The 67,848-nt window shown below is 59.7% G+C and overlaps 3 protein-coding genes across 5 annotated transcripts in view; 1 reads left to right on the top strand and 2 right to left on the bottom strand.

Annotated features, from left to right (window-relative positions):
* The first annotated feature begins 14,889 nt into the window (after nt 1-14,889).
* Nucleotides 14,890-50,132, top strand: ADORA1 (adenosine A1 receptor). Of its 3 annotated transcripts, none has more exons than XM_056110594.1 (4): nt 14,890-15,212; nt 16,022-16,419; nt 49,170-49,470; nt 49,566-50,132. In XM_056110594.1, exons 2-4 carry the CDS (start codon nt 16,079-16,081, stop codon nt 50,061-50,063), a joined length of 1,140 nt encoding a protein of 379 aa, XP_055966569.1. In that variant the 5' UTR covers nt 14,890-15,212; nt 16,022-16,078; the 3' UTR covers nt 50,064-50,132. The 3 variants fall into 3 exon arrangements, with proteins under 3 accessions (XP_055966569.1, XP_055966567.1, XP_055966570.1); XM_056110592.1 differs by lacking the exon at nt 14,890-15,212 and adding an exon at nt 15,342-15,692; XM_056110595.1 differs by lacking the exon at nt 14,890-15,212 and adding an exon at nt 15,357-15,692 and having other exon boundaries at nt 49,170-49,938.
* A 1,606-nt stretch (nt 50,133-51,738) lies between these two features.
* MYBPH (myosin binding protein H) lies at nt 51,739-58,549 on the bottom strand. The gene is made up of 11 exons (XM_056110522.1): nt 58,420-58,549; nt 58,225-58,308; nt 58,000-58,134; nt 57,324-57,491; nt 55,108-55,196; nt 54,668-54,863; nt 54,428-54,567; nt 53,504-53,663; nt 52,345-52,481; nt 52,051-52,237; nt 51,739-51,794 (listed from the first exon to the last, which is right to left on the bottom strand). The coding sequence occupies exons 1-11, from the start codon at nt 58,547-58,549 to the stop codon at nt 51,778-51,780; spliced, it is 1,443 nt and encodes a 480-aa protein (XP_055966497.1). The 3' UTR covers nt 51,739-51,777.
* A 2,584-nt stretch (nt 58,550-61,133) lies between these two features.
* Nucleotides 61,134-67,848, bottom strand: part of CHI3L1 (chitinase 3 like 1) — a 7,964-nt gene continuing 1,249 nt past the window's right edge. Inside the window, exons 3-10 of the mRNA XM_056110739.1 lie at nt 67,630-67,831; nt 66,280-66,339; nt 64,062-64,212; nt 63,507-63,634; nt 62,648-62,771; nt 62,227-62,409; nt 61,690-61,803; nt 61,134-61,544 (exon numbers count right to left, since the gene is read on the bottom strand). Coding sequence (XP_055966714.1) covers nt 61,404-61,544; nt 61,690-61,803; nt 62,227-62,409; nt 62,648-62,771; nt 63,507-63,634; nt 64,062-64,212; nt 66,280-66,339; nt 67,630-67,831 — 1,103 coding nt within the window. The 3' untranslated portion in view covers nt 61,134-61,403. The remainder of the gene's footprint in view (nt 61,545-61,689; nt 61,804-62,226; nt 62,410-62,647; nt 62,772-63,506; nt 63,635-64,061; nt 64,213-66,279; nt 66,340-67,629; nt 67,832-67,848) is intronic.

Here is a 67,848-nt window from a genome sequence, read left to right as displayed (position 1 = left end):
AGCCTTCGCAGGCCCTCTGGTTTTATCACCTCTTTTCTCTGCAGGACAAACAGCTCCACTTGCTCTACTGGCCTCTCTCTGGGAGTGGGGGTCTCGTCCCTCCCTGGTATCATGGGGAGAGGCAGCCTGATGTGTGTTTTCTCCACTTAAATCTGCTTCTTGCCCTATGCCAGGAATTATTTTAAGTGCTTTTCCATGTAATTCATCCATGAGTAGGCAGAAGGCTCCCAAGGCCTCTGGGTAGACGTGAAGGAAGAACCAGGAGTAAGGGGGTCAAACAACATGCCAGGCAGCAGAAAGAAAGCACAGCGGGTAAGGTGTTTGCCTTGCATGAGGCCAACTAGGTCTGATCTCCGGCATCCCATATGGACCCCCAAGCACAGCCGGGAGCGATTCCTGAATGCAGAGCCAGGGGTAAGCCCTGAGCATCACTGGGTGTGCCCTCCTTCCCCAGTAAAACCAAACTGAGCAACCTGCTATGTCTGCAGATGCCTGAACGCACCCTCCCTGCCTCAGTCCTGGCTCTATGCTCCACGCAGCCTCATGCCCTCCCAGCCGCCCTCTGCCTTTCCTGGCATTCACAGCTTTTCTCCAGCGCCACAGGCCTCAGGTGAATCTGGGAGAATGGAGACAGTCTTTGATCCTGAAACACTGAATGTCGTAGCATGCCCTCCAGTGATGTCCAGAAAACAAATAAAAGAGGGAGCAGATGCTCTCCGTTATTCCCACATTAGAGTGTCTGAGGCTAATCGGCCTTAGCAGCCGTGCCCCTCTCCCCCTAACCGCTTTGTGGCCTCAGCTTATCTGTTTGTTTTTGCTCTACCTGGTGTTGCTCAGGGCTTTCTCCTGGTTCTGTGCCCTGGCATCACTCCTGGCAGCGCTTGGAGGACCATGTGGGGTACTGGGGGTCAACCCGGGTCGGCTGCATCCAAGGCATATGGTATTGTGGCTCCCGCCCACGGCCTCGTGTCTTCCTCCTCAGTAAGTGCTGCCATCACGTCCTAACTCATGTGTCTCCTCCCGGCTTGGCCCCACTCCTGTCACCACCCTCACTGACCCAGGATCGTCTCTCTAAGGCCCCCATGAGAGCGTGCCCTTGTTCTGCTGAACCTCAAGTGCCCCCAGGTGTAGCCCCCCCATTCACCCCAACCTTTCATGCTTCTCCTTGTCCTTGAGAATATGGTCAAGACCTCTTGCCTTCGCTCCTCCTGAGCTCTACGTGAAGCCACCCTGAGTGACGATGTGAGTGTGCGCTCATGCGTGTGTATGCATGTGTGTATGCGTGTGTGTGCATGTACATGTACACACCTGTGTGTGCATGTGTACGCATGTGTGTATGCGTGTGTGCGTGTGTGTGCACATGTATGTACAGGTGCATGTGTGTGCAAGTGTATACACATGTGCTTGTGTGTGTATGCACGTGTACACGTGTATGTAAATGTGTGCATGTGTGTGTGTATGTGTATGCATGTGTGTGTGCATGTGTGCATGTTTGGGTCTTTTTTTCTTTTTTGGGTCACACTCGGAGATGCACAGGGGTTCCTCCTGGCTCTGCACTCAGGAGTTACTCTTGGCAGTGCTCAGGGGACCATATGGGATGCTGGGAATCGAACCCAGTCAGCCACGTCCAAGGCAAATGCCCTACCCGCTGTGCTATCTCTCTGGCCCCCACATGTGCATGTTTTTAGACCCCTTTCTTCCTAGAAGGCCACTTCCTTTGCTCTGCCTGATAAGTTCCTGTGTCATGGACACCATGCTCAGGCATGCCTTGCTTGGGAAGCCTTCAGGGACTTGCTGGCCCCCACCTCAAAATCCAGGAGCCCTGTCATGGTCTAAAGGTCTGCTCACAGCCCCCTGCCCTGCCTCTCTCTGAAGGCTTCCAGGCGTTCAGAGCTCCTGTACACATCGGTAAGTCCCAGCAAGAGGGGCCGCTCCCAGGACTGTTTCCAAGCCAGAAACTAAAAGACAAGCTCTCTGGGTGGTTCCGCGGTTGCAGGAGACGAACCTTCACTCCCAACTCCCTCTCCTCTCTCCCCCGCCTCGGCTCTTCTCCCATATCTTCTTTCTCTGTTATTCATTTCCCTTTTTTCCCTTCTTCCCATTCTGCTCTTTGAATTGGACACAAACCATATATTTCACAAACAATATTAGAGCAATATTAATAGGAGAAACAATGACACCGGTGCAGTCACAAGGTTTCCACCGACAAATCAGATTGCTTTCATTTGTTCAACTTTCCTGGCCATCCTCATCTGCCTACTTCATCTGGCACAGTTGTCATCATAATGTAGTTTTAATTTGGTAGTGTACTTTTTAACTTAATATCAGAAGCATTTTCCATGAGCTGTAGACAGTCTTCATAATTAACATTTTAATGGCTGCATAATATTCCCCTGTCGAGTTTGACTTAACTGTTTCCTTTCTGCTGGGCAGTTCCAGTCAGTGCCCAGTGTAGGGGTGGGGGCTAGAGCGCTTTGCTGTCTTGGTCTTTCTTGCTCCTTCCAGTTTAAGTTCCTACCACTTTCTCCTCTTCACTCTTCATGTCTCCTACTTCCTTGATCACAGAAGCAGGAATGGATGCCACAGGAAGCAGTAATGGACTCCCAAGTGGACATAGTAATAATTGTTATAGGATCCAGGATTTGAGTGGGGAAATAAAACAAGTGAAAATTTGTGATCAAGTGCTCCTGAGGACACTTCGGCTATGTTTGACTTCTTAAAACAGTATCGGCAGTCTCCTGCCCCCCACAGTATCAGTGGGCTAGAGCGATAACACAGTGGGTACGGAGCTTATTTTGCAAATGGTTGACCAGGTTTGATCTTCAGTATCCCATATGGTCTCCTGAGTTCCTCCAGGAATGATCCCTGAGCACTGTAACCCCTGAGCACTGCCGGGTGTGCTCCCCACCAAAAGAAATTAAAGAATCAGTGATGAGAGTTCTTGTTGATCAGGTTGGGATAGGCCCTGGCAGACACTGTTGGAATCAGCGTGTTAGAGCTGGAGCAGAGTTCTGTGAAGGGGGGGGGGGGGGGCGGTGACTTGAATGTGTGTAGATGGGAGGATGGTAGAGCAAAGGATGCCCTGTCCATGCGGGGAAGTTTCTGGATCATTCAGATAGTCAGGCACAGAGATGTGCAACTCACACAAGACTTTTAGGTAATGAATTTACTTGAAGAATAGTTCATTCCTACTCTACACTCAAAAAGCACACACATACACACACATACACACACAGTGTCACATATTTTCCATGGCTAAACTATGACGATGAGGGGCCAGAGCTATAGTACGAGGCACTTGTCTTCTATTTCACCGATCCGGGTTCAACCACTGGCATCCCATACGGTGGTCCCACTGAACACTCCAGGAGTAATTCCTGAGTGCAGAGCCAGGAGTAATCCCTGAGTGTGGCCCTGAAACAAAACCAAGTAACAACAAACGTTGAGCTGGTGTGTGATCTCTTCTGTGTTTAAGGAAGGCAGTGGGAGTTGGGGGACTGATTCGAGGAAATTTGAGGGGCCCAGAAAATAACTAAGTGGCAGAGCACATACTTGGCAGCCATGTTGCTCTGGATTCAATTTCCAGCTCTGCAAACCAAACAGACTTAAAGGGATCTTGTGCCTGAGTGGCAGAAGGTTCATTTATTTAATCTGTACAGTGAGTTTCCATATTGCTTGAATAATGAAGACATTTATTTTGGGGTGCCCTCCCAGGCAGCATTCAGGGTGACCAGGAGACGTTCCTGAGGGATTCTCAGCCAACCAGGCTGGTGATCCGATGCCGGGGTTTGATGATTTGGTGCCGCTCGTGCCTGTGGCCACGCTGGCCATGCCCAGGGGGCCGCAGACAGGACTGGCTGCATGCAGGGCATGTGCCTTTCCCCTGGCCCTATCTCTCCCAGATAAAAAGGATTTAAACAGGCAACTACTGTCTCCCTGTTCTCAGTGCCCTGCGGGCTCCGGGAACAAAGAACTGAGGTGTGAGGAGAGAGCCCCAGCATCTGGTGGGGAGGTGGCTCCGGCTAAGTTCACACCGGAAGCAGGGATTTCCCCGCCTGGGCCAGGGGCCGAGGAACAGCAACAGGCCTGGGCTGGCAGGAGAGGAGGTGGCCTGGCCAGTCCTGCCCACGCTCCAGAGGCAGGTGGAAGTTGGGGTGTTGGAAGCACAGCCTCTTGCACTGGGTCCTGGATGGAGGGCGACAGATGGGACCACGTGGCCTCCTCCCGCAGACCCAGAGTGACAGGTGGATGCTCTGGGTCCAGAGTGTGAATGCTGGCGATTCATGAGCGCAGCGAGCAGGCGGGTGCCCAGCACAGAGCCAGGGACAGCTGGGCGGCACATGGGCGGGGGAGTGAGCAGGGGTGTCTGGGAGGGCTCAGGGGGCTGCCTGGGCCCAGCCGCATGGCAGGGCACCCTTGCACCCAGAGCAGAGGGAGAGGAAGGGGAGGAGGGGAGTCACCCTTTCCCCTGGGCCGGACCAGGCAGGAGTATGGCCAGAGGCTGACCGAGGGCAAGGAGGGAGTCGGCCGAGTGGGCACTGGGCGGGCAGCGACTCCCACCCTGCCTTGCGCCCTCCTCCCCCCGCCCCAGCTGTCCTCTGCCCAGCCCTAAACCCAAGGCATTTGGGCCACTCCAGCAGCTGTGCCAGTCCCTTGGCTGGGTCAGGGCCCAGCCAGGGAAGGGCAGCAGCTGCCACCGCGTCCCTCACAGACAAAGCAGGGGCACAAGGAAGGGCTGGCGGGGGCGTCTGGAGCACAGGCCAGCACTTGCCACCCTTCTGCCCGGCGGCACCCCCACCTGATGTGCCCCCTGCTCTGTCTGAAAGGACTGGAGGTGGGAAGGCGGACGGACTCTGGAAACCAGTCCCAAGTGGACACACAGCCCACTGGGAAGGGCTTCTCCAGCCCCTCTACAGGCCAGCAAACGGATTCTTCAGGGTTCTTACTGTGCTCCGGGCCAGCCTTGGGGATGGAAGTGAGAACTGACGCTGAGTTGACCACACGGTAGATAGACTCAACCTCGGAGGCTGAGCGGCCGGAAGTCTGGCCTGGCCTGGCCTCGGTCAGAGCTCAAAGCGATGCAGGACCTGGAGGGATTCTTGAGTGCAGCGGGCAGGCAGGCTGCCCAGCACAGAGCCAGGGACAGCTGGGCAGCAAATGGGTGGGGGAGGGAGCAAGGGTGTGTGGGGGGGCGACAGAGGGCTGCCTGGGTCCAGCCACATGGCAGGGCACCCCTTCCCCAGGGCAGAGGGAGAGGGAAAGGATGAGGGGAGGAAAAGGGGAGGGGAGGGGAGAGGAGGGGAGGGGAGGGGAGGGGAGGGGAGGGGAAGGGAGGGGAGGGAAGGGAAGGGAAGGGAAGGGAAGGGAAGGGAAGGGAAGGGAAGGGAAGGGAAGGGAAGGGAAGGGAAGGGAAGGGAAGGGAAGGGTCCCAGAACATGGACCCTGCCCACAGCACCCCAGATGGTCTCTGAGTAGCTGCATGAGACTGAGCCTGGAAAGGGGGAGGGAGCACTTGAGGAGGACCAAGGCTCTCCTTTCTCGGGGAGTGGGGGGCGGGCAGGGTTGCTGGGCGCACCGGGAATCTGCAGATTTCAGCACAGTCCGCCCCGCTTTTACTCTGTCCCTCAAGCTAGTCAACATCTCCCTGAAACCAGCGTTCGCGCACCCTCACGTCGCGGCGCCCAGGGTCCCAGCAGCCAAGCGGGGGAGTGAGAAACGGGGGTGGGGGTTAGTGAGCAGAAGTGTCGGGACGCGCCCCTCCCAGCTCCCGGCCCCACGTGCAGGAGTGCGGCCGGCCGGCAGGGGGCGCCCGCGCCTCAGACAAGGGCGGGGAGCGGGGCTGCTCCCTCGGCTCAGCCCAGCGGACCTCGCCAGCCTCAGTGGGCTGCTCTGTGAAATGGGAAGCCGGCTTGTCTAACGTCACCCGCAGTGCTCTACGAGTTCTCACCAAAGGCAGACTGCTGGACTTCCTTTTTTTTTTTTTTTCTGTTTCCTGGAACCCGACCATTCTGAATTCTCAGCCTTATTATAGGCCTCTCAAGCTCCCTCTGCTCGGGAGTATTTTCAGCCCTGGATGAAGATGGTCCAAGTCTTGGGCCAGGGCCGGTGTCCAGTAAAGGGGAGGGTCCCTCTTCATCTCTACCCATTCTAGTGTGTGCGCAGAGCAGTGACGGTTAGCTGGAAGAACTCTAGTAACCTCCTGCTTGTTCCTCTGGCCTGGATTCTGGGACTTTGGGGTGCAGGGAAATATTGATGGGGGCTAAGCTGGGGTTCAGGACAGAAGGGTGGGGTTGGGGCTGGAGAGATAGTACAGCTGGGAGGGAGCTTGCCTTGCACACAGCCCACCTGGGTTCAATCCCCGGCACGCCAGATGGCCCCTTGAGCACTACCAGGAGTGATTCCTGAGAACAGAGTCAGGAGTAACTTCTAAGCATCACTGGGTGTGGGACCCCTCCAAAAAAAAAAGTTGGGCAGATGAGAAGGAAATGGGCCAGTGTTTAAAGTTCTTCTTGGGGGACAGACAGCAAGAAAGCTTGGATGCATGCTTTGTATGAGGCCTGAGTTTGAGTCTCAGCATTGCATGGCCCCCCAAACACTGCCAGGAGTGACCCCAAAAGCATCATTAGGTGTGGCCCCAAACCAAAGCAATTAAATAAAAAGAAAAAGGATGAAAGAAAGAGAAATAGAAAGGATGAAAGAAGGAAGGTAGGGAGGAAGGAAGGAAGGGAGGAAGGAAGGAAGGGAGGAAGGAAGGGAGGGAGGAAGGAAGGAAGGGAGGGAGGGAGGGAGGGAGGGAGGAAGGAAGGGAGGGAGGAAGGGAGGGAGGGAGGGAGGGAGGAAGGGAGGAAGGGAGGGAGGGAGGAAGGAAGGAAGGAAGGGAGGGAGGGAGGGAGGAAGGGAGGGAGGGAGGGAGGAAGGAAGGAAGGAAGGAAGGAAGGAAGGAAGGAAGGGAGGAAGGAAGGGAGGGAGGAAGGAAGGGAGGAAGGGAGGGAGGAAGGGAGGGAGGGAGGGAGGAAGGAAGGGAGGAAGGGAGGGAGGGAGGGAGGGAGGGAGGAAGGAAGGGAGGAAGGAAGGAAGGGAGGAAGGAAGGAAGGAAGGAAGAAAGGGAGGAAGGAAGGGAGGGAGGAAGGAAGGGAGGAAGGGAGGGAGGAAGGGAGGGAGGGAGGAAGGTAGGAAGGGAGGGAGGGAGGGAGGGAGGGAGGGAGGAAGGAAGGAAGGAAGGAAGGAAGGAAGGAAGGAAGGAAGGGAGGGAAGGAGAGAAAAAGGAAGCCGACCCCCTGTCCCTCTGGATTCTCGGCCAGTTCAGATTCCTCAGCGTGCAATGAGTTCCCGTTCAGGGGTCCATCCTCAGCAGGGCCAGGGCGGGGGCTTTCAGTGAGAGGGACTGACGGGTCCCAGGGTCACTGGAGGAGAGGCACCATCCTAGTGCCTCTTATTGCTTAGTGCCTCTCAGCTTCTCTCTTATTGCTTCTGTCCATTTTATTGCTTTTCAAATTCTGTGTCTTTGTTTGGTGCCATATACTGGCTTATTTGGTGCTGGGGCTGGGAACCAGGGCCTCCTCCATGCAAAGTACATCCTACCGGCCAGCTGCCTCCACGACCTCCCATTCCAGGGGCCGGAGAGATAGAGCAGCAGGTCAGGCACTTGCCTTGCATGTTGCCGATCTGGGTTCGGTCCCTGACATCCCATGTGGTTCCCAGGTCACCGCTAGGAATGATTCCTGAGCAGCGCAGAGCAGGAGTAAGTCCTGAGCATTGCTGGGTGTGGCCCCCAAACTAGGAAAAAAAAAACCAACCAACTCATGTCTTACTTCCGTGGTGGATTCTTAGGAAGGAATACTTGGGAAGTGGTTCCAAGCCAGGGTTGGGAACTGGGGTGGGGGGCAAGAACTCAGGCTTCCTGTGACACAGCCAGGCCCCCTTCTCTCTGTGCCTTGGCATTTCCCGCTGTTAAGATGATCCTCTAACAGGTCAATCAGACATGTGACACACATGAAAGAGCAGGCCTGAATTTCCCCACCGTGAAAGGGACCAGAGCTGAGACCAGATCAGTGCCATGGGGTCCACGTCCACTGGAGTCTCAGATTGTGTCGTGAAAAGGGACAAAGGTATGGGACAAGGCAAGGCTGGGTGAGTGCAGGGGACGTCCAGGGAGAGTAAGAAGCGTGCGTCCTGTTTGGTTCCACGGAGGTGAGTTACCCCCAGCAGGAAGCTCCACGAGACAGGAAATCGCGTTGTCGTATCTGGAGCTGGCTGGGTTGGCAGATAATTGCCACTGGGTGCTAGCGTTGTTCTGGGGGGGTGGAGGCGAGGAAACAGTCTAAAGTTAAATTATGGGGGTGATTGCACAATTCTGTAAATATCCTGCAAGTGTTGCGCTGTTTTCGTGGGGAAACTACACTCTGAACAGGGAAACGAGATGGAAGTGATTCTCAATAAAGCTGCTGACACACGAAACGCGTGTTCTGGATTCAACTGTCAATTCTTCTCTGCCTTTTTTTTTTTTAATTTTTGAGCAGGTGGGTGTTGGGCCACACCCAGTGGTGCTCAGGGCTTACTCGTGTGTCTGTGCTCAGGGATGCTGGGGATCAAACCAGGCTGTGCAGCTTGGAAGGCACCTTAGTCCTTGTCCTCTCTGCCCCCTCCTCGGCCTTTCTCCCTCCATCCCCCCTATCACCACAGCCTTTTCCGGTGACCGGAACATGCTGAGACACGGCCAGGGCTCTCCGGGATGTGGCCCGTCAGGGGGTCCCACCACACTCTCTCCAGGTCTGGGCCTCTTGCTCACACAGTGCTCGCGGCGTTGGTACTGAGGGTGTCTGAAGGGTGAGGGCTGAGGCGTAGGTGGGGGACACCATGCCTAGGCCTTTCGGGAAGTGCTGTGCAGCAGGTGGGCTGTCCAGTGCCCCCCACCCAGGACCGCAGCAAGATGGAGAAGCCAAGAAAGCTGTTGTTGGCGGCCTGGGTCAGGGTCGGGGTGGGCCTAGGCCGGGGGACCCAGACGGAGATTGTCGGCCCCAGAAGGTGGCGTGGGATCAAGGTGGAGCAGCGTGGCCTGGCCTCACCCCTGTGTTGGGGGGAGTGGGCTGGGGGTGTGAGAGTTTGGGGATGCCGAAGATGGGTGGGTGCAGGGGCCTGGGGCCGGTATGTAGACTCCAGCCAGCCAGCATGAGCCCCGAGGACTGAGATCAGTGGGGGTCTGTGTGCAGCCTCCTCCCTCTGACTCACCTCTTCATCTCTCTTCCCGCCCTCGGGCTCTGAGCATGCACGAAACTGTGCTCCAGAAAACCTGCCTCTTCCTGACCCCCTCTCCTGCCACGAACAGTCGGCTCCCCGCTCTCCCGAACCCCCCGACACCCACACAAGCCCCCTTTCCCCACCTGCTGCAGTGGTGACCAGTGAGCAGGTACTCCTGGCCCCTCACCGCCTCACCTCTTCCCCTCACCAAGCCCTGCCACGTCGTCCCCCTCCCCTCAGCTCCTTCTGGTTTGTTTCCTTCTGGAAACACCTGCCAACCTGCTCCCACCTCCTGTGTGCTCCCCCCACCCCGCTGTGCTCCCCTGGCTGTGCTCCCTGGGCTATAATCCCCTTGCTGTGCTCCCCCTAATTATGCTCCCCAGGCTGTGCTCCCTGGCTGTGCTCCCCCAGCTGTGCTCCCCCGCAGTGTCTCCCCCCCCCGGAGCTGTGTTCCCTGGCCTGTGCTCCCCTTGCTGTGCTCCCCCTAATTATGCTCCCCAGGCTGTGCTCCCCCAGCTGTGCTCCCCCGCAGTGTCTCCCCCCCGAGCTGTGTTCCCTGGCCTGTGCTCCCCTTGCTGTGCTCCCCCTAATTATGCTCCCCAGGCTGTGCTCCCCCTGCTGTGCTCGCCCGCTGTGTCCCCCTTGGCTGTGTTCCCTGGCCTGTGCTCCCGCTGCTGTGCTCCCTGTGTCCCCCTGTCTGTACTCCCCAGGCCATGCTCCCCAGCTGTGCTCCCCCCAGTTGCCGTGGACACAGACAGCCCCACTTCTTGGTCTCCTTGAGTGGTCCCCTCTCTCCTGTGGCTGCCACCTCAAAGGAGATGACCCGGCTGGGGCTTGCTAGTGCTCTCCTGGACCCCTGCCCCAGGGGTCCCCCTAGGCCTGTATCCTTCTCCGCAGCCCCTCAGGCTCCTTTCTGCTGTCCCCTCCACCCACATTTGAAGTCCAGTCCTCACCTCGCCTTCCACTGGCTGCCCCGAGGCCAGCACCCCGTCCTCCCTGCCCTCTCCCCTTCCTTCAGTGCCGAAGCCCCCCTAGCTGAGCCTGCTGCTGCCTGCCAGGCCTCCGAGCCCCACATGGGGCACAGAATCGCCCCTCTCGGCGGTAAAGTTTCCCCATGTAAACACACACCAGGCGACAGCCCAGAAGCTCTTGGAGATGAGAATAAGTAGGGGTGCTGTCCTTGATCTGTTTTGTTTTGCTTGGGGCCTGGTGTTGCTCAGGGCTTACTCCTGGCTCTGTGCTCACTTCTGGCAGGGCTCGGATTCCATATGTGGCTCTGGGGATGGAACCGGGGTGCAAGGCAAGCGCCCTGCTCGCTGTACTGTTCTCTCAGTCTCCCCGGCTCAGGCCGATGCTCGCTCAGCCCACAATGACCCGAGCCACTTCCCCCTCTCAGGGCGTCTGGGCCCACTCCACCCCCAGCCTGGAGATAGCCTATCTGCCAACACCCTGCCCTCGGGCCCCTCCTCAGGCTGCCGGGGTGACCCTCCTCCGCGACGTCCCTCCCCCTGGAACTCTCCTCTGAACACCTCCCTTGGGGCTGGCCTCCGATGGCTCTCAGGCCTCCTGTGAACCTGTCTCAGCCTCAGTTTCCCCACTCATCACCGGGAACTAATGGGCCTGCATGGCCGTCTCCCGGGTGCATGGCTGGCGATGTATAAAGGAATGTGGGACATAGGGCATTGGACCCCAACCTTGTGCCCCTAAAGGCCTAGCTGCAGAGCCTGTGGCCACCTCAGCCAGCTCTCTCCTAGTTCCGAGTACAAAGAATCAGCTCCACGGAGCTCCCCGAGGGCCAGTCAGGGCAGGCCTGCAGCAGGTCACATTCCCGGTGTCTGGCCAGCACCAGCTCTAGCCATAGGGTACAGGTGAGCGTGGGCACCACTGAGCGTCTTGCTGGTCTCCGCTTCCATTTCTGTACAAAGCATGGGTTGAACTGAAGCTCAGGATGGCAATAGGCAATATTTTTGAGCCCAGAACTTACTAAAGCTAATGTCCAGGGGGCTGGAGCAATAGCACAGCGGGTAGGGCGTTTGCCTTCCACGCGGCCGACCCAGGTTCAATTCCCAGCATTCCATTGGGTCCCCTGAGCACTGCCAGGATGCCAGGAGTGATTCCTGAAAGCAAAGCCAGGGGGAACCCCTGTGCATTGCCGAGTGTGACCCAAAAAGCAGAAAAAAGAAAAAAAGCTAATGTCCAGACTCCAACAGGAACCTGAATGTGAGATTGGCCGAAGCAGCTCGCAGAGACCCCCAGACCTTCCTCTCTGGCTTTGGGGTCCTGAGATTCCAAGAGGTCCCTGTGTGAGGGTCAATGATGAAGTTTGTTTCTTTTTTTGGGGGGGGTGGCACATCTAGCAGTGCTCAGGGGATACTCCTGGCTCTGCACTTGGGGGTTACCCCTGGCTGGCTTGGGGGATCATATAAGATACCAGGGATTGACCTGGGTCGGCTGCATGCCAGGCAAACGCCCTACCTGCTGTGCTATCGCTCAGGCCCTGAATTGTGCAGTGCAACGTTCTCCCTTCTCCATGGTGGCCGGAAGGTGACCGGAGGAGGTGGGCTTTCGTGGGGTGGGGGTGGGGGAATCAGAGAGGAGCTGCTGGGGCCGGGGGAGGGGGATTTTGCGCTGTGGTCAGTCTGTTCTGGGGACTGAGGCCCTCTCCTCTCCCTCTGGCTCTCACTGACAGACAAACGGGGTTCAGGAAATGCCAAGTGGCACGAAGAAATGAAGGAATGAATGATGAGAGGAAGGAAGTGAAGGTTTCACTGCCGGAGATTGGAAGCGAGGGACCTCCTCTGACCTTCCAAACACAGACACATGGGGGCGCTGCTCTTTCCACAATCCCAAAACCCTCCCTGCCCCCTCCTCCCCCCAGACACCCCCTCCCCCCAGGAGCCTGAGATGGGAGAGGAGAGGGTGGAGGCTGGAGAAGGCAGAGACCTAGATTCAGAACTGGGAGCTGGAGCAGGGTGGGGAGGGGAGACCAGAATGTCGGAAATCTCTGCAGGGGCCCAGGATGTGGGGGTAGCTTGCCTGCCGGCCCTCGGCCCCCCTTCCCACCTGCCTGGCCCGGCTGGCCCCTCCCGCCCCCGCCCACGCGCTGCCCAGATCAGAGCTCAGGAAAGGAGACCGGGACCAAAATAACCTCCCGCCTGAAGGGAAGCAAAAGCCTCGGAACCTCTCCCGCTCCTTCCTGAGGGCAGCCCTGGCTGACTCCCACCCGCCAGACCCCCTCCTCTCTGGCCGGAAGCTGAGCCCTCTCCTGACTTGGGAATCAGTTCAGTGGGTACAGGTGGCTGGGGAGGCGGAAGTCAGGTGTGCCCGTGGGATTGCTCCCACGCCTGCTCTCCCTACCTGCTCCCCCCAGCACCAGGAGAACCCTGGGGCTGGGTTTGGGGGAAGAAAGGGGTAGGGCCAGTGGTGAGTAGGGAGAGGAAGTGAGATGAGCTGGGGCAGGGTTTGAATTGCGGCTCCGAGTATGTTACTTTGGACCCAGAGCCCAGAGCCGTGAGCCAAAGGGAGCTTCTGCCTGGGCACCTTTCAGGGCACCCTGCCTGGTCCTGTGGGCACCAAGCAGATGGAGAATCCCCCATCAGCCCTTTCTCAGCCGCCCCACCCCTGGGGCCCAGGTGCTGACCACCTCGTGGATGCGATGCCTGTGGGGCCCCCTGGGGCTGCCCTGGGAGCTGAGGGCTCAGGTCCTTTAGGACCAGGAGACCAAGGCTGGGCGTGGAACCGGGCAGCGTGGAGAAGCCGGGGCTGGGGTGCGTGTGCAAACCCAGACCCTTGGGTTTGTGTGTTCCTTCACATCATCCCGCGCCCCCTCTCCTCACTCCACCCCCCTGGCATCCCGCCCTCCCCCTTCCCCAGCCTGCATCTGCTGACACCAGGGAAGCTGAGGAAGGAAGCTTCTAAGGGGGAAAGCCCAGCGCCTCCTCCCTGCGCATCACCCCAGTCTGTTTTCCACCTGAGAATAGACATAGCAGCCATCAGGGAAGACAAGGAGAGATAGACTGGGCTGTGCCCCTTGGTAGATGGGTAAACTGAGGCCAGGGGCGAGAACATACCTGGCCTGGGTCATCCAGCCAGAAAGGAGAAATTAGCTTTTGGCTGATTCCACTCTGGGTCAAGGCTCTTTCCCCTGCAACCGGAGGGCCCAGGAGTACCCTGCGCACACGGTCCCTCACCACACCCCAGAACTCAGCAGCCGGTGTGCAGTCCCCACCGCCTGCCTCCTGCCCCCACCACAGAAGCTGGGGTGGCCCCTACCCTGGCCAACTGCCCTCTCAAACTGGCCAGTGGAACCCCCACCCAGAGGCCTGACTATGAGACCATTGGGGGGAAGGCCAAGGGAGGGGAGGAAGAGGCCTTGTTGGGCTTTATGTCACCCAGAATAGAGGGACAAACCACCTACAAGTTAGGTATCCTGCAGATGTCTCAGCCACATGCTGGAAACCATGGTAAGAATCATATGGGGGGGAAGGGGTGACTCATGGTCCCCCAGGAGTTGAAGATGCAACTGAGAGTCAGGTAGGGTCACCCTGATGGGCTATGGCCCCGGGGCCCCAAACTGGGTGTGCCTGAGTGCAGATTTCTCAGGGAGTGAAATTTAGGAGAGAAAAAAGTTCCCTGGCCCCTGAACGCCTGGAGCCCGCAGGGGGGCAGGGCGCCAGGGCAAAGCTGCGGGCTGCAAAAATGGGGAGTTCTGGGGCTGGAGGGTGGGGGCGGGGAAGTGGACGCACCAGCATGCGGCCGAGGGATGGGGCTGTCTGCAGGGGAAGTGGAGGCCAGGGCTAGGGCATTCACACTTCCTACTTTCTCCAGCCAGGCTAGCCGCCCCAGGCGCCGATTTCACGCTCCCCTGAAGGCAGAAACGGAAGTTCTCTTTCCACGGCCGGCTTTCTCCTCCTGCGGCGATCCCAGCCTTTCCCGATGCCGCCCCACCCGGCTCATCACTGCGCGCGGGTGCAGAGCCGGGAAGGAGCCGCGCGCTCAGCCCATTCTGGGCAGAAGTCCTTCTGGCCCACGCCGAGGGCCAGCACGAGGGTAGTGGCCACGGCGCCCGGCGTGCCCAGGCGGCTCCCCTCCCAGCACACCTGCCCGGTGTCCACTTCCCGGGTCCTTGGTCCCCGCGGGTCGGTCCCGCGAAGCCGCTGCAGGATGCAGGAGGAGAGGGACGCAGTGGGACGCGGGAACAAAGGGTGAAGTCTGGGGGAAAGCCGGGAGCCGGGTCCTTCCCCTGGTCCCCTTGGGGCCTGCTGCATCACCTGGGGACTGCCGTCCATCTCTTGAGTCCGTGCTTCGGCGTCCACAGCAGGGATGGATCCCTGATGGCCGAGGGGCCGTGCTTTGAGAAGGGAGGAGAGAAAATGGGCACGAGGGGGCGCAGGTGACCCGAGCAAGCTCATCCCGCCTCCGCGCCTCAGCATGCAGGTCTGTAAAATGGAACTGGGGCTCGACCCCAGGAAGCTCTAGGGAAAGGGCTGGAATGACTCAGGATGGAGCCTGCGGAGGATGATGAGGAGGCGGCGGCGGCTGGCGCCTGCCCCCGCGCCAAGGCCGGGCACCCCGGGTGCCGGGGCGCGTGCGTCTCCGGGGGCAGTGGGGCAGGGGCCCGGGGGCGTGGGGGTCGCCGCAGTCCGGCCGGCGAGGGCGCGGCGGCTCTCACCCAGATTCACTTCCTTTGTCTGGGAAGAGGGTGGGGGAGGAGACGGGGGGGCGGGGAGGGGCCCGCGGGTGCCGGTGCCGCGCCCCCGCCCCCTCCCGGTGTGCCGAGCCCGATTGTCACTCAGCTCCCGCGCCGGGGGCGAGGCGAGTCCCGAGCAGCCCGCAGCCACCGGGCCCGCGCGCGCTGGCCTCGCGCTCCCCCGGGCATCCCCGGGAAGCGGGCGCTGCGGGGGGCGTCGAGCGCGGGCGGGCGCTGGGGCGGCCGTGGAGGTGTCGGGGCGCCCTGCTCGCCCGGGTGACCTTGGGTAAGTCTGTGCCGCTGGCGGCCCCGGGGCTCCCCAGCGGGGACGCGGGAGCGGGCAGGAAGAGGGGGGACCCCGCGACCCTTCCCAGGTCCCCTCGGGGCGAGGTTCCTGGCGGACCCGGACGCAGGAGCCGCGGGGTGGGCGCCGGGCAGGGGCGCGCGCGCGGGCTGGGGGCGGGGAGCCCGCGGCCCGGCCTGGGGGTGCAGGGAGCGCGGCCCGCGCCCCGCGTCGGTGCCGCCGGGGCCAGGTGCGAAAGTGGGTGCTACCTCTTTAAAAGCGTCCGGGGCCGAGCCCGGCCGCACCATGTGATTGCCTGAAAGGCCGGGCCGGGAGCGCTGCGGCGGGAGCCCGGGGACCATGAGCCGCGCGCTGCCCGGAGCCCAGCCCTGCCCGGCGCGGCCGCGCAGCCCAGGGCGCCGCCAGGTGCCCCGAACTCCGGGCCCCGCCTCTGGGACCCTCTGGCGGCCAGCAGGCAGCACGGTGAGCTCTCCGCACTCTTAGGCTCCGGGTGGGCAGAGTCAGGCGTGGAGGACCCCTGTGGGGTGTGTGCGCGCGGGGAGCTTGCCTGACACCCGATAAAACGGCCGGTGGCGGAGCCGGCGCTGCTATTTTAAGTGACTGAATGGAACCTCTGGGGATAAGGGGAGGGGACGGAGATTAGGCAGAGGAAGGGCCGGTGCCTTGCCAGCTGGGGCAGGTACGCCAAGTGCCCAGCTGGGCAGAGCTCCAAGCAGCCGAACGCCCGGCACTGCCTGGGCCTCCCCTTCGCTCCACGGCCGGCCTCCCTACCCAGGTTTCCGTGACCACAGGTGCCTGCCTCGTGCCCCTCGGTGCCCGCCTGCTGATGTGCCCAGCCCGTGCCCGCCATGCCGCCCTCCATTTCGGCCTTCCAGGCCGCCTACATCGGCATCGAGGTGCTCATCGCCCTGGTCTCGGTGCCCGGGAACGTGCTGGTGATCTGGGCGGTGAAGGTGAACCAGGCGCTGCGGGATGCCACCTTCTGCTTCATCGTGTCGCTGGCGGTGGCTGACGTGGCTGTGGGCGCTCTGGTCATCCCGCTGGCCATCCTCATCAACGTCGGGCCCCAGACATACTTCCACACCTGTCTCATGTTCGCCTGCCCGGTCCTCATCCTTACCCAGAGCTCCATCCTGGCCCTGCTGGCCATTGCCGTGGACCGCTACCTCCGGGTCAAGATCCCGCTCAGGTCAGTCAGTCCCTGGCAGCCCTGGGGGGGATGGCGGGGTGGAGGCCCAGAGGGACAGCACCCTCCCAGGGAGGTTCAGGGTGGGGGGTGGGGTGGTGCTCCCTGCCTCGCCTTGCCCTGCTCTGTCCTGCAAGGCTGGCTGAGCTCCAAGGCTGCAGGAGGGGCTGGGGGCACAGGAACTCGGTGGGCATCCGAAGCTGGGGTGGGAGGATCTTAGAGGGGAACCCCTGACGGGCAGAGCCAGTGCTGCGTGGGGCACGCTGAGCCCCGCGGGGGCTTTTGGGAAGTGGGGGGACCCGGCAGATTGCAGTGTGGGTGAGGATGAGCTGAGGGGCCCCCCTCGCTGGTCCTGCCTCCTCCTCTGCTTCTTCCTGAGCACATCCTTTGGTTCTCTTGCGCCTTGGGTACCACCGTGCCGGGCAGCTCCCCTTCCCCAGGCAGTCAGGCTGCCCCACCCCACGAAGGGGCTCCGGAGCAGGCTGGAGGCTGGAGGAATGTGGGCGGCATCTGCGCCTGCTGCAGCCCGCGTGTGTCTGCCGGCTGGTCCCGCAGAGGCGCTTCTGCTGCCTCCAGACGGCCCTGGGAGGCGGTGGTGGGGGGATGGTGGCTGTTCTCAAGCGGGGTCCGGCCCAGACTGGGGCTCCTTTCCCAGGCAGTGCCGGGGCCAGCAAGTGCCAGCAAATGCCTGGGCTCTGTGCCAGGGCCGGCCCTGCTGGGACTCTCATGCGTGTCGTGCCTGTCTCTCTCTTACATCTTGTCCCTCGAAGATTCTTCTCCAAGGCAGCACTGGCCAGGTCCGGCTGGTGCCACCTGATCCCCCAGAGTAGCCTCCGTGCCCGGACACCGGGCCTCTGCCTTACATGGCAACTTGCCTGAGCAGACCTGGCACCCACATCTCTCCTGAGCTGGTCTCCGCGTGCCGTGTTCTCCTGCAGGGGGGTGCCCTAAGAGCTGGCTATGGCGAGCCGAGCCCAGCCCCCTTCCTGGTCTTCCCGGGCCAGTACCTGGAGTCCAGTGTCTGTCCATCGCCTTCTCCTCTCTAGCGCCCATGTTTCCCGGGAAAGCCAGGGCCTGAAAGACTGCTATCCTGGAGAGAGTGTGGGTGGGGAATCCCCCCCAGGAACACGGTCTGGGCTGCCATGTGCCTGGGAAGCTGAGCTCTGCCCTGGAGCATGACCATGACTCGGAAGCACGGTAGCGTGGCTGTGTGTTCACGTCAGGAAAATCTTCAGATAGGCTGCTAGAAATGCTGTCTGCGGCGTGGATGCCCTACCAGGGCCTGCTCCTGGTGAGGAGGTCATGGGATGCCCAGTGGCCCTCCCTGCCCAGTAGACAGGAGCCACTGGCCCCACAGACCCACCTCCAACCTCCGCTGCTCTGGCCCCAGCTCCACCTGCTGGGGCCAAGAACAGAGAGGACTGAGTGCCGGGTGTAAACCTTTGCTGTGAATTTCTGGCTGTGCCACCTTGGGAAGTCGCCAAATCACTTCACAGATCTCCCGCTGAAACTTTGATGTCCTCGTCTGTATAGGATGCCCGTGACCTGGAACCGTCTCCCCAGGCTGAGGATAATCTCCCGTCTGTGCTACGTGGTGGCTCATGGCGCTAGAGCACAGGCTCTGCATATCAGGCCTGACCTCAGAGCACTCAGCTGGGAGGAGCCCCTGAGCATGGCAGGATGTGGCCCTGAACCAAAAGCAAATGGATGAAGCACTGGTTGCTGTCTGACGTAGCTCATGTGAGCCGTAGATGGTTAGTTAGACTCGTGTCTAGAGTTTCATCCATGTGATTGACATGGGCTCCCCGTGGGGCTGAAGCCCGAGGCCTGCCCCCGCTCACACACCCGGGTTCCCAGGAGGGGAGGGGTGCTGCTGCCTTCTGGCTGCAAGCGTCTCTCGGTGGCGTGTCTGTAGAAGGGCAGTGATCTGGCTGCGACCAGGTTTGATCTGTCTCTGCCGATTGCTCTGCCCGGCACAGTTTCCGACACAGAGTGGACACAGTCCATGATGCAGAAGTTTCTAGAACCTTCCAGATGTCCAGCCTCTAATCTTCCCGCAGCCCAGCTGTGGTGGCAGTGCCTACCCACCAGAGGAGCCATTCCCTAGAGGGAGCGAAGGGCCTGCAGGGGCACCCAAAGCTGAGGGTGTGCCCCCCACCCCCCTCAGGCCCTGCCTGTCACTGCCCCAGGTCCCTATAGGAGAACCAGCAGAGTCTCTGCTGGGCGACCGGGCTCAGTGGACTGCTAGGTCAGGCGGGGGGGAGGGGCGGGAGGGGGGTACCCTCGGAGTCCCTCTCTGAGCTCTGACAAGCCGGTGAAGACAAATGTGACCCTGGTCACCGGATATTAGACTGACCAAGCATTGCTGGCTGGGCCCCTCACCCGGACAGGCGGTTTGGTCACTCAGCCACAAAATGTATTTCCTTCTTCCTGGGAGAAAGCCAGGAGAGTAAACAGGTAGCGTGATCCCGTCACCCAAACCCAGAAAAGCACAAGTCAGTGATTCATCAGAAACCTGTGCTCATTTCCCTGCTCTGCGCCTCTCGCTCCCCGCCTCCCCCCGCGCCTGCGTCTCAGATCCCCCACCTTCCCCCTGCTCTGCCCCCACCCCAGGTTTTCTCCGTGGCCCTCGGGAGTGGTGGTGCCTCCTCCAGGTGGCAGGTTATGGGGAACATCGACAAGGGGTGAGCGGGAGCCCCAGGTGGCGGCTGGTGTTGGGGAGTTGGAAGGACCTGCGTTTGGGTCTGGCTCTGTCACTCACAGCTGTGCATTCTTGGAGGAGGGACGCGGCCTCTCTGAGCCATTTCTTTCCATGGTCTGTGACTTGGGGCTGGATGGAGGTCTCCGAGGCCCCATCCCACCCTCTGCAGAATTCTGCTCTCTCTGTGGTGTCTCCTGCGGGCCTGAGTTTGGCCTCTGCACCAGCATGAGCTCAGTCCGAGGCTGGGTTGTCTTTTGGTTTTTTGCTTGACTGCTCTCAAAGCTCAGGGCTCTCGCTGGGAGAGCTGGTCCTTACCCTCCTTTTGTGGGCACACCGCGGCTGAAAGTGGGGGGCGGTGGAGTCGTTTGCCTGCACTTGGTGTCTGTTGGGACTAGAGGTAGGACTGGAATCCAGGTAGTCTGATTCGGTGGTCTTCAACCTGCTCCCACCTCCTGTCACTGGCCCACTGGCTGGAATTTGAAACGGGTGCTTCTAAGTGGCAATGCATTTTTCAGACAGGCAGGGAGTTTCTGTGCCCCAGTCCTAATCTATAGATGAGTGGTCGGCCTTTGATTTGTTCAAGGACCTGCCATTCAGTGCTGGGGGTGGATCTGACCACCACTTCTGATGCTGCCTGGGGTCAGGGGTGCTGCGGGACCACCTGGTCTATACCCAGCACTGGGGCAGCTATGTGGCCCCAGGGATTGCGCCCAGGGCCTTCATGTGTGGGCAAAACACGTGCTCCAGCCCTTTGAGCTATTTTCCCAGCTCCTACTGTCGTCTTCATCCACTGAGGCCAGGCTTCTTGCTTGAATCCCCCCACCCACCCAGAAAACTCCAGGATTGGGGGTCTCCTCCAGGCTGGCCTCGGTGATTCTTCTCTGCTCCATACCAATGCTCTCTGCACTCAGTTCCCCTGGCACTGCGCCACACCCCCGCCCCTCAGTTTCCACCTTCACTTGAACCCAGGTTCTATCCACAGCTGGATGCTGCCCGGGGGGGCTACAGACCAGCAGGGAGCAGGGATGGCCGACTGGGAAGAGATCCAATGCTTGAGGGGGCCTGTGAGCCCACCTTCTCTTGGTCCCTGAAGGGCCTGTGGGCTTGTTTGTGGCCCAGCAGGTGGCCATCTGCGGCCTCTGGCCCTCGGAGAATTGCTCTCTAGTGCCGCCTCGTTGAGGAGAGAAGGCCGTCTGTGTCTGCAGACACTCTAAGGATGACTAATGAGTCATAGGCGAGTGTCTGAGGAGCAGCCCAGCACCCCAAGCTCCCTCACAGGGCTGCAGAGACACAGGGGCCCAGGGGCCCTCAGCCCGGAGCTCTTTCCTCCCTTCAGGCTCCCCAGCCTTGGGTGCAAAGGAACAAAGGAATTAAGAGGGAGTTGTGGCCTCGAGGGTCTTTGGCAAATTTGTTGTGGGCTGGAGGGTCAAGAGAGGAGTGGACATTGTTTTGTGATTAAACAGGTCATTTCTGGACCAGAGAGATAGTACAGCAAGCAGGGCTTGCGCCTTGGATGCAGTTAACCCAGGTTCTATTCCCGGCACCCCATATGGTCCCCTGGGTACCAGTACAGAGCCAGGAGTAAGCCCTGAGCATCGCCGGGTGTGGCCCTAAAACCTACATAGATAAAATAAAAAGGTCGCTTCTGGGCTTGGATTCAGGCTGGTGATGGGAAAGCTGTGTCGCCAGGGGAGGCAGGCTTGGGTGAGAGGGACCTGGCTCCCTTCCAAGGGTGAATGCTTCCTGTCCTGCCCTGGGTTGGCTTCCAGAAAGTGCTTCTGGAGCAACTGCCTGGGCCTTGTGCTTTGTGGAAGGAGGACAGTGGTCAGGGCTGAGGGACGTGGAGTAGAGACCAAGGCCCAACATTTGCTATTCATTCCTGAGCACAAACCCCATCCCTGTCTATTGGTAACATTTTGAGAAATAGAGAAAGATGATAAAATAAAGATGATAAAAATCACCAGCAATTCTACCACCTACAGATTACGCTTAACATTTTGGTGTTCCAGAAAAATTTTCCACACGTATATATATAGATATATTATTTTTACATTGCCGAGAACGTCTCTGGTTTTATGTCCTGTTTTCTTCATCCCATGGTATGAGAAGCATATCCCCATAGCAATAAAACAATCTTCTGAGGATTTTTATAACATAAGTATCTTTATAATATTGGATTAATCTTTTTGTGAATTCTCAACTGAAGCCCCCGTCCCCTGGGAAGTGGTGAGGCCCCGAGCTGGGGGTTCAGTGGGGCAAACCGTCTTCCCATCGCTCACGGTCCAGGGGGTCTTCCTGGGCTTGGAAAGCACCAGAAGGGCAAGCCCACATCTGTGCACGGAGCCGGGTCTGCTCAGAGGGGCCCCGCCGTGATATGCTTCGGTCGGTGTCTGTCCTATTTATTTACTCATGCTTACCTTTTCCGGCTCTTTCGCCTGTTCCTGATTTGCTTATTACTACAAATAGCACCGCAGAGAGCGACACCCACAGTGCGTATCTCTCATCAGTGCTGCGTCTAGACCTCTACAGGTTTCCTTGGGAGCTTCCTTTCCGAATCCCTTTACTCCAGTGCTCTCTGCTCCTCCTGCTGGAAATTGCAAGCCCCAGGGGTGTATCTTGCTGGCCTCCTCTGTCCTTTGGCCTGGGTCTGTCCCATGGCTGCTTCTGAAGGGCCTGGAGCCCCTGACGGCGGTGCTTGCCCAGGTTGGCTGGCGGGACGTTTACTCAGAGAAGCAGGACATAGAGTTTTTGGGGCTGCATGAATCACCCCATTCATTGCTGGCTTCCTTAACTTCCAGCCCCAGGAGTCACCCCCTGCTGCTGAGCACAAAGGCTGGCTGCTAGTGCTGGGGGCTGAGGGGAAGGAGGGGGTTGGGCCCTGGCATTGGTGCCCCCTTGCATCTAATGATTTGGGGGCAGGCAGGGAGATGACGGGAACTGCTAGGAACTTCCTTGGCTCCAAAGAAGAGAAGAAAAGGGGTCCTTCTCTTGCACGGACTCTCACTTTGCGAATTATCTTCCCTACTTGCTTGGGAGGCTTGGGTTAGGAAGATGGTTGGCCTTTCCTCCTTCACGAAAACACTGGGGTCCAGGCCAATCTGCTCTCTGCCTGTGTGGGAGCTCTCAGCAACTGTTGAGGCTGGTTCCCCAAGATGCAGGCAGTCATGGGGGAATTCCCAACCGGCTAAGGTGGTGGGTCGAGGTGTCCGATGCTAGGTTCTCGGACTGGGAGGCTGGACCCTGGTACACTGCAACTCTGCAGCCCAGATCATGGAGGGAGACACGTCTGCACTATCTTCTTCCACCACCTGCCTGTGGAATTTCTCTGCCCTGGAAGAGAGAAAGGCAGCTGGTCATTTGGGCTTGTTCCCGTACAGGGCTGGAGTATTCATTGGTTCCTTCCTCCCCTCCTTCAACAAATAGGTTTTCAGGGCTTGATCTGTGCCAGGCATTATTAAAGATACTGGGGACACATTCATTAACAAAATCGATCCTCGGGGAAGCTGTGTGCTAATGGGCTGGAGGACAGATGCTAAATCATAAATGTGGTACCCAGAGTGTAGGGATAGTAAACTGTGCTCTGGGGGAAAGTGGGAAGAGCAGCATTGGTGCGTCTGGGGCTGCAGGAGGAGGGTGGGGAGAAAAGGTTGCAGGGTTTCTTGGTTTTGTTTGTGATGCCAGGGATGAATCTCGAGGCCTCGTACTTGCTCAGCACATGTTCTGCTACCAAGCCACATGCCCACATCCAAAGCACTTTTGTTAACTTTAATTTTTTGTTTGTTTGTGGGTCACACCTGGCAATGCTCAGGACTTATTCCTGCCTTTGCACTTGGGAATGACTTCTGGAAGTGCTCAGGGACCACAGGGGATGTCAAGTATCGAACTCTGGTCAGTCATGTGCAAGGCAAGTGTCCTTCCAGCCCTTAAATTTATTTTTTTTGTTTTGTTTTTGTTTTAGGGCACACCCAGCGATGTTCAGGGATCATTTCTGGTTCTGTATTCAGGAATTACACCTAGTGGGACTCTTGGGCCCCATATAGTATGCCGGAGATTGAGCCTGGGTCAGGTGTATGCAAGGCAAAACACCTAACCTGCTGTACTATCTCTCTGGTCTCTAAAATTTGATTTTTAAAGAGTGGCTGCACCCAGTGGTGCTTGGAAGCTACCACTGACATTGCTCAGGGCTCACATATGCTCTGCCACTTGACCTTTCTGGCTTCCAAGGACTGTACTTTTGTCGTGTGTGTGTGTGTGTGTGTGTGTGTGTGTGTGTGTGTGTGTGTGGTCACATTCTGGCTCTGCTCAGCAATCACTCCTGGTGGTGCTGGCAGACAGACCCTATGTGGTTCCAGGGATCAAATCTGGGTCTGCCACCTGCGAAGCAAGTGCCTTCCCTACTGTACAATGGCTCCGGTCCCAAGGGTTGCACTGGTAAATGGGGTGATGGCTTCCTGGAGAAGGTGCCATTTGGGTCCTGCAAACATCCGGAGAATATTCCCTTGACATGATTCAGCAGGTGTGCCAGCAAGCGTTGGGTGTGTGCATCTGGCACAGGGCATTGAAGAGGAGGGGACTGGCATCACCACCAGAAATGAGGAGCTGGCTGGCCCCCAGGCTTGGAAGGACAGTGGCATGTACCTTGAGGAAAATGGGGAGCCATTGTAGAGTCTAGAGCCATTGTCTTCAGTCCTTTGAAACCCCCAGATCTGCGGTTTGGACTCCAGGTTTAGAGGAAAGGGTGACAGGATATGATTTAGAGTTGAGAGACCCAAATACTGCTCTAGGGCCCAATTAGAGCAGTACACCTTGGTTCAAGGCTTACTCCTGGCTGTGGTCAGGGGGAACATATGTGGCGGTGGGGATTGAACCGGGGTCGGCTGAATTCAAAGCAAGTGCCAGAATTCCTACACTATCTCTCTGGCCCCTGCTCTAGAACTTTTGATGAGACTGTGTCCCTGGCTTCTGAAATGTAAAAGTAGCTCTGAAAGTCATACTTACTGAGAGAACCAGTAGGGTTTGGGATTTACTTTATTTTTTTCCCTCCTTGCTATTAGAGTTCTGTTGTATGAGTAGATCATGATTTGTTTCCAATCTGGATGTATTTTGAAGAAAGAGTTTGCTTAAAGACTGACTATGGCCAGATTGCTTTGTGTTTTGCCTGAGAACAATGAGTGGATGTTCGAAGATACTCGAGTGGATAAAGAAACCATGATACATCTACACAGTGGAACACTACACAGCCTTTAGGAAACATGAAGGAATGAAATTTGCTTATACGTGGGTGGTCATGGGGAGTATCGTGCTAAGTGAAATGAGTCAGAGGGAGAGGTGCAGACGTGGAATGATTGGATTCATTTGTGGGACATATATTTTATCCCATGCATGATTTAGGGATGCATGATTCTAGGTCACCAGTTAGAGCAGTGTACCTTGGTTCAGGGCTTATTCCTGGCTGTGGTCAGGAGGACCATACGTGGTGGTGGGGATTGAACTGGTGGGGATTGAGTGTGTGTGTGTGTGTGTGTGTGTGTGTGTGTGTGTGTGTGTGTGTATAAAACCACATAGTATAAGATTAATACCCAAAGACAGTAGAAATGAGAGCCAGGAAGTCTGGTCCATGGTAGGAAGCTAGCCACAAGTCATGGGGTAGTGCAGTTAGGATAGAGAAAAGACCACTATGACAATGTTAGTTGGAAATGATCTCTCTGGACAAGAACTGAGTGCTGAAAATCATATTGGTGATGGTGGGGTGGCAGGAGGGAAACTGGAGCCATTGATGACGGGAAATGTACACTGGAAAAGGGTTGAGTGGTGAAACATTGTATTACTGAAACCCAACCATGAACAACTTTGTAACTGTGTATCTCATGGTAATTCCATAGAAAGAAAAATGAAATATGGCCGGACTTCCCATTATCAGGGGAAGGGAGGAAACGGGCATTACCTGAGGGCCTGTGTGTCTGGGACGCAGTTAGAGGAGTTAAGGCTCAGGGCCGCTGAGTGTGTGATGATTGTTCATCAGGTACCTCTGTCGAGGGCTGGGTAGGCAGTTGAAGCTCCAGGACAGAGTTCGGAGGAGAGAAGGGGCTGGCTCTACCCAGGTGAGCGCCGTTGATGAGTAGGTGGCATTTAAGTATGGTTGGGTTGAGATCTCGAGACACAGAACAGATCAACCAGTACCTGAGCCAGAGATCAGGTCCCAGTCAAAGGAGACTGAGAGACTTCTTAGAGGTGGGGAGATGGCCCAGACCTCAGGCAAGGAGAGACACCAGAGGTGAAAAGGAGAGATTGGTGGTTTCCAGACGCTGCTGTGGGTCAGGCGAAGTAAGAATGGAAACTGTTGATTTGCCAGGAGCAGTTTCCAGGAGGACATCAGAGGCAGGAGAAGGCTCCAGAGGAAAGAGAGAGGCAGGGAAGGCCAGTGGCAGGCAGGCACCACTGTTCTGAGGAATTTCCAGAATAAGGGGATGGGAGCTCTCAGAAGTGGGAACAAAGTATCTTACTTTGTAGTTTGAGTTTTGGGGCGGTACCCAGTGTGCTCGGGGTTTAATTCTAGAGGTGTTTAGCTTTCTCTCTCTCTCTCTCTCTCTGTGTGTGTGTGTGTGTGTGTGTGTGTGTGTGTGTTGGGGGGAGGTGCCAGAAATAGACTCAGTGCCTGCTCTCGGCTCATTGAGCTACCTCTCTGGCTGTTCGCTGTTGTTTTTGCAGACGGGAGGGTCATTAGTATGTTTGTGTGCTGACTGAGACAGTCCAGCAGAGAGTGGAAAGCCAGCCACTGTGTGAAGGAGAGACTACTGGAGTGAGGTTGTTTAGGTGCAGATGTGGTGGGAGCTGGATAACGACGGAGCACTGTGAGAGGAACGTGGGGGTCACCCGACATGCAGGAGGCTGAGAGTGGGCGCAGCTGCCAGTTGGTTCCATTCCCTCCCTCCCTCCCTCCCCTTCTTCCCTTCCTTCCCTCTCTCCTCCCTCCTCCCTCCCTCCCTTCCTTCCTTCCTCTCATCTCTTTCTCTCTTTCTGTTTTGAGGTCATGCTCAGTGACCTCAGTGATGCTCAGGGGTGACCCCTGGCTCTGCACTCAGGAATTACTCCTGGCAGTGCTTAGGGACCATGTGGGATACCAGGGACTGAACCCAGCTTGGCTGTGTGCAGGGCAGACTACCCACTGTACCATTGCTCTGGCCCTTGGTTGCATCTTCTTGGCATACTGAAGACCACCAGCAGAGAGAAGGAAGCAGGGGGAGGTGTCGAAGAGAAGTGCGAGTGTGAAAGAATTCTCTAGAAAGTGGAAGAGACTCAGCAGCTAGATTCAGGAAGTGAAGTGTAAATAGGACCAGCTTGAAGGCCCCCTCCAGCTCACCGGGATAGATTTGAAGTGAGACTTGGCAACGTGGCTGATTCTCTCACCAGCTGTGCTCAGCTTGGTACAGGCATGGAGGAGGCAGGGCTGGCTCCTACCTTGACTTGGAAGCGCCAGGCATTAGGCTTCATGGGCCTAAGAAGTCGGCCTTTGGCCGGGAAGGGGGGAGGGGGGAGGGTTGCTCATCAGTACGTATGCACCTTGCATGTGTGAGCCTTGGGTTCGATCCCTTACACCAAAAAGAAAGAGAGGAGAGAGGGAGGAGGAAGGAAAGAAGGAAGGAAGGGGAGGAGGGAGAGAGGAAAGGAAAGGGAAGCGAAAGGATGGGAGGAAGGGTGGGAAGGAAAGGGAAAAGGAGGAGAGGGGAGGGGAGGGGAGCGAGCCCACACATATAGGTGGGCAAGCTGCAGAGAGACCCACAGGAGCCAATGACTGTGTGTGTCCTCGTTAGGTTTTTAGGACTGGAGAGATAGTACAGGGCTTAAGGCAATTGCTTTCGCTATGGCCAAACCAGGTTCAAACCCTGGCACTGCAAATGGTTCCCTGAGCACAGAGCCAGGAGTAAGTCCTAAGCACAGGGTCAGCCCTGATCGTGGCTGCTGGGTGTGGTCCAAGGCCCCTTCCTTCCGAAAGAGTCTGATTTTATTCTAAACATGCTGTGAAGCCTGGGTGTTTTATGCAGGTCATAATTCAAATTATGTTTTTAAAGAGTCAAAGGTCCTTAACAAAATGTGATGTAATCCAATCCAGTGCTGAACAATAAGGATAATAGCATGCAGCCAAATGGGGTTTCTTTCCCCGTGTGTGTGTATATGTGTGTGTGTGTGTGTGTGAGGGTTTGTATGTATGTGTGCCTGTGTGTGAGTGTGTATGTGTGTGTGTGTCTCTGTGTGTGTATGTGGTGTTTACGGTTGGGCAGTCACTGGTGTGAGTCCCTGTGCACTGTGTGGAGGAAGGAAGGAGGGAGGTAGGGGGAGAGCCTGGGGTGATGACAGCATGTGGGGGAGTGGGAGGGAACTGAGAAGCTTCAGCTGCATTCACCCTTGCACCTCCTAGGTGTGAGCTGGGTGTGCAGGGTGGGAGAAGAAGAGCCCCTCCCCGCGATGCTGCCTGGAGAGGAAGGGGTGAGGAAGAGACACTGAGGTGATGGGCGGCAGCCCACTGGGGTCCGCTCTGGCTCCTTTGTCCCCAGCCCGTGTCCCGTCCAGGCCTGCAGCTGCCCTTTCCTTGCCCAACGGCCTCCAGAGAGAACAGCCGGGCTGCAGGGTGCCCCCTACCCTGTGTCCACCTCTCAGAGTCCAGCAAGGACAGTGCCTTCAGTTCCCCAGCGCCTCCTGGAGGGGACAGGTGGGGACCTTCCATCCTGCCAGGCTGCGTGCAGGTGGGACACTGGTTTCTGGCAGAGCCATGGCCCCTGGACACTGCCCACACAGGCCCACGCACCTCCCTGCCCCCACCTCTGCCGGACCCTAGAGACCTGGTGCTGGGCGACGGAGTTGGCTTCCAGCTCCAGTCAGGGGCCTCTCCGGCCTCTCCAGGCTCTGAGTTGCCCCTTAGAGGGGATGTAGCAGAGAGTGTCCACTCAGCAGCTGCCACCCGGGGCCACCCCTGATTGGCAGGATGGGGTGACCGAGGCTGGCAGGTGGGAGGGTGTGAGTGAGGTCACCTCGGCCAGCTCTCACGCCTGTCCAGGGGAGACGGTCATGGGCAGGCACTTCCGGGCAAGGCAGACAGCCGGGTGCTTGGGCTGTGCATGGAAGGGCAGTCACTGACCCTTTCGGAACTTCCACTTCCTCTTCTGCAAAACAGGCCTCTGTGTGCCCCCTGCCGCGACTGGTGTGGGGCCTGGCAGGCTGTGGGGGCTGTTACTGGCCTGTAACTGGCCTGTGCTGGCTGCTGCCCGGATGAGCTCCACGAGGTGCAGGTCTGGGTCCGTGAGTCAAGGCTCCCCCGGGCGGGCAGAGCCTGTTGCTCCTGGCATTCCAGGCTGCACCTGGTGGCAGTGAGAGACGAGAGGGGAGGCATCAGGGAAGGAAGGACCCGGGGTGGGGAGCTTGAGTGGTGGCACTTGGCCACCAGCATCCCATATGCGCCGTCCCCCCCCCCCCGCAGCACCTCCGGGAGAGATTGCTGTAGTGCAGAGCCAGAACTGACGATGACGACTATGACGAAGGCTGTTTCCTGGAAGTATTGCCAGGGATCAGGATGGGGCCGAGTGTGGCTGGGCTCACCCAGCTGGCAGGCTGGTCTCCTGCCCCCAGCTGAACCCGAACCCGCTTCCCCAGAGGCGTCCTTTGCGGGGTGTGCATGGGGTGGGGGGGTGCTCCCTGAGGGGTGTAGCAGGTGTCCCGGGACCCCCTCTGGTGTTTGGGGGCTGAGTGTGCTCGGCTCCTGGAGCACCTCAGGATCTGGTCCAGGGAAGCGGGGACACAGGGCCCACCACCCCAGGAAGCAGCTGGTGTGGCCCAGGGGTGAAGGCGCCTCCGGCACCTTCACAAACAAAGGGGGGCCTGCGTCAGGCTGGGGGGGGGGGCAACTGGAGTGGGGGGGGCGGCTGTTGCATGTGCTCATGTGTGTGTTTGTACGTGTGTGTGTGTATGTGTGTGTGTGTGTGTAGAGAGTTTGAACTTTTCAGTTTTCATTTCAAAAGACAAGACTAAAATCCTGGGGCTGGAGCGATAGCACAGTGGGTAGGGCGTTTGCCTTGCACGCGGCGGACCCGAGTTTGATTTCCAGCATCCCATATGGTCCCCCGAGTACCACCAGGAGTAATTCCTGAGTGCAGAGCCAGGAGTAACCCCTGTGCATTGCCAGGTGTGACCCCCCCCCCCCCAAAAAAAAGCTAATATCCTGGCAGGGCTGAAGTGATAGTACAGCAAGGGGGGCGCTTGCCTTGTACGTGGCTGACCCAGGTTCGATCCCTGGCATCCCATAGGGTCCCCTGAGCACTGCCAAAAGTGATCCTGGAGTGCAGAGACTGGCGTTGGCCCTGAACATCCTGCGTATGGCCATAAACAGCCAAACCAACCTAAAACCAACAACAAAAAAACTAACGTCCTGGCCTGCCCTATACACAGCCCTGCCCGGCCGCCGGGCTCTCCTCCCACGCCCAGACCAGAGGCCCCACATGGCAAAGCCGCTTCCTGCCTTACCCCACCCCGCCACGTGGGAGCCCAGTGGCTGTGTTCGTGCCAGCAAGTGTTTTATAACAATACTCTGGGGTGCACGGCCTCATCGGGGGACTGACAGCGTCCCCCACCCCCTCCCTGCCCCCTCTGATGTGACTGAAGCCTGGGCAGACCTGGCCCATGCTGGCCACACAGGAACACAGTCCTCCCAGGCTGGAAACACAGCCCCACGCTGCCCACTCCTTGGGCCGTAAACGCCCCTCTGCCGCCCCCGCCCCTCCTGCCCAGTTGTGGTTGAGGAGAAAGGAAGGCAGGACTAAGCTACATCTAAACTGCTTTTCACTGGGCTGGAACAGCAGCATAGCGGGGAGGGCATTTGCCTTGCACGTAGCTGACCCAGGTTTGATGCCGGGCATCCCATTGGGTCCCCCAAGCACCACTAGGAGTGATTCCTGAGTGCAGAGCCCGGAGTAAAGTAAAAGTAAAGGCCCTCCCGTTGTTCATCGATTTGCTCGAGCGGGCCCAGTAACGTCTCCATCGTGAGACTTGTTGTTACTGTGTTTGGCATATCGAATATTCTCGGTAGCTTGCCGGGCTCTCCGAGAGGGGCGGAGGAATAGAACTCGGGTTGGCCATGTTGGCTGCGTGCAAGGCAAACGCCCTACCGCTGTACTATCACTCCAGCCTGGAGTAACCCCTGAATATTGCCAGGTATGACCCCCCAAAAAATGAAAACAAAAAGTAAAAAGACACAAACCATATCTCGCACACACTGAAATGTGGTTTCTACTCTTTTGAGGAGGTGATGCTGGGTTTGGGTTACATACGGCTATATTTGGGGTTTACTCCTGGCTCTGTACTCATTCTTGGTGATGCTCAGGGGCCCGTATGCAGTGCTGGGGGTTGACCTAGGGTTCGCTGCCTGCAAGGTGAGCCCTTCCCGCTGTACTCTCTCTCTGATCCCTGCAATTTCTTTCTTTTTTTTTTTTTTAATGTAGGAGTACTGCTGTTTGTTCAGTCATTGGTTAAGCCAATTGAATTGAGCATGAACTCCACATTACTTTTTTATTTATTTATTTTTTTTTAGTGAATCACCCGGCAAGCTGCTGAGAGTATCTCGCTCGCACAGCAAAGCCTGGCAAGCTCCCCGTGATGTATTTGATATGCCAAACCCAGTAACAACAAGTCTCACAATGTTACTGGGCCCGCTTGAGCAAATCGATGAACAATGGGAGGACAGTGACAGTGATTAGTGAATCACCATGAGATATAGTTATGAAGCTTCCCCTTTTTGAGTTTCAGTCATACAATGATTGGACACCCATCCCTCCATCAGTGCACATATTCCACCACCAATGTCCCCAGTATCCCCCACCCTCCCACCTCTCCCCCTGCCTCTATGGCAGACAATCCCCCCATACTCTCTTTTGCATTCTTGTTTCTGTTTCTGCTGTCCGTTGACCTCTCTCCGACACGTCTGAAGAAGCTGACTGTCCTGCGGTTAAATAACTTAATGACAAGTATGTGCTTCTCTTTATAGCCAGAACTTTGGAATGAACAGTCAAGTGGATGAATTTAAAAAAAAAAAATGTGTATTTGAGCCATTCCCTCCATGCTCACTTCTGGATGTTCTCCTTGGAGCTCAGTTTCAACATCTATAAAATGGGTCCAACGATTCCCTGCGTCAGTGATGGCAGAATAGGAGTGAGCACGGCTTCTGCGTGGGGGTGTGAGCGTGAGAAGGGGCATTCCCCCCACCTCTCACCTGCATCCCCCGGCTGACCTGACTGTCAAGGTGGCAGAAGGAGCTGATCTGGACCACAGGGCCATTGGGGGGTGTGACGGGGAGAGGACGGAGACCCCAGCACCGGGCGGAGTGGCCTCATTTCCCCTAGCTGTTGCTGCTAGAGGCAGCCTGTGCTCCATGGGGAGCCTGGCCACATGATGGGAGCCTGTGCAGAGTGGGGCCACCCTGCCGGGGTGGGCACAGCAGTGACTACAGGGGGCTGCAGGCCAGATCTGCCCTGGGGGACCCTCGTCTGCTGGAGACCAGCCCCTGAGGAGCAGGGTGGAAGCAGGGGCTCTGTGAGGAGTGAGGAAACCATGCAGGGACCTGGGTTTGATCCCCGCCTCAGCCTGCCAGAAGTGAGCCCTGAGCACCGCAAGTGTATCTCCCTGAAAACCAAACAACCCCCTGTCCCCCCTCCCCCCCCCAAAAAAAAGAAAACGAGACATATAAGAAAGCAAAGCTGGGGGCAGGGGGGCTGTGGCAAACTCGGACTGGGATCCCGAGCCCCACTCAGGTCCATTGCTTTTTTTTTTTTTCCTTAAATTTTTATTAGTGAAACACCATGAGGTACAGTTGTAGACTTACAAATTTTTGTGCTTGGGTTTCAGTTATACAATGATCAAGTACCCATCCCTCCACCAGTGCCCATTCTCTACCACACGCTAGGGGAAAAGGCAGTTCAGATAGAGAAGGGAGCACCAAATAAAGGGTGTTGGGAGGTTCCTCTCAGGATGGGAAATGTGTGATGAGAGTAGACTATAGTCCGAACAAGATTGCCACTCAATGTCTCTTTTGCAAACCACAGCACTCAAAAGGAGAGAGATAACAAAAGGGAATGCCCTGCCACAGAGGTAGGGTGGGATGGGGGGGGGGGGGTTGGGGGGGTGGGAGGTCCGTTGCTTTGACTTAAGACTCATCAGCGGGAGGAGAGCAGCGGGAGGAGAGTGCTTCTTTATGCCAATCCCTGGGCTGAACCCTATTTACATACCAAGGGCTTTGTGTGTTGGGACAAACATCTCTGTTGTGGGCTTGTCTCAAGGGGAAGCAGATAAGCAGTGTTTTCCACATCAGCCCCGGGGTCGGGTCGGGGTTTTCTCCCCATTCTGCTTTTCCCTCATTCTGTATAGCCCTTAGGCCCCAGCACTTACCCCCTGTGGAGGATCCCAGGGGCAGAGAGGGGGGTTCCCACAGTTCTCCTTAGAATGTCACTCAGTCTGAACTCTGTAGTTCAGAGATGAAGAACAGGGACACAGCTACCAAGAGTCCCAGACGGGGGTGACCCCCTGGAGGGTTTGATTGTTTGGTCACACCTGGCATTATGAGCTGGGAAACAACTGATGAGCAGTGATGGACATGGGAACCAGGAGGCAGGACTTCCGGCCTGGTGCCCATAGTACCCACTTGGTGGGGTCGTTTAGGGCTGAGCTCGGGTGGCTGGGGGTGTGGGTGCATTCCCTGAGGGCCAAGAAGGAAGGGGCCTGGGAGGGGTGAGGACCTGCATGTCATGGGGGTCTGCACTGGCTTTGGTCCACTTCCCTGCACCCCAGCTTCTCCATCTGTCAAGTGGGGATGATTTCGGTGGTCTCCATGGGTGGCTCACGTGGGTTGGGAGGAGAAAGATGGCCAGTCTTCTCCTAATCTGCGCCACCTGGGATCCAGGGTTACTGGGTTCTTGTCTCACTTGCAGAAAAGAATTTCAGGAGTAGACAAGCAGTGAAGTAAATCAGATTTTATTTGGAGGGTTTTTTGAAAGTGTGGAGGAGGAGACAATGAGAAAGAGAGAGAGAGAGTGTGAGTAACGTGCTCAGGAGAGAACAAGGTCTTCTCCAAGGGCGGAGAGAGCCCCTACACACATCCCAGAATTAGACATGAAAGCATGAAAGTACACATCTCAAGAGGGGGGATGCGGGTGACACATGTGCTCAGGCACCGCATGTACTCCGCCACGTGGGCACAAGCAGCACATGGGCTTGGGCAGCATATGTGCCCTTCCTTTGTTCACCAGTGGCTCTTTGCGGGTTGTCTTGATCCGGAAGTCCTGAAGCCTTCTCGGGTCTGAATTATCAAAGTTAATCAGATTAAAGGAGGGGTCCAAGAATTTTTGAGGAGAGGAACTTCATGGGTAGGGTCCAGTCTCCTTAGTGTCTGCTGAAGGTCTTATCAGGTCTTTGTTTTCTGTATCCACAAAGTGGATCAGTCTTAAAATTTTCCTTCCCAGGAGTTTTGTTGACCTAAATTTCATTGCTGAGGGCCTTTCCCTGCCCACCTGCCTGCATCAGGGACACGGGCACCTCCCCAGGCGGCTCTTCATCCACGGCTGCCAGGGTAGGATAGAGCAGCAGGGAGGGCATTTGCCTTGATCCTGGGTTCAATCCCTGGCATCCTGTGTGGCCCTGAGCACTGCCCTGAGTAATTCCGAGAGTGCAGAGCCAGAAGTAATCCCTGAGCATCACTGGGTGTGACTCCAAAACCCTGAAAACCAAAAACCAAACCAAAAAAAAAAAGTTGAATAATAAAGACTCTAACCTCAGCATGGTATACAGAAAGTAGAAGGGAAAGGAAAAAAAAACTCCCTGCCACCCTGGGAGGAACTTATGGGGACTGAGTTAAATATAGCTTGTGGTTCTTTTATGGGAAAATTGGGTCTTTGTGTTACTTATCAAGAGACAAGAATGTTGACAGACAATGCAAGGGTTATACTGGGCAGTTAGGCTAGCTCTAGGCCTTTTAGATTATTCATTTGGCCTTTGGCTTTAGGGATTATCCCTTATCGCTTAGGCAGAATTCCAAAGTCTGATCTTGGGAAGTCGTTAATTTTCCTTTTATCAGAAAGAGCCCAGGAATTTGCAGGTGTGCTGAAAAGGAGGGTAGGAGTGGCCCAAAACGGAACTGCTCACCACAATAGCTGGTGAGGGGAAACTGAGGCAGCCCCTTTCAACAGGGCTGTGGAGGGCTGTGTGTGAAGGGAGCCGGCCTGCTGGGGAGGGAGGGATGCCTGCGGTGGCCGCTCCCCTGTGGTCTGTGGACAGTTGCTCCCCAGTGTGGCTGCATCCGCAGGCCAGGGCCTGGGGGAAGCAGCGGAAGCTGGGCAGGGAGGCCAGGAAGGGCCCTGCTAGACAGGCTGGCCTGGTGCCCTTCAGGGGCAGTCCAGCTTCTGCCCCCTCCAAGCTCCTTCCTGGCCCAGGCAGCTGCCTGGCACCGGGGATCCCCATGCAGTCTGGGGGGAGGGGGGTTATCTCAACTCTGAGTGTCAGAGAGAGAGTTGTGTGTGAGTTTGAGTGTGTGGCAAGTTTATGTGTGTCTGTGCATGTGGGTGTGAGTTTGTGAGTGTGGAGTATGTGTGTGTGTATGTGTGTGTGTGAGAGCAAGAGAGAGTTGTGTATGAGTTTGAGTTTGGGAGTGTGGATGTCCGTATGTGTATTTGTGTGTCTGTGTGTATGGGATATGTGTGAGAGTGTGTCTGTATGTGTGTGTGTCCGTGTGTGTGTCTGTGTATGGGATATGTGTGTGAGTGTGTGTGTGTGCCTGTGTGTGTGTTTGTGTGGGGTGTGTGTGTGTCCTTATGTATGTGTTTGTGTGTCCCTAGGTCTGGAGCGATAGCACAGCGGTAGGGCGTTTGCCTTGCACGCAGCCAACATGGCCGACCCGAGTTCGATTCCTCTGCCCCTCTCGGAGAGCCTGGCAAGCTGCTGAGAGTATCTCGCCCTCACGGCAAAGCCTGGCAAGCTCCCCGTGACGTATTCGATATGCCAAACACAGTAACAAGCCTCACAATGTTACTGGGCCCACTTGAGAGGCTGACAGTTCTGGGCTGGATGGTGGGCCCAGTCTGGCCTGCCCCGCGTCCACTAGGCCCTGCCTGCTTCACTGGGCCCCAGGCCTGTCTGAGCTCATTTGCTCCCTCGGTCACGTGGGCCAGGAGGCTAATTCAGGAGGTGTTGCTGGCACCACCCAGGCAGCCGTGGCAGTACCATGGGGGTCACGGGGGAGAGCAGCTGAGGGGAGTGCTGGGCTGTGAGGGGCCCAAGGGTCACCCGCGGGATGGCTTGCAGCTTGCCTCTGGAGCACTGGGCCTGGGTCTGCCCGGAGGCGAGACAGCCATGCCCCGGCCCCAGGCACTCAGTGGCTGTTGGGCCTATGTGTGCCCGTCTGCACGTCCCTGCGCTCCCCTGCTGAAGGGGGACACGGGCAGCTGCTGCTGCTGTCCAGGTGGGGCGGGCGCTCCTGTCACTCCTCCCAGCCTGTGGCTCTGTGAGGAGAAACAGGTCTCACGGGTGGATTTCGGAGCGCTTGGCAGGGACCGAGGTTCCTGTTGCCTGTGGGACTCAGACAATGACTGCCCTTCTTCTGGGCTCCTCCACAAACAAGGGTGGGGAGGACTCCCCGGGCCCGCTGGGAGCCACTGCCATCAGCCTGGTTCTTCTTTTTTTTTTTTCTTTTTCCGTCACACCAGGCGATTGCTCAGGGGCTACTCCTGGCTCCGCACTCAGGAATTACTCCTGGCGGTGCTTGGGGGACCATATGGGATGCTGGGAATCCAACCCAGTTGGCCACGTGCAAGGCAAACGCCCTTCCCGCTGTGCTATCGCTCCAGCCCCCAGCCTGGATCTTTCGGCCAAAATGGTCAGAGGAGCTGGGCATGGAGTGGGGATTTGCGGGACCCCCCCCCCCCTCGTCACCAGGTGTCACCATTGCAGCCCACCGGAGCTGTAATTCCAAGTTCAGCCGCTACTAGCCTGACCTTGGGCCAACCACTCACTTCCTCCAGGGTGATGGGGAAAGGCCAAGGCCCGAGGCCGTGCAGGTCAGTGCCGGAAGGCGAGCCGGTGGTCCCAGCTGGGAGCGCTCAGGCGGCAGGTCCAGCTCAGAGAGGAGGAACGTGGAATCTGAGTGATGCTGGGATTTGCCAGCTAGGAAGGTTCCGGTCCCCGTCAGGCCGTGCCTGCTGGCTGCCTGCCAGGGCTAGGCTACCCTGAGCTGCTTTCTTCCCCTGCCAACTAGCGAGGCTATTGGAGACAGCGGGCACCAGCTCTGAGGGCAGACGGGGAGGAGTGAGGCTGGTCTGGGCGTCAGAACCCTGGAAAGTGGCTGGCGGGAGGTGGGGAGGCAGTGAGGGGGCTGCAATCGGCTCTTGCAAACACTGCCCTCTGGGGCAGAAAGGCCACTCCAAGAGCCCTGCGGCCACTGCTGGCGTCCTCCCTGGCTGCAGTGCGTGTCCTGGCGGGGCCTCCAGGCCTGAGCCAGCGGCTCTCTGCAGCGCCTGTCTCCAGCCCCGAGCACAGTACTTGGAAGTTTTCCTGTATGGGGGTGCTGGTTGAGGGGGGGGCTGGTGGGGGCTTGGATTCCATCTGCTTCCTCCCCCGTCCCCAGCCTGCATGGTGTGACCTTGTACCTCCAGCCGCACAGCGGGTGGGCCTGAATCACAGGATTCTGCAGAAGCAAGAGAAGGGGCCGGGAAGGAGGTGATGGGTCAGTCCGAAGAGAAACAATGTTGCCAGGCTCCACACTGGGCGCTGCCAAGGAGAGGGGCACTGCCAGCTTCCCAAGGGGGAGGACAGCCTGTTCCTCACCTCCACGTGGGCTGCCCATGAGGAGCAGGGCTGGCTGGGCAGCCGGAGGAAGAGGAGGGAGACTTTCGCTAGAAGCACCCAATGATGAGAACCCCCTGCAGCAGCTCTGTGCAGCCAGGAGGGGGTCTGCGGTAAGGGCCATTGTGGGCAGTGGCAGGAAGCCTCAAGCCGGCTTCCTGTCCTCATCCCTCTGCTGATGGAGTGGCCCTCACAGCCAGCGCAGTGCTGGATGGCTCTGTCCAGCCAGGGATAGGCAGTTTGCCGCTCCTACCCCCATCCCCCACCCCCGCCTCTGCTTTCTCCGGCTTCCTCGAGCACTTCTAAGAATCCGGCTTCTTTCCTCACCTGGAACTGAGTCTCTGATGCGTGCTGGGGGGCAGTCCCCCGAAGACTGAACCAGCTGACCCCTGCCCCTTGGGGAACTTGCAGTTCAGGATTAAGGAGGAAAACAGAAACTTGTCCTGACGCCTAGCCCGTGGACGGGAGGGGGCTAGGAGTGACCTACAGAGACAGCACCTTCCCTCCTGAAGGGGACCCTAGCCCCGTGGGGATGCCTGGGGGTCTCCCAGAGCATCGGCTTCCAGCCCCCAGCACCTGGGTGGAAGAACAGAAACCTGGGGCTAGGGCAGGGGCAGGGATCAAGGTTCGCACATGACTGCTGCACTCTGGCCCCGCCACGGGGCAAGGGGGACCTGTGACCACAGAGGCAGGGACAGGAGCACCAGACAGACACAGAGGAAACAGCTGCTTTCTTCCTGGGTGCAGGGGGCCCGAGAAAGACCGGACCTGGGGGGTTTGGGGCCAGATTCTTTGCTAACTCCCCCTTTATTTAAATCCCGTCCCTTTATTTTACTTTGTCAGCACTGTAGTTTACAACGTTTATGATGATTTGTTCTGGGCATTCGATGATATTCCAACCCCAGTCGCGCCACCACTGTCACCTGCCTTCCACCCATTTCCCAACCACCCCTCAGCCTGCCCCCTTAGCGGGCCCATGGCCATTTATTTCATACTGATTGTTACCCAGATCCTCCATCTTCCAGTAGCTAGGCGTTACACCTACCAACTGCCCCTGGCGCCGTGTAATCCCATCAATGGCCAAGACCCAGAGACTAAAACCCAGCTCCCGGAAGCGTGCAACCACGAATAATAATAATAATAATATAATAATAATAATAATAATAAGGCATCTTATTATCTAGTTCTTACTCTGGAGAACCTCGCAGGCTACGAAAAGTATCCTGCCCACACGGCAGAGTCCGACAAACTCCCCGTGGTGTATTCACTATGCCAAAAACCAGTAACAATGATGGGTCTTATTCTCCTGACCCTGAAACAGCCTATAATGTGGCACCTTCTAAAATCTCAGGGCTAGGACGAAGGAGACGTTACTGGTGCCTGCTCGAGGAAATCGATGAACAACAGGATGACAGTGATACAGAGGGTTTCAAAGTTTGTTGTTGCAAACTAAGCCTATGCTGTTGCTGGGGTTTTTTTTTTTTTTTTGGCTTTTTTGGGTCACACCCCGCAATGCACAGGGGTTACTCCTGCCTCTGCACTCAGGAATTACTCCTGGCGGTGCTCGAAGGACCATATGGGATGCTGGGAATCGAACCCAGGTCAGCCCATGCAGGCAAAGGCTCTCCCTGCTGTGCTGTCGCTCCAGCCTCTCTGTTGCTGTTTCAGTTAGTTGAAGTTGGTTGGGTTCTTCGTGGTGTCCTGTGCAATCTGGTGTGCTCTACTGGCATGTCATTGTTGTACAATTTGCGGACGTCACATGGCCTCATGCGCGGCCACACTCCCCAGGAAATCCAGAATAAATAAGTGGGCAGCCTGGCTGGAGGCATGGGGACACAGCTGTGGGTTGCCGGGGCTTAGGGCAGGAGCTGACCTGCACCCTCCAAGATCTCTGAGCCAGCTTCTTGCAGGCCAAGAGCAGGGCAGTGCTTGGCCGGACTCGAACCCTGGGGAGGACCTTGGGGCATGCGAGTTGAGGTGCAGCTGGAACCCAAGCAGTGGTGTCCGATGGTTGTAGGGGGCTCCCTGTTCCTGGTGTCCCCCATGGCTGCCACCATTGGCACTTTCCTAAGGCAGAGCCTTAAACCCATGTTCCAGAAGGAGGGCCCAGACCCAGGCAGAGGGGACAGCGAGAACCCAAGGCCAGGAGCATCCTTGGACTCGTGTGCTGGCCTCCCAGGACAGTCTGGAAGGGTCCCTGGAGCCGTGGTCCAGTCCCGGCTTCCCGGGGTAGCCCCGGACACCCCTCAGACTGGGTTACCCCCCCCCCCCAAAACCCCTCCCTTAGGGTTACAAGCCCTGCATGGAAACAAGCCCTCAGGGAGATGCACCAAGGCGGGGATCTGGTGGGCCTTGGGGTCTCCACTCCTCCTGGCCTCTCTGGGCTTGGCTGGCCCCACCAGGGCTGGGAGGACGGCCAGGGAGGCAGCTTCCAGGCACACTCTGTCAGATGGGACCATCCCCTCTGCGCTCAGCGGGGGGCGAGGTGGGAGCCGGGAAGCAGAGTGTCACAGGCAGCTCTGCGCAGTATCAGAGCGGGGGTGTGCCTCTTTCCCAGGAGACCGGTGGCCTCCAGGGTGGTGATAATGATGGCCCCAGCCCACCGAGAGCCGAGATTAGCCTGTGCTCCTGCCTCCTGGTCACGGGATCCTGCCTGGCGAGTCCCATCCGTCCGCCTGGGACTCGGGCCAGGAGCAGCAACTGTTACTTGCTCAAGGCCACACAAACTGTTACCTGGAGTTTGAACTCTGTTGTGTGTGTGTGTGTGTGTGTGTGTGTGTGTGTGTATGTGTGTGTGTTATTTGTTTCTAGAGGGGAGAGGGGGAACTTGGGCCACACCCGGCATGCTCAGGGTTTACTCCCTGAACTCAAAGGTCACTCCTGACGGGGCTCAGGAGACCATCTGGGGTGCCGGGGATGGGATTTGGTGATGGGATCAGGTTTTTCTCGTGCCAGGGAAGTGCCTTGACCTCTCTCACCCCCGAGTCTGGACTCGGCCCTGACCCCTATGTGCGGCTCATTCCCTCACTCACTCATCCCCTCACACACGATCGGTTTCTCTCACGGTGCCTTGTGCTCTGTCCCTTCCGCAGGCATTGGGTCTCCCATCCAAGGACTTACCCGGCCCGACCCTGCTTAGCTTCCAAGGTCAGACTGATGTTGGTGGGCCCCACGGGTGACTCACATGAAGGGGGAAGGAGAAAGATGGTCACTTTCTCCCAATCTGCCTCTGCCACCCAGGACCCAGGGTTACTGGGTTCTTGTCTTGCTCACAGAAAGGAATTTCAGGAGTAGACAAGCAGTGAAGTAAATAGATTTTATTTGGAGGGTTTTTGAGGGGGAGAGGGAGAGAGAGAGAGTAATGTGCTCGAGAGAACGCAGGCTTCTCTGAGAGTGGAGAGAAAGCTCCTAGACACATCCCAGCATTAGATAGGAAAGCATGAAAGTACACGTCTCAGGGGAGATGCGGGTGACATATGTGCTCAGCCACGTGGGCACGGACTCCTCAGGCAGCACCCTTCCTTTGTTCAAGGTGGCTTTTATAAACTCTGCTTGGGTTGTCTTGATCCGGAAGTTCTGGAGTCTTCCTGGGGCTGGATCACTTTTTTTTGTTTGTTTGTTTTGCTTTATTTTGGGTCACACCCAGCTGATGAACAGGGGCTACTCCTGGTTCTGCACTCAGGAATTACTCCTGGCAGTGCTCATGGGACCATATAGGATGCTGGGAATTGAACCAGGGTTGGCCGCGCACAAGGCAAACGCCCTTCTGGTTGTGCTATCTCTCCAGCCCTCTGGATCACATTTTAATCAGATGAAGGGAGAGGTCTGAGGGTTTGAGGAACTTTATGGGGAGGGGTCCAACCTGCTCAGTGTCTGCTGAAGGTCTTATCAAGTCTGTTTTCTGTATCCACAGGGTGGATCAGTCTTAGGAGTTTCCTCCCAGAAGTTCTGTTGACCTAAGTTTTATTGCCGAGGGCCTTTCCCTGTCTGTCTGCCTGCATCAAGATAAGATCGGGCACATTCAGGGTGGGCCGTGGACTTCCGCGGGCACCGGGCAAAGCGCCTGGCCCTTGGAGGAGCACTTCTCCCTCCTGGACTTCGCATGGCCTTGTCTGTGTCCCCGGGGTGCCCTCCGTGTGCTGTCAGCCCTGCTTGCTTCTTGGGAGCATGGCGGGACACGGCCCAGATGCAGGTAACCTTAGCCTGCAGGGATCCTGGGAAGTAGCCTGCTTTCCACCTTCCCACCCTCCCACAAGGACACAGTGCCCCCGTTGGCGAGGAAGGCGACGAGAGATCCCCACTTGGGGGCAGGCGTCCCTGGAGGGTCAGGGCAGTCATTCCCCTGTGCTCTTGGGACCTGGGAGGCCCGGCCAGCACCCCGTAGGCCCACCCGTAGGCCCTCCTGGTGTCCCGTCCAGGCTGGTCGCCTCCCCGTCTGCGAGACCGCAGAGGCCTGTGGGAAATGTGCTGGCGGCCCTTCACCTCAGGCCTTTCCACCTGAGTGGACGAGGAATTTGACCTTCCGTGTTGCCACCACAGCGATCGAGGTCCCGGGTGCTGCTCTCATGGGCCATTAATCCCTCAGGCATGGAGGATGATGGCTTTGCTGTCCCACCTGAGCAGGAGCGATAGCTCCTACCATCGGCTAGGGTGTTTGCCTTGCGCAAGGCCGACCCGGCCGACCCAGGTTTGATTCCTCCGCCCCTGACCCAGGTTCGATTCCTCCGCCCCTCTCAGAGAGCCCATCAAGCTCCCCGTGATGCATTTGATATGCCAAACACAGTAACAAGTGTCACAGTGGAGACGTTACTGGGCCTGCTTGAGCAAATTGATGAACAACGGGAGGACAGGGACAGTGGCAGCGACCTGAGCAGGAGGGAGGAGAGCCCCAGGACCCACTGGGCCCTGTCCCAGGCATCCTCAGGCTCCACAGGGTGGTGGGGGGGGGCATGGTGCCATTGGGGTGCAGTAGCCGGCCCTGAAGCTTGGGAGTGGGTGCCCTGCTAGGGGGTGGAGGAGGCTGCAGTGTCCGAAATCTCGGTGATTACCAGGTACTGCCCCCACCTCCACTCCCCATCTCTGGGGGACATCGGATTGGGCTGCGTCAAGGATGGGGACTATGGGAAGTGCAGTGAGAATGTGCTCCCCTCGTCCCCCCCCCCCCCACACACACACCCCATCCCCCGCAGCCTCTCAGGAGCTGCAGACGCAAACCCAGCTTTGCCAGGCTAGGAGGGGTGGTACAGAGCCCGGAGGGGCTTGGGGTCAGCAGGGCATGTATATCTCGGCCTTGTGTAGCTTAGCTCTGTGGCTTGCCCATCATGGTAGGGACTCCTGTTCAGGGGCAGTTTTCCCCATCAGAAGAGTTCCTTGGCACCTGAGGAAGAAGCTTTTTTTTTTTTTTAAAGTTTTATTAGTGAAACACTGTGAGGTACAGTTGTAGACTTACAAGTTTTTGTGCTTGGGTTTCAGTTTAACAATGATCGAGTACCCATCCCACCACCAGTGCCCATTTTGCACCACCACTGATCTCAGTATCCCTCCCACCCCCTCAACCCCCAATCCCACCCTGCCTCTATGGCAGGGCATTCCCTTTTGTTCTCTCTCTCCTTTTGGGTTCTGTGGTTTGCAAGAGAGGCATTGAGTGGCAATCATGTTTGGTCTATAGTCTACTTTCAGCATGCATCTCCCATCCTGGGAGGATCCTCCCAACACCCTTTATTTGGTGCGCCCTTCTCTATCTGAGCTGCTTTTTCACCTGGGGAAGAAGAAGCTTTGTTTCAGCTGCTCATCCTAGACCCAACACGGGGACCGTGTGTGTGTGTGTGTATGTGTGTGTGTGTGGGGGGGGGGTTGCTGCTGGGAGGCTGTTCCCAATAGGATCACTTCCAAGTCTCATGTGGGCCCCATGTCCGGTCCCCCAAGATGCAGGATGATTGTCGGCAAGTAGCTGGGTTCTCTTTCCAAACCCAGGGCACTGGAAGGGCTCAGTCTGGAGCTGAGAGAGTCTGCCTGCCCTCTCCGGCAACCCGCAGGCAGCCAGGGCTGTGGCAGGGACCCTGAGTGTGATTAGTGACACCAGTCTCCAGGGGGGGCGGGGGTGGGCCTCCTGTCTCGGGGCAGGGGTAGGGGGATGCGACAGGGCTGAAGCAGCAGGACTGGAGGAAGGATGATGGGGTGCAGACCTGGAGCCCCCCCTCCCCCCCAGCCCCATCCAGACTCCCCTGGGCACACTATTGTGAGATCTTTGGCCCCTGGAGTGTGCCCAATGCTTTTGATTGTATCTGGTTTCCTATACTCCTTTGGGAGGAAGAAGAAATTCTCTACAGGAAGCAGTTTAATAGTCTGAAAGCCTCACTTTTCCCTGCTCCCAAGATCCAAGTTTCCAGTTACACGTGGTTGAGATCGTTGATAAGAAGGGAGGCAGGAAGCAGGGGGCAAAGCTCAATACACTCATACAGGCTCTTCTAAGGTGGCTAACAGGACCCCCACCCATACCTACACACCTTCAGGGAGCAACGCCTTTAACCCTTTCCAGCCCCTTCGCAGGTTCTCATCTTCTGAGCCAGTGTGTTTTGAGGTTGAAGTGACAGTACAGAGTGTGTGTGTGTGTGTGTGTGTGTGTGTGTGTGTGTGTGTGTGTGGTGGGGGGTGCTTGCCTTGCACGTGGATGACCTGGGTTCCACTCCCGGCATCCCATATGGTCCCCCAAGCCTGCCAGAAGTAATTCCTGAGTGCAGAGCCAGGAGTAACCCCTGAGCAATACCAGGTGTGCCCCTCCCTCAAAACCCAACAAAATGAAACACCCCCCAAAACCTGAATCAACATGTTTTCCCATCATCTATTTATTTATTTTTATTTTTCCTTCCGTTTGTCATTATTGGCATAATCGTGAGTCTCTCTCTCTCTCTTTCTCGTGCTCTCTTTCTCTCATACGCGCGCGCACGCGCGCAGCGCGCACACACACACACACACACACCACACACACCTGTTTGTGGTGCCCTCGGGGGCTGCACAGCTATCCGAGGTGCCTGACAAATCCACCCTTCGTTTTTTTTTTTTGTTGGTCTTGGTTTTGGGAGGAATACAGGTGCTCATGTCTTAACTCCTGGCTCGATGGACCTTACAGGATGCTGGAGATCAAACCCAGGTGGGCCAGCCGGTCGTGAGCAAGGCCAGCGCCCTCCCCGCTGTGCTGTCTCTTCAGCTCCCACACTTCATTTTCATGAAGCTGCTGGCCTGGGTGCTCCTTGGCTCTGAGCCCTACAGGCTCCTTCCTGCTCACGGCTCGCTGAGCCCGGATGGGGGAAGTCAGGACTCATGCCGGGGCTGTGGCCCAGGAACCCTTCAGTACCAGAACCAGCTGCTGGGGTTGATGAGAACAGCAAGCTGGCCCTGGGGTGCAGGAAGGCAGCCGTGGGTGGGCAGGTGCCATGGTTCTGGCCTGCTGGGGTGGGTGCCGGCTGGAAGTGTGGGGACCAGTGTGGCGAGGGGGAAGCCCGACTCGCTGCCGCCCGCCCGCCACTGTCTGTGACAGACACCACGTTGGAAGTAGCCCGGCTCCTACCCCCACAGCGTCTAGGAGCTGGGGGCTGAAGCACAAGGCTCAGTGCCCGCCTGGTGATGTCAGGCGAGAGGAGGAGGGGTGAGGCCGGGGTTCGATCGCATGCTGCAGGCCACCTGGCCCCCAGCCTGTGCCGTTGGCACTCGTCAGCCCGGGCCAGTTCCCCCACGTCCTCCCCTTCCCTTTCCTCTGGCAGCTGCGTCTTTCCTTCCGTCTGTGTGTCCCCTGACGGCATTCTGAGCTGCTTCTCTTGCAGCCGCTTTTTCATTGTTCATGTTCTCAGAGTCAGCTGAAAAAGTCAGCGGGCTCCAGCAGTGCCCAGGAAGAGGCCCTCCCCAAGCCCCGGGGGGGCTGGCGGCAGGCGGCAGCCCCCCGCTGGGCGCAGGGCCCCGGGGAAGTGATCTCACCCCTGAAAGGGGCCCATTCACGAGGCAGAGGAGCGATGGGGCCCTTCTGGCGTGGACAGGCAGCTGGAGATGTGGCCGCTCAGGCTGCCTCTGCTGGCCTCGCTGGGCTGGGCTGGCCGGGCCGAAGACAGGCTGGTGGCCTGGTGCACTTGCTCCCGTGTCCTCAGTGGTATCTCCTGTCACCAGACTGAGGCAGTGGCCAGGGACCCAGGCGACAAGGGTTGGCCACGGGCCTGCAGCAGCCAGTGCTGAACCAAACTGGGGATAGTCTCTCACCCGGGCTCTGGCCTGGCCCCGCCAGTTCTGCCTGTCTCATCGTCTCTGATGGAGCACTTGGCTTTGAATCTGGCTTGCCGGTTCCCTGCCCCAGTAGGCCCTCGATCAACCGTGAACAACTGATGCATCATTTTTTTTTTCCCATGGAATCATTTTATTTACCCCGAGTAAATCGGTGGTGATTGGTGTCATGGGGGTTGGGGCTCACGGATCCACTGTCACGTGTATTTGCCTAAGTCAACACATCTCGGGTCAGTTCTGTCCTGGGGCCAAGGCCGCAGAGGCGACCGGACACGACTCGGCCAGTGGAGTGACACCTTGGCGGTGCGAGTCAGATCCCTAGGCAGAAGCATGAACGCATGCTGGGGGAGTCAGGCCGTGTCAGTGGCTGGAGGCGGGGGCTGTTTCTGTGGGAATCTTCAACGGGTCATGCAGAGGTCTTCCCGGGATGGGTGGAATGCCGGGGCCAGGGTGGGAGGGGTCCAGTGCTCCCAACAGCCTGGTGGGGGTGTGGCGGCAGGCCTGAGGGTGGTGAGAGACTGGGCTGAAGCAAGGGGGCGGGGGCAGTGTCCCCCAAACCATGCAGACCAGAGGTGCTGGCAGAGGGGCCAGGCCTCCCCTCCCGGGGCTCCCCACTGCCCTGCACCCCCGCGTCCCAGACTGGTGTTCTCTGCAGTGATCTCTGCCTCCTACTGGCTGAGTGGCCGGTGACCTCATCCCTCGGGCTTGGACACTGTGACAGCAGCAGTGTTGCTCCGGGACTTCTTGTCACGGTCCTAGTCCTTGTCCTTATGACTGTTTGGGGCTGTTCCCGGCACTGCTTGGGGTCCCTGTGCTGTAGGGTTCATCCCAGCTCCTGCAGGCCTGCAGCCATCTCCTGGGCCCAGCACTCTTGCCGCTGGGATGGCTTACAGGGTGTTCTCGGATGTTCCTCCCTGGGACTCCAGAATGCCCCTGCTCTCCCCAGAAGTGCCCTGCCCCGTCTAGATGCTCGATTGTGGACACAGTTGTGTCCCCTCCCGAGTGACTTTTGTCCACGCAGCCTGGTCAGTTTGGGGCCATAGCCGATACCTGCGTTCCAAGTTCTGCCTCCCTCCCCAGGTACCCAGCACGAGGGCCCTTGTCCCTGAGAGGGTGGGCTCACACATGCTGGGGGGCTCATGAGGAACCTGCCACCCCGCCTGGCCATGCTCAGGACCCACGTGGTGCTCCATTCCGTGGCCCCCTCCTGTTTGCACTCCTGAGTGTCGCCCTGCCAACTCCTGGCCCAGCGGGGCGGGGGGGGGGGGGGTGCCGAGCCCTGGGGACACTCAAAATGCTGTATGGACCCCCAGACATGTGCTCTAGCTGACACGCAAGCCCATGTAGTTGGGCCTGTACTCTTCCATGTGCAGGGAGAGGTGGGTGACCCCTGGGCCCAGGGGACACACTGCCTGTGAGAACCTGGCGCCCCCCACCGGCTCCTGCGTCCAGCCCTTTCCCATCTCGGAGAAAATAGCAAGAACAACAGATGGGGCCGATAACCTCAACCATGGGGGCTCCTGGGACCTGACCCTCAGGGGCCCCGGGAAGCGGCAGCCCGGGGCTCCCAGCACACAGGGAGAGGGGGCTTGGGCACCCCCTTGGCTCCGGGCTGCTTCTTCCCTCTCCCCCTGGGCTCCTCGTGGTTGTCCAGGTTGGGTGGAGAGCACCCCCAGCCTGTCCTCAGGTGGGCAGAGCGCCAGGGTTCATCCGTTTCCCCTCACAGCCGTGGGCAGGGCAGAGCCTACCTCTGCGCCCCCTGGAGTCTGGAGAACAGGGCAAGCGACCCAGGTCTGGTGTGGGATCTCTAACCTCAGAAAGGGAGGCGGGGGGCTCTGTGCCTCCATCGCCTCCCAGAGTGTCTCGGGCACTGCCTGCAGAGGGGGGGCCTCGGGCAGGCCTTGGGGATGACCACTGTGATTTACACCAGCGTGGTTCTGCCTTTCCATGCAGGCGCAGTGGGGCTGGGGGGATGAGAGAGAGAGTCCGTGAACTGGCTGACCGCTGACGCCGAGAGGGAAACAAACCCCTGTGTGATGGGGCTTTATTGCGTTATTTGTTAAACCCAGTGTTATACAACGACTGTGTGAGCTAGTGCGGCATCTGGGGCGGTTGGCCGCTGTGTGCTGGAGGGAGTTTCTGTGGACAACAAACGGGGGGACGGGGATTTATGCCCCACAAGGAGGGGTCTGGCGCGGGGAGGGGGGTGAGGGAGGGGAGGGGGCCTCCCCCAGCCGAGCCCCATCTGCTGGGGGGCAGACACTGCTCAGTGTCCCAGCAAGGAGCACCTGGGTGTGGGGGCCCCAGGTGTGAGCGTGCAGGAGGAGGGGTGCAGGCAAGGGTGGGATCCCGTGGACCTTCATGCGCCCTGGTCCTCGCCCCTTTGCCTGGGGCAGGGGGGGTCTCCCTTACAGACTGAATCTCGGCCAGCTACAGACCTGGGGTGCAGGCTCAGTTCTCTGCCTGAGCAGGAGAGGGACCACCACACAGCAAGTGTGGGGGATGCCCCTGGGTCCTCAGTTTCCCATTGGAATAATGAGGTTGAAAGAACTTCCAAAGGTTCCTTGTAGTGCTTGCCTTCCAGGTTGGCGGGGATTTGGGGGGTCGGGCACTGGTCCCTCCCTGAAATCCTTTGTCCCTCCTTGCTGAGCCTTCACACAGAGAAGCGGGCTCTGGGGGCCGCAGAGTGGGTACCCCAGGACCTCAGATGTCATCGGTGTGGAGCAAAGGCTGGAGGCTGCAGCAGGCAGAGTGGAGTGGCCCCTGCCCTCTGAGGGCTGGGGCGTGCTGAGGGCATGGGAGGGCCCTGCCGCTCAGCTTAGAAGCTGCACTGGAAAATCACCACCGGGCAGAGCTGCGCGGTGCCAGCCTGGGCATGGAGCCGGGCTGTCCAGGGCTGCTGTGTGGGCAGATGCGGGCTGCGGACTGAGGGGTGGCCGGCAGCTCAGCCTCAGTGAGCGGGGAAGGGACAGTCCCCTTGGGGCTGCCCGCGTCACCCACAGGCTCTCCTTTCCCGGGGGTGCCCGAGAAGCTCTGTCCCTGCTCCACACCTGTCCCCTCTCTCTCTCCCTCTCTCTCCCTCCCCCGCCCCCCCTCCCCCCGGTTCCTTCACCCCAAATACAAGCTGCAGACAAGCAGGCGTTCTTTATGTGGTCCCAGCACTGAGGCGGGCCTGGGGCAGGAAGCACTCGAGCCCGGCTGGAAAATGCACTCGTGCACATACAAGCACATGTGCATTTGCACGCACACACATACATGCACACATGCACCGCACCTGTGCATGCTTGCACATATGTACACATGCCCCTCGCTTATGAGTGCTCAGTGAGCAGCAACTTTCTCTTCTGAGAACAATTTCCTGTTCGCTTGGGGCTGCTGATTCGAAGGGCTCTTGGGACCAGGCCTCAGGAGGCAGTGCGGGAGGATGAAGCGGAGGTGGGCCCTGGCGGGCGGGTAGGGGGCCGAGACGGAGATGCTGGAAATGCTGTTTGTGAGTGCCTGTGGCTTGGGCAGAGGGGCGGCTTGTGAGTCAGCTGGCTGACGAGTTGCATTCACCAGGCTACACAGGCTCGGAAGCAGCTGGAGCCCGGAAAAGATCACCTGGCTCCTCTGAGCCTCAGTTTCCTTATCTCTGCGATGGGCCCTCATGCTGCCAGTGCCTTCCTGGCTTCCCGGAAGCCGTGAGAGGACCATGGGGAGGCCCCCAGAGCATAGGAGCTTCTCAGCCTCCCTGCCCTCACTTCGGTGGTTGTATGCCCTGAAGGACACTCGCCGCCCATCCCTGACCAGGCCCGCCTCCCCCTAAGGAGACTCGTGGTTGCTGCCAGCCCGGCCCCCACTTCCCCTCCCGCCCCTGGAGAGCGCCCCGGGCTGGTTGCACCCGGTCAGCGGCTTCACGCTCCGTCCTCTCCACCCCCAGGTACAAGACCGTGGTGACTCCGCGGCGGGCGGCCGTGGCCATCGCGGGCTGCTGGATCCTGTCCTTCATGGTGGGCCTGACGCCCATGTTCGGCTGGAACAACCTGCGGGAGGTGGAGCGGGCCTGGGCGGCCAACGGCAGCCAGGGCGAGCCGGTGATCAAGTGCGAGTTCGAGAAGGTCATCAGCATGGAGTACATGGTCTACTTCAACTTCTTCGTCTGGGTGCTGCCCCCGCTGCTGCTCATGGTCCTCATCTACCTGGAGGTCTTCTACCTGATCCGCAAGCAGCTGAGCAAGAAGGTGGGCGCCTCCGCGGGGGACCCGCAGAAGTACTACGGCAAGGAGCTGAAGATCGCCAAGTCCCTGGCGCTCATCCTCTTCCTCTTCGCCCTCAGCTGGCTGCCCCTGCACATCCTGAACTGCATCACCCTCTTCTGCCCGACCTGCCACAAGCCCCCCACCCTCATCTACATCGCCATCTTCCTCACGCACGGCAACTCCGCCATGAACCCCATCGTCTACGCCTTCCGCATCCAGAAGTTCCGGGTCACCTTCCTGAAGATCTGGAACGACCACTTCCGCTGCCGGCCCGCCCCGCCCGTGGACGAGGACCCCGAGGAGAGGCCGGACGACTAGCCCCCACCTCCCTGCCCCAGCCGCCCGCATGCGGGCCTCTCGGCCCCGTCCACCCGTCCCCCCTGTCCGGCCGCTGCCCCCTCCCCGAGTCTCCCTGGCCGGGCGGCGGGCACCTGCCCACTTTGGTCCTGGCAGTGGGTCGTCCGTGGGGAAGGAGCGTGGTCACTGGAGGAAGGAGCCCGTGGCCGGGGCCCCTCCTCCACCTGTCCGAGCGCCCAGAACCAGGCTGTCGAGGGCCCTGGGGACTGGCAGGATGAGCCCAGGCCTCGCCGTGGTTCGGTGGTGACCGGTGAGAGGTGGACACGCAGCCCCAGGACAGGGGCCCCTCCGAGTGGGAGGGGAGGGAACGGATGTGCTGGCCTCTCCTTCTCTCCTGCCCTGCAGGAGAAAGTGGCCCCAGCAGCTGAGAAGCAGGAATCGGCAGGCATCTCCAGCCGTATGTTTCCCGCCCCATTCACCCCAGCTCTCCCGGGTTGCCCACCAGGGAGGCCCGTGGGGCAGCCATGTGAAGTGCCAGGGGACCTGCTCGCGCCCCCTGGAGACACGGGACCATGTTAGGGAGCAGCAGAAAGAGCAGGTCCAAAAGTCATTTCCAACATTTGCTTTATTGTCCACCAGTCCTTGAGCCCCTCGGCCCACAGCCCCGATGAAGAGGTGTGTGTGTGGGGGTGGGGGAGAGGCAAACAGGCTGTGGGTGGCCACCAGGGGGCAGTGGTGAGCACAGACACTTGCCCTGAGTGTCCCAGGGCTGCACATCCCTAGGTGACCCTCATCTCTGCAGCATTCTGTCTGCCTAGGGACAGGGTAGGCCAGGGAAAGGGAGGGGACACACCCGGGAACAGGTGAGGGGAGACCCTCCCGGGGCTCCAGGCAGGGAGATGCCTTGGACCCGCCCCCCCCCAACACCAACAACAACACTATTACCCATATCTAGCACTTTCCAGGGGCTTCTGGAGCTCTGGGGCAGAGCACCTGGCCCCTGCCACACCCGGAGCCCCTGCTGGGAGGGGAGGGCTGGGGTGGGGCTCCCCAATGTGACGAGCAGCCCCAGCTCTGGATTCTGAGTCCTTCCCTCTGTCCGAGCTCCCGGGGCACGGGGGCAGTGACGAATAAAGACTGAACCTTCGACGGTTCTCCTGGCGTCCACACTGCAGAGCTAGCCCAGGCCAGCACACGGCCGGGGACGCCAACTGGGCCCCACGCACTGGGCGTGGTGGGGAAGGCAGGGTGGTGCTCGAGCGTGGCCGCGGGGAGGGGTTGGGGCCGGGGGCAGTCTGCAAACCTGACTGAGGAAGCCAGAGCCTCGGCATCTGCTCGGGACCCCCACTCCTGTTGTCCCTGTGCCCCCCGCCCTGTCCCGGGCCTCCCCACCCCTCGTCCACTCCAGAGCCGCTGGTCACACCACACGCCTTTATTTGAGCCAGAGCCACCCCCAGGGCGCCCCAGTCTCAGTGCTGGGGGGTGGGTTGGGGGCGTCACACCCAGGAACCCCGACGTGGAGCCGCCAGACCCTCGACCCGGTGCCAGCCCCCTCCGTTGGGGCCGGGGCGCAAGGGGGGGCCGAGACTGTCACAGCTGCTTGGGAACTGGAGTCTGGGCAGGGGGCGACAGGCCCGACCCCCTGGGCTGGCAGAGAACATCGTCGTGAACCCCTGGAATCGACCGGAGAGGTGAGGGGGTTGGACTCACTGACCTAGGACCCCCGACTTTCCCCAGAGCCTCAGGGTGCTCGGGAGGGAAGGTGGGTGCCACTGGGGCCCCTCTTCTGAGGATGACACACAGCCAGATGAGGCCACCGTGCCCTGCGGGGGGGGGGGGGGGGTGTCCAGCTCCCTCAGCCCAGGCCGCGTTCTGTCACCCCAAGGTCCTCAGCAGACCTGAGCCCACCACCCCCATGCCTCCTGGCCCCTGCCAGGCACCGAGGGACACTCACCTTCACCTTGTTCCTCGCCGCAGTCACTCTGTCCTGCTTCAGTGAGTGGCTGAGGCTGGAAGAGCCACTGAGAGTCAGAGCTCAGGGTGGGGACCCAGGGGCGGGGACGGAGATAGAGAGGGGTCACCCAGGGCCAGGGGTCAGAGTGGCTGGGGTGGGGGGTGGGGACCCAGGGAACAGAGACCAGGACCCACACCTCCGTGCGGCCACAGCCTCCGCCCAGGGGCCTGGCTCTTGCCCGTTGGCCTTCAGCCCCATCTGGTCTTCACTGCCACCCTCCAGCCCCCACTGCCCGCCAGAGCCTGCCTCACCTTTGACCTCCAGCCTGCAGTCCACAGACGCCTCCCCCAGCACGTTAATGGCCTTGCAGGTGTACACGCCCGAGTCGAAGGGGCAGGGCTTCCGGATCTCCAGTGTGCAGACCCCCTGCTCCGACACCGCGCGGTACTTGGGGTCCCCTTGGAGGTCCATCTTATTCTTCATCCAGATGATCTTGGGCTGCTCCGAGAGAGAGAGGGAGCCTGGGCTGGGCGGGGGTCCCGGAGGGGGCCCCCCTCGCGTTTGCGCCCCACCCCCACTCCTTTGCCCTGACCTGCCCCCCTCACCTTGGGCGAGGCTCGCACGCTGCAGAAGAGCTGCGTGCTGTAGCCGGGCGTGGACGTGTGGTCCGCCAGGGGCTGCGTGAACGTGGGGGCCTCCTGGAAGTCTCGCTCAACAAACCCTCTGGGCTTGGTGACGATATCTGCGCCCCGGGGAGACAGTGGTAGTGTAGGTGAGGTCCCAGCTGACCTGTGAAGGCCTCATCCACTTTGCCAAAACCATCAGTGCCGGGGCCAGAGTGATCATCGTCCAGCGGGGAAGGCCTTAACCTTGTATGCGGCCCACCTGCATTCGATCCCCGGCATCCCATATGGTCCCTTGAGTAGCAGGAGTAACTCCTGAGTACAGAGCCAGGAGCAAGCCCTGAGCACTACCTGGTGTGCCCCCAGCCCCCAAACGACCAAAACTTATCCCTGCAGCCCCTCCCTGCCACAGGCTTCTCTGTTCAGTGTGCTTTCTCTGCAGGTGGGTTTCTCCTGCACTTGGCAGGTGGGCACCCCAGCCCCCACACTGCTCGGGGGTGGGGTTCAGTCCCAAAGGTGGGCGTCCTCCACTTCCTCCCGGCCCCTCTTGGGAGACTCACAGAACCCTAGGTTCCGAGGCTCTTTGGGAAGCTGGGCATGTCCTAGTGGGGACAGGGTGTCCCAAAGAGATAGCGTAAAAATGGGGGACAGGCCTGGAAGGTGGGGGGGGGAAGGACATGGGTGGATGGGGGGGTCGAGGACCCAAGCAAGGAGCAGGTCTGGAGACAAGCGCCCCGGGACACCACATTCCTTTCTTGTCTCTGCTGGCATTCTTTCCTTTTTTAAAACCTCCCCAAAATCTGGGCCGCTCCAGCTGGTGTGAGCGTGGTGTGCCTTCCGGAGCTCCCCCAGACACACGCCGCCTGGGCCAGGGGGGGGCCAGGGCCGGGGGGCAGGGAAGGTGGAATTTCCCATCCGATGCCAGAGGGTCATGCGGCCCGCAGTATGTGGACGCTGTCAACACCCCTATCTCTCATGCATCTCGGAGGCCTGCGCTGGACCACGGGTCTGCCCTTGTCCCCCCCGGGCAGCCGGGGGCCTCTGGGGCCTCCTTGCTGACATGTGTCTGGGGCCCGGGGGCGCTGAGATGGCCGGGAAAGCTCGGGTCTGGGTGGGCATGGTTGGCGCCGCCCACACCCACCTGCCTTCTGGATGTGGGCCAGCTCCTTGGTGACCGCGGCCGAGGCGCTGAGGCCACACAGGTTTTCAGAGAAGACCCGGAAGGAGTAGGAGTTGCCCACGATGAGGTTGGAGATGGTGCAGGTGGTGGGGTGGTAGCGCTCCAGCACCGTGAACCATTGCTGCAGGGGGTGGGGGGGAGGGGCTGCTGAGTGACACCCCACCCCCGCCTCGCCCGTCCTGCAGGCCCTGGCCCAGTGGAGGCCCCTGCCCAGCTCTGGGACTCTCTGGGGTCCCCCGGGGTGTGGCCTGCAAAGCCAACTAGTCCCGGAGCCCCTCGGAAGTGACTCCGGCCTGGCCGCCCTGGGTGGGCTGGGTGCCGCCCGCCTCAGCACCATCCCCTTGACACGCCTGCGGGAACCTTCCCAAAGCTCAGCCCCAAGGGCCTCCCACAGCCCGTCCAGCCCCCTTTGTGGTCTTCTGGGGGAAGCTGAGGCCACAGGGGCGGCGGTTGCTAGTGGACGGAGTGGAACTCGTCTTGAGCTCCACGTGGGTCTTCCCGACTGCCAGCCATCCTGACCACTTCCGCACTGCCCCTGCCCTCCACTCCCCTGCCCTTCCCCTCTTCCCTCGCCTGCCCCTTCCCTCCTCACCTCTCCCACCCCTCCGCAGCCCTTCCCTGCCCTGCTTTATCCCTTCCCTCCCTGACCTCTTCCCTCTCCTGCCCTTCCCCACCCCTCCTCCCTTCGCCCCTCCCTGCTCCCACCTCTTCCCTCTCTGGCCCCTTCCGTCTCCACCCCTTCCCTTCCCACCCCGTCCCTTTCCTGCTCTGTCTCATCTCTTCTGCACTTCTTCCCTCCCCACCTCACCCCTTCCTTTTCCTGCCTTGGTGGCCTCACCTCTTCGGCGCCCCTTCCCTCCCCCGCCCGGCCCCGCTCCGCCTCACCCCTGTCTTCTTGTCGGCCTTCTGCACCGTGTAGCCCAGGAGCTCCGTGTTGCCTGTGTCCTGGGGCGGTGACCACTCGAGGGCAGCATTGCAGCCCCAGACGTCCAGTAGCCGGATACTGCTGGGGGGGCCGGGGTTCTCTGCAGGCCCAGAGCACACACAGGGCGTGGGGGTCACCCCTGAGGGCTGAGCTGGATGCCCGCCGCCCGCCCCGCCAGGACCACCCCTCCAGGCTCGCACCGATCACCAGGATGTCGATGGCCGCCTTGGCCTCCAGGCCCTCAAGCCGCACGGTGAGTTCATAGCAGCCCGAGTCGGCGCGCTGGGCCGAGCGGATGAAGAGGATGGAGTCCTGGTCCCCCGCACGCACGTTCACCCGCTGACTGTCCAGGGCGTGGCCATTGTGGGTCCACGAGGCCTGAGGCTTGGGGTTCCCCTGGGAGGAAGGAGCTCTCAGGGAGGTCTCAGAGGGGCCAGCACCCCCCACCACCACCGCAGAGCCCCTGGGGTCCAACCAGGGCAGGTGCCTCCCTGGGGACAGCAGAGGTCAGAGCTGCCGGACCCTCATCCCGAGGGCTGGCCCGCCTCACCCGCCCCCTGCACAGGCAGGGCTGAGGGAGGGCAAGACTGGCCCAGAGGCTGGCGGGGACCCCGCCTGGGGTATGTGGGGGCGCACCCACCTGGAAGGGGATTTGCAGGTTGACTGACTCCCCCACACGGCGGATGTAGGTCTGACGGAGGTGGCGGGGGACTCGGATCTTGGGGGGCTCTGTGTGAGAGTGAGAGTCGGGAGTCAGCGCGGTGGGGTGCGGGGCACTGCCTGGGGGCCTGGTGGGGTGAGTGGAGGAGGCGTCTCCCAAGGACATCTAGGATGGGTGCCTTTCTCCCCACACCAGGGGCACAGGTCCCCGAAGTCCTGGGGGAGCCGAGGGCCAGCAGATTCCAGGAGGGCCATGTGTCCGTGGTGTGAACCGGTGAGCATCCCGGGCACTCCCTTGGGGCCTTGGCCCTGCCAGGTTGGGATTTGGCCTCGGCCCAGGCATTCCCAGGCTCCAGATGGGCTGTCGGCTCTCTGGTGACCCCTGGTGGGGCAGTGGGTGCTGCATCTGCATTCCTGTCCCTGCCTACCTGGGGCCCATGCTCTGTTCCCTGGGGGCAGGTGGGGGGAGAATAAGGACCTGTCCCTCCCAAAACGAGGTGCCCCCTGCCTTCCCGCCCCGTCCCTCTCAGGAGGCCTGACTCCCAGGAAGGTCTGCTGAGCCCTGCCTTGAGCTGCCCCCTGGCCCGCGGGGCCCCCCTGGGCCCCGGCATTCATTCCTTAGAGCGGCAGCAGCCCCTGGGCTGAGGCCTGACCCGGGCGGGCACCTCTGCAGCAAACAGGTGGCCGCAGTTGGTCAGGGGCACGCCGGGTGGGGGAGGGAGGGGACAGGGAGAAGGGACACGGTGTCTCTGAGAATTAGCCACGCAGGCACTTGGCGCCCGAGCCGCGAGCTTGTCGTGCTCCGGGGCCAGCTGCAGGGGCCAGAATGCTTGGCAGCTCCAGGTGGCCGGGAGGGACAGCTGAGCGGCCAGGCTCGCTGGGAGGGTCCCCTCAGCCTGCTCCCCACTGTTCGTGGCCACCGCCCCCTCTTCTCTCCAGGAAATAGCCCCCCCTTCCTTGGGGGGAGCTTTGTGGGCCCTTGGGTGCTCGGCTCCTGGGCAGGGGCCTGTGATAACAAGGCTGGGGTGGGGGCACTGGGGTGCCAAGGGCAGGCAGATCAAGGGGATTTTGAACCCCTAGGCTGTTGTCAGTGTCCCCGACCTCGGTGGCGGGTGGGGTCACTGCTCTCCTAGACTCCAGAGACAGGCTCGGCCTGTTGAAGACCAGCTGGAGGGTCCCTGTACCCTCAGGAGGGGCAGAGCGCCCTCTGTGAGTGGGCAGGGGCCTCAAGGACACTCTGGGCCCTTTGGTCTGGCACGGCTGGGCTGGACCCCCGGTGACTGTGTTCAATTCTAAGTCCTCTGGGCTTGGAGTTGCGCCGTATTTCCTTGAAGCCCAACATTGCCCTCTCTGGAGGCCTGGCCCAGAACTTGGCCCAGAATCTCTGGGGTCCTGCCCCAGCCTCCATCCAGAACCGTCTGTCCCTGGGCAGGGTGGCTCGGCCACCTGCTGGCCCGTGTCTCTCCTCACCCTGGGGCCCTGGGCTGTCCCCAGAGACCTCGGCTCAGACCAAATGACTCAGTGCCATTAACAGACTGAAACCTGAGCGGCAGCGGGAGGGGGCCCGTGCAGGCTGCACACTGCAAATAGAAATTGTGGCAGGAGGACGGCAGCTGGCCCCCGGGCCCCGCACACTCTGCTCGCTGGGGATGGAGAAACCCCATCCCGCGACCCCACGGGGCTACGACGCGAGACCACAGAGCCTCAACCTTCCTCCTTATCCAGGTGGGGGCTGGGGTGGGGGGGGTACCAGGAACCCACCAACAAGGAGCAAGGACAGGCTGAGCTGTCGGCACGGGGACCCCAAGGCAGGGCCAGGGAGCCGGGGCTGGCATCGCTCGAGGACAGGAATGGGTGCCTCGGAAAATGGGCTCTTTGACCTCCAGAGGAACCTGGAAATTGGGGGACAGGGTAGTTGGGCCACCCCAGCAGTGCTCAGGGGTTACTCCTGGCTCTGGGCTCAGGAATCACTCCTGGTGGTGCTCTGGGGGCCATCTGGGGTATCGGGGATCGAACCCTGGTTGGCCATGTGCACGGCAAATGCCCTACCCGCTGGACTACCTGTGCAGTTCGAACCGAGAACTTTCTTAAGGCAAGATGGTGACAGCAGGGGCTAGTGTCTGAGTGGGGGCTGGGTGGGGGCCAGTGTCCCCTGGGTGGGGGCGGGGAGCGGGAGGCAGGGGGCGCAGTGCTCACCAATGATGGCCTGGATGCGGACAGGCTGGTCCAGCACGGCTGGCGGGCCGGCGCCCGCAGAGCTCACGGCAGCCACGCGCAGGAAGAAGACGTCCCCCACGGCCAGGTTCCTCAGCGTCTGCTGGGTCACCATCATGGGCCGCGCGTTCACGGGGACCCACTCGGAGGCTGGGGCGTGGAGGGGAGAGAGGGGCTCTGTGGCACCCACACCCCCGCTGAAGCCCAGCCTTTGTTTGAGAAGCCGGCACTGGGGGCCTCCGGCTCCCTCCCAGGACGAACCTTCCCCCTCCTCCCCGTCCGCACCTTGCGGTGAAGTGGCGTCCCTGCCACCCGCCCAGAGCAACACATTAGGCCCTGCAAAGGCCACCAGAGATGCGGCAGTGGAAGCCCAGAGAGGGTTGGACACCTTTGCCAGGTCACACAGCCACGTAAGGGGAAAGACCTAAGTCCAGGCTCAAGTTGACCACCACGAGGTAGACGACGGGGCCCAGCCAGAGGGATGATCTAGAGAAAGCCAGCGGTCTCGGCCGCCCCCCCCACCTGCCCCGGACCAGCTCCCCTTCCCTCCACAGCCTTGGGGCCTCCTGCGGTGGCTGGGACGACCCTCATCTTCAGACTCCACCTGTGCCCCCTCCGTGCCCCCCAGCCCTGCCGGTGCGGGCTCTGCCATGCTCACCTCCCTCTCGGCGGAGCTCCAGCACGTAGCCCCGGATGCCCAGTCTCCCGAGCGTCTCGGGGGGCTCCCAGCTCACAGTCACCGAGCTGTCGCTCACGTCCTCCACGGCCAGCAGCAGCGGGGCGCTGGGGACGTCTGAGGGGCGGGCAGGGAGACTAGGGTCAGGGACAAGCGCCCCCACCCCGTGGCTGCAGCCCTGCCCTCACCTGCCCCGATGCTCATCACCTTCACTCGGAGGTGCAGGCTTCACGTCTGCAGGGGGTGCGGGGGCTACAGGGGCCGCCGGGGCAAGTGCCGGTTGTGCGTCTGCGGGGGTCTCCGGGGCAGCGGGGGTCTCTGGGCCAGGTGCAGGCTGCACATCTGCGGGGGCCGCGGGGGTCTCGGGGGCAGGTGCCTCCGGCTCCAGTGCCGGCTTCTCCAGCTCCTGGGGCTTGGGCGCCTGCTCCCCCGGGCTGGCCTCCAGAGCTGCCCCTTCTCCCAAGGGCTCTGGACTGGGCTTCGTGGCGGCCTCCGCAGAGGCGGGCCCCTCGGGGGTGGTCTCTCCTGTCATGGCTGGGTGGCTGCGGGGGCCCGTGGGTGCCTGCGATCCCCAGGGTCAGGCTTATATAGTGCGGCCGCCCCGCCCCCAGCGCCCAGCTGTGAGGTCAGGCCAGGCTGGGGGACCAGGGGGTGGGAGGCGCCCAGGCCAGGAATAGCTCTGGGGGAGGAACCTCCAGGGTCCCTCGAGGAGCCGCTACCTTGGGTATCACCCTGATTGGATCCCCACCGCCCGGGAGCCGCTGCCTGGACCGGGCGGGCACAGACGGGCAGGCTGGACCCGTGCCAGGGGGCAGGCCAATGGCACGAGCAGAGTGTGGCTCTGCCTCTGGATCTGGTTTCAGCCGAGACACAGCCGGGGTCCCACCCGCCCTGGCGGCCCCCTGTGCTAGGGGAGGCAGAGGAGCCCTGGGCAGGGGCACTGGGCACAGCCATGTGGGTGGAGGTAGCACCTCCAGGGCCGTGACCCCGGTCTCTGCCTGTGTCGGGGAGGCAGGTGAGGACCCCCTCCCCGCCTGGTCCACACAGCGAATACAGACAGTGCTGCGAGAGTGTGAGCCCTGGACCGCAGGGAAGTCGTCGGTCAGCTATTGAAGAGACCCCAGAGGAAGTCAGGTCTCTTCCAGACTCTTCTAGATTCTTCTAGACGCTTCTAGACTCTTTTAGGTGCTTCAAAGTGGACAATGGGTGTGGGGGAACGTGGGGACACGTGGGGTCACGAGGTCGGTGCAAGTACATTTCTAGACATTGGTTCATCCATCCCCTAAACCTTGAAGGTCAGAGATGACTCAATAAGCCCAAGACCCCCATGTAGCTGGCAGAAGGAGCCCCAAAAGCTCACTGTTGGGGGCACAGGAAGTCTTTGAGCCTTCACACTGCAGGAAATGAGGCTGGAGGTGAAGAGGTGCCTGCTCTAGGTCTGGCAGGGGCACCCCCAGAAAGTCTGGCCCAGTGCCCTGAGAGATGCACAGGAAAGGGGCCAACATCAAACTAGGGTGCGGGGGGACAGCTGCCTCTCACAGACAGAGGGTACAGGGGGACAGCTGCCTTTCAGAGGTTGGGGGTCATAAGGACAGCTGCCCCTAATGGGGGGGTGCATCTGCAGGCTGAGAACGCGGTGTCCCTCCCACAGACCATCCCGACCCGGGGTCCACCCACGGGGTTCCCTGGCCGTGCTGGGCTCTTTCTTCCTCATGGCCAGAGCTGGAAGGGAACCGAACATCAGGCCAGGGCATGGCGGTGGCGGGACAGGGGTGGGGTGGCACTGGTGGTACAGGGGTCCCTGTAATGCTACCGAGGCCCGTTGTTCCTCCTGGGGGCAGGGGCCTGTGCCCTGGAGGGCGCCCCATGCCAGGTGACTCAGACTGCTACTACTGGAGGATGGGCTCCATCCCTCTGACTCTGACACTATTACTGAGTGTGACTAACCTCCAAGGCCCCTGAGTCAGCCCCGCAGAGCTGCCCCGGGTGGGGGCTGGGTGGCAGGGAGGGAGGAGGGGCTTCTGCTCACAGCCCCACAGCCCCTGGGGCTTTCAACTGCCCTGCTGGAGTGGGTAGAGGGTGGGCGGGAAAGCCGCCCCCAGCAGCGTGGACTGTGCCCCACACCCCGAGAGCCCAGGCCCAGCTCTGACTTTGCTCCTAGTCCGGCCCTGACCTTGGGATCAATTGCATGTGCCGGGCGCCAGCTCAGACCTCAGTGCAGCCAATTTCCTCTCTACACCTTGGACCAACGTCTCCACCCCCCGCTGTGGCACCGCCACGGTGGCCCACACACCAGCAGGTCACAGAGGTGGATTCAGAGCCTGCAGGGCAGCCCCCCGGGGGCCCCTGTCATTCAGAGTGGAGTGTCTTGGTACCCAGACACCCTGGGGTTCTGAGCCCAGCTGTCCCCCTCCCTCCACCCGAGTCCCTGGCCAGCCCCGGCCGAGAGCTGAGTGTGACCCCAGAAGGGCGAGAGAGCGGGGCTGAGGCTCCGGGTGGTAACGGCTGCCCTAAGGGAACGTCCTGCGCGCTGGGACACGGGGCGAGGCTGGAGTCACGTCCCCAGGCCCACAAGGGTGACCCAGGGACACCAGTGTCCCCTTCTTCTGGGAGTTCAGGGTCAGGCTTTCTAACCCGGCCCTCGGCAGCTCCCTAGACTAACCGGGGTGAGGCCGGAGAAATAGTACAGCGAAGAGGGCATTTGCCTGGCACATGGCCCATCTGGGTTCGATATCCCTGGCATCCCACAGGGTCCCTGAGCAGAGCCAGGAGCAACCCCTGAGCACCGTGGGGTGTGACCCAGAAAAAGCCATAAATAAATAAAGAAATAAATAAATACGTAAATAAGCTAACTGGGCTGGTGGGGGCTGGGGTGCAGAGACACAGGATGGGAAGTGACAGTTGGCGGGGCGCGTGGGTTTGACGGTTCATCAGACCCAGCCCATGAGTGTGTGCTGGGCTCCCTGGGGCTCTCCAGGGTGGGCTCCATTCTGTAGGGTCAGGCTTCCTGAGTCTGATGAGTGATCCAGAACTGGGGAGGGAGGGAAGGAGGGAGCACAGAGCCCAGGTCTAGCTGAAGCAGGAAGCGCTTTATTGGGCAGCTGGAAAACAGCTCTGCTGGGCAGCGGGCAGCGTCCCTGTGGCTCAGCCATGCAGGGTGGGGGTGGAGTGGGGTGACAGGTCAGTGGCAGAGCCATTGGCTGGCGGGGAGGAGTTGCAGAAATCCACCTGCAGGGGCCCTGGAGACACTGTGCGTTCTCCTCCTCTGCAGGGTGGGCATTGGTCTCTGCCCCTGTGTCCCCCAGCCTCTTCCGTCCCCTCTGTCCCTTCTCGGGCTCGTGGGAGGGATGTGAGGGCTCGTGGGGCAGCTGAGCAGCGGCCGAGGGCTAAGGTGCCGCCAGTGCATCCTTGATGGTACCGATGAGGGGAAAGCGCACGTTCTGGCCGCAGAAGTGACCCCCGAAGTCGTCCAGGTCCAGTGCCCACACGGCAGCGCCCCCCAGCTGCTTGTTCTTCAGGTACTGCACCTGGGTGTGTGTGGGGGGAACAGTACGCAGGGCTGGGTGTTGGCCCCCACTTCCCTCCCGGGGCACCGCATCGTATGTCACCCCCTCTGCCAGTCACCCCCCCCCCCCACCGCAGCAGGGAGCAGACCTTCCTGGGGGCACCCACCTTCTTCCGGACGCTCTCCTGGTCATCATATCCCACCCACTGGTTGCCCTTGGTGGCGTAAGGGACCTGCTGGTCAAGCCTGTGGACCGTGGCTCCTTGGAGGAAGTCGCAGATCTGAGCAGAGAACAGGGGGCGGGGGACACGCAGCTGAGAAGGGGCAATGCCCAAGCCCCGAGGCTCCTGCAGTCCTGGCTTCTTTGACACCAGACCCCCGTGCAGTGGCCCTGTGCAATGCACTGGACCCCAGGGATGAGATGCAGGAGACAGGAGCAAATGGTCCCACCCTCCCACTGCCAGCCTTGGCCCCTGTGGCCTCCTCAGTGGGAAGGACCACTACACTGAGAGGCTAAGCCAGAGCGTGTCCGGAGCCGTGGTGTGGACCTGGGCCAGGAAGGAAGCCAGTGGGGCTCCCGGGAGCTCCGTGCTCCTGCCCAGCGCTGTAGGAGCCTTAGCTGACACCCCCCCCCCCCCGTCCCGCTTTCCACCCCCCAAGGTTGCAGACGCTGAGGGGCTGCAGGTGGAGTAGGGGGCTCGCACCTCATAGTAGGCCAGCATCCCCGGATCTTTGGTGAAGCGGCCCGGCTCTCCAGGCCCGGAGACAGGGGCGCCCACGTCCGTGAGGGCGGAGCTGAGAGTGAAGGTCCTCCCGAAGGAGGGGATGCCCATCAGCAGCTTGGAGGCCGGGGCCCCCCGCCGCACCATGTAGCTCAGCGCATAGTCCTGCAGGGGGGAGGCGGGGGGGGGGGCGTGAGAGCCCCCAAGCCAGGCTCAGGCTCTGGGGGAGGGGAAGGCCAGAGTCGTCCTGGGCGGCCCCTTCCCACGCTGAGCCTCAGGGGGGGGTCTCACCCTGCTCCCCAGAGCACAGGGCTCAGCTCCCCAGACCCGTGGGCCCCTCCCCTGCAGGGCCTAGAGCAGCGGGTGACAAGGCCCAGTGGCCAGCCCCCGTGGCCACACTCACGGCATTGCTGAACCTGTCGGAACGTGAGTCCTTCTGGCCCCGGAACAGGGGGCTGTGGTGGCCGGTCACCGACTCCCAGGACCCGTGGAAGTCGTAGGTGAGGAGGCTGATAAAGTCCAGGTTTCTGGGGAAGATGAGGTGTGGCGGGGCGGGGGAGGGTGGACTTAGGAAGCTCTCGGGCTCACTCACACTCGTTGCAACCCCATGGTCAGGGGCAGTACAGGGGGGGAGGGCCTGGGCACTGGTCTCCAAGCCAGCCCCCGCCCCACATTCATCTGGGGCCTGGGCACTGGTCTCCAAGCCAGCCCCCGCCCCACATTCATCTGGGGTCAGTGGCAGCAGTAGCGCTGAGTCTAGTGGGCAAAGAGCAGGACCCAGGCGGCAGGTGGGGCCCCGTGGGAGGAGCTGCCCCTGGGCACGAGGACCCGTCAGCCTTAGGTGCGTGGCTCTGGCAATACCTCCCCAGGGTCCTGCAGAAGGTTCTAGAACCACTGTGAAGCTGCTGTGTCCCAGGCAGGGTGCCCTACGTGCCCTCTGCCTCCCTGGGACGCCAGCTTCCGCTGACGGTGCTCATCCTCACTTGCTCGCGGGGACTTGGTCTGAGAAGGGTGGCAGAGGGAGGGTCCCCAGCAGCCCAGGAGTGAGAGTGAGGTCAGGAGCACTGTCCTGCCCGAGGCCCTCCCACTGGACTCAGGGGGCTGCTGGCCAGCTGACGGTGTTGCCTTCCCACCTCCCGTTCCACAAATGCAGGAATGACTCTCCAAGGGCCGTCCCTACTCCCCTCTGGCAGATGGGGATACTGAGGCATGCAGGGTTTGGGAAGGACAGAGAGGGGCAGTGCGGCAGGCGGGATACTCACGGGGCCATCTGGGCCACATTGTAGCCAGTGTCGATGGCCACCCTCCCTGCAGATAGCGCGGCACTCAGCAGGAGCGGCTGCCGGCTGGGCTCTGGCCCCGCCTCCCGGGAGAATTCTTCCTTCATTTCCTGAGCGGGGAGAGGCAAGTGTGGGCAGGGTGTTGGGGGCAAGTCTGGGCGCCCCCCACGCCTCATCAGTCTCCCCCAGCTGCTGTGATCCCTGATACGGAAAGGACGGTGTGACCTGTCCTTGAGGGCCCCACCCTGCCGCACCACTGGCCCGGCAGTGACACCAGGAGAGATTTGCCTTTCGTGCGTCTTTGAGCTGGTGTGGGAAGTCGCCACCTTCACGTGTCCACCCTGGTCCTGAAAGCGGCCGAGAGCGTCCTCTGCCCTGGGTGTGTGTGCTGGCCGTTCCCTGCCCCCGAGGACATGCTGGGCGCATCGGACGAGCACCTCACCGTGGCCAGACCCTGAACCTCACAGACCCAGGGGGTCTCTGCCTAGTGCCCGCTGCCTCTCCCGCCCTTGGCCTCTGTCCCCCCACCCCTGGCACCTTGATGAGGGTGGCGAGAGGCTGCTTGTCCCTCCGCTGAGGCCCGACCCAGGAGATCTCCAGCCCGTCAAAGCCGTGGGTGCGCAGGAAGGGCGGCACGGAGCTGATGAAGGCCCTGCGGCTCTCGGGGGTGGACACCACCTGGTAGAACCTGGGCCGGGGGCAGGGCTGCAGCGTGAGGCTCTGGGTTCATCCCCAGCACTCCTCATACACGTCCCAACACGTGCACAGCACACACTCCCACACATGCACACCCCACACTCCACACACACACAACACCCCCCACATACACACAATATACAACACACAAACACAAAACACATACACACACTCCACAATATGCAACACACACAACATACACTCTCCCATACACATATTCCACACACACACACGCACTTACACACCCACACATACACACCCCACATTCACACTCCACACATACACATAACACACACTCCCACACATGCACACCCTACACTCCACACACATAGACACACACAACATCGCCACACACATACACATACTCCACAATGTACAACATACACATACAAACACAACACACACTCCCACGTATACACACTCCACAATATACAACACACACAACATATACTCTTGCATATACATATTCCACACACGTACACACACTTACACACCCACACATATACACCCCACATTCACCCTTCACACATATACACAACACACAACACATATTCCCACACATGCACACCCCACACTCCACACACACAACACCCCCCACATATACACTCCACAATACACAACACACAAACACGAAACACATTCCCACATACACACACTCCACAATATGCAACACACACAACACACACTCTCCCATACACATATTCCACACACATACACACTTACACACCCATACATACACACCCCACATTCACCCTTCACACATATACACAACAACAACACATATTCCCACACATGCACACACATCCACACTCCACACACACACACACTACTCCCTTCCACATATTCACACACTCCATAATATACAACAGACACATAAACACAACACACATTCCCACATAATACACACACTCCACAATATATAACACACAACATACACTCTTTCATCCATATACTCCACACAAACACACACACCATATTCACACTCCACACATATACACAACACACATTTCCACATACATGCACTTCACACCCATACACACCCCACACTCTCACACACTCTACATGCACACATAAACACACTCCCACATATAAGCACACTCCATACACACAGCATACACTACTGCAAGACTCTCTACACACATACACACCCACATAAGGCACACACTAATGCATAGCACATGCTCCACCCACGCACACACACACACACACATGCACAGAGTCCTACACACTAACAGTCACACTCGCACACACAGAGTCCCCCAGGACTGTGGGTGCTGCTGTGCGGGTGTGTGGGCCCTTGGAGAGCGGCCTGGACACAGGGGCAGGAGCCTGGGCCTGCACAGCCTGCAGTCAGGGGGGATGCAGCCCCCTGCAGGCGTCTTAAAGTGTGTGTGTGTGGGGGGGGTGGAACCAGGGGCTCCCATCTTCCCTGGCTGCCCCGACACACACTGGCCACGGCAACAGGGCACACCACACCCCGGGTCTGCTCACCTGAGTCGACCCAGGAGCCCAGCCCCAGACACTTGGGCCACCAGCGGCGGCCAGGAAGGTGCCACATGCCCTTGCCTGGCGAGCGGGACCCGCACGGCCAGGCCTCCCCCTCTCCACTGCTGCTCTGACCTCATCCCTCTGGGCAGGGTCCCGGGGCCTCTGCACCCCACTCACTCCTTCTTCCCACAGTCCTCCTCGCTCTGGAGCAAGGAGATGGGGCTGTTTTGTTTTGTTTTGTTTTGTTTTGGGCAACATCAGGACTTACTCCCAGCTCTGTGCTCAGGGGTTGCCCCAGGCCTTGTTCAGGGACCGTGTGGGGTGCCTGGGATGGGTCCCCACCTGGGAGGAGTCAAGCGCTGTCCCTGCCGACTCTCGCTGCAGCCCCAACAGCCAGCTTCGCCTCCAGGGCTGAGAGGCGGTGGGCAGGTCCCTCGGGCCGTGTGACTCGGGGCCCCAGCGGCACAGGAGCAGGCCCTGAGCCCCCACACAGCGGGCAGGGAGGCCTGTGCTTCCTCACTCTCACCCCAGCACCCCAGAAGCCCCCCCGGCCCCCAGGAGGAGGGTCTACCTTTGACGACGACGAGAGCCCCATCCGCCAACAGACAGGAGGGTCTTCAGGTTGGGGTTCCTGTGGGGGGCAGGGGGCAGGAGGGCCAGGCTGAAGTGCAGCCGTGACACTGGACACTGGACGTCGCTGTCCAGGCGGCTGTGTGACCAGTTGGCTTGCAGGGGAAAGGGGACTGAATTTGGGCCCCAAAGCTCTGTAGCCAGAGATGTTTAATTCCTTTTTTTTTTTAAGCACTGTCCTGTCCTGTCCTGTCCTCCTGTTGTTCATCTATTTGCTCGAGCAGGCACCAGTAACGTCTCCATTGTGAGACTTGTTACTGTGTTTGGCATATCAAATACACCACGGGTAGCTTGCCAGGCTTTGCCATGCAGGCGAGATACTCTCGGTAGCTTGCCTGGCTCTCCGAGAGGGGCAGAGGAATCGAACTCGGGTCGACCTGTTTGACCACGTGCAAGGCAAACACCCTACTGCTGTGCTATCGCTCCAGGGCTGGAGCGATAGCACAGTGGTAGGGCGTTCGCCTTACACGCGGCCAACATGGCCGACCCGAGTTCGATTCCTCCACCCCTCTCGGAGAGCCCGGCAAGCTACCGAGAGTATTCGATATGCCAAACACAGTAACAACAAAGTCTCCAATGGAGACGTTACTGGGCCCACTCGAGCAAATCGATGATCAACGGGAGGGCCTTTACCTTTTTTTATCTTAAGTATAACAATTTTTTTTAAAATCTAAGGCATAACAACATTTTTAATGCTAAAACCGTAATGATGGAGAATTATCACTTTACTGAAGTTCAGACTACAGACTCCCCACTCCCACTTTTTGTTTTTTACTAAATTACTGAGATACACTGTTACATAGTTGTTCATGGTTGGATTTCAATCACACAATATTCCCCCAATGTCCCTCCCGCCTTCCCAACCTGCCTCTGTGGCAGACACTTTCTCTCTCTCTCTCTCCATCTCTTTCCCTCTCTCCCCCACTCCCACACTTTCTCTGTCTCTTTTTCTTCTTTTAGCAGGGAGCCTCAATTCTAAAGAACCGTGTCTCTGTGGAAGCTCTGGGTTCCTCTGGGGTGTCTGCCCCGTGGGCAGATGTGGGGAGTGGCAGGAGCCAAGGGCATCTTCCCTGCTCCCTGGAGAGGTATCCTGGGGGGATGGCGGGTCCCCCCTTCCCAGGAGCTCGGCTAGGCCTTCTACAGTGAGTCTCACCTTCACCCCGATACTGCCCAGCGCTGGCCTTCCTCATCTCCTCATGTCCCGCTCAGACCCTGAGATTCTGTCCCAAGCAGGCACCCCCACACGCCCCACAGCCGTGCAGGGAGCACCCCGATCCCTCCCCCCCCCAACCTGGCCTTGAGCCGGTTCAGAGACTCGTAGAGCGTCTCGTCATTCCACTCCCAGATGTCGATCTCGTTGTTGCTGATGTTGGCGAAGCTGTAGATGACGTGGGTGCAGAGGGAGGGGTCGATGGCGTCCGGGAGGAAGCTCCCCTCTCCACGCCGGTACTGGGACCAGTTGGTGTAGTAGCAGACCAGTTTGTATGCAGAGCCTGAGAGAGAGGTCAGG

Source organism: Sorex fumeus, unplaced genomic scaffold (assembly GCF_029834395.1).
Source record: "Sorex fumeus unplaced genomic scaffold, SorFum_2.1 ptg000010l, whole genome shotgun sequence".
In the NCBI taxonomy this organism is placed as follows: Eukaryota; Metazoa; Chordata; class Mammalia; order Eulipotyphla; family Soricidae; genus Sorex; species Sorex fumeus.
The sequence above is the reverse complement of the archived record's forward strand: the minus strand, read 5'-3'. Positions and strand labels throughout refer to the sequence as shown.

Coding starts and splice junctions, on each gene's coding strand:
- MYBPH (XM_056110522.1), bottom strand. CDS start 58,549: ATGACAGGAGAGACCACCCCCGAGGGGCCCGCCTCTGCGGAGGCCGCC. Junction 58,309..58,419: donor GGCGCCCAAGCCCCAGGAGC/TGGAGAAGCCGG, acceptor CGGAGACCCCCG/CAGACGCACAACCGGCACTT. Junction 54,568..54,667: donor CATCGACATCCTGGTGATCG/GTGCGAGCCTGG, acceptor CTGGGCCTGCAG/AGAACCCCGGCCCCCCCAGC.
- ADORA1 (XM_056110594.1), top strand. CDS start 16,079: ATGCCGCCCTCCATTTCGGCCTTCCAGGCCGCCTACATCGGCATCGAG. Junction 16,420..49,169: donor CGGGTCAAGATCCCGCTCAG/GTCAGTCAGTCC, acceptor CTCCACCCCCAG/GTACAAGACCGTGGTGACTC. Junction 49,471..49,565: donor GCAAGCAGCTGAGCAAGAAG/GTGGGCGCCTCC, acceptor CTTCGCCCTCAG/CTGGCTGCCCCTGCACATCC.